This window comes from Nannobrachium achirus, assembly GCF_963921795.1.
Source record: "Nannobrachium achirus genome assembly, chromosome: 9".
Taxonomy (NCBI): domain Eukaryota; kingdom Metazoa; phylum Chordata; class Actinopteri; order Myctophiformes; family Myctophidae; genus Nannobrachium; species Nannobrachium achirus.
Window position 1 is genome coordinate 61514124 of NC_137818.1, and position 60948 is coordinate 61575071.

The 60948-nt window shown below is 42.3% G+C and overlaps 1 protein-coding gene and 1 long non-coding RNA gene across 2 annotated transcripts; one reads left to right on the forward strand and one right to left on the reverse strand.

Annotated features, from left to right (window-relative positions):
- Nucleotides 1-34542: 34542 nt before the first annotated feature.
- On the forward strand, nt 34543-36254 carry LOC308291291. The gene is made up of 2 exons (XR_013962327.1): nt 34543-34608; nt 35702-36254. It is a non-coding gene; the product is annotated as an uncharacterized lncRNA (long non-coding RNA).
- Nucleotides 36255-40052: 3798 nt separating this feature from the next.
- Nucleotides 40053-46516, reverse strand: LOC308291605 (uncharacterized protein). Its single transcript, XM_080733664.1, has 8 exons — nt 46213-46516; nt 45993-46060; nt 45796-45850; nt 45617-45690; nt 45196-45256; nt 44938-45020; nt 41771-41970; nt 40053-40191 (listed from the first exon to the last, which is right to left on the reverse strand). Exons 1-7 carry the CDS (start codon nt 46390-46392, stop codon nt 41931-41933), a joined length of 561 nt encoding a protein of 186 aa, XP_080589790.1. The 5' UTR covers nt 46393-46516; the 3' UTR covers nt 40053-40191; nt 41771-41930.
- Nucleotides 46517-60948: the final 14432 nt, after the last annotated feature.

Genomic DNA, 60948 nt, shown 5'->3' on the forward strand with positions numbered 1-60948 from the left:
TCGAGTTCGTTAGGTAGAGTTGAAAACCAAGCAGTAACGTCCACTGTGTGGGAGCTGGTGATGCGTGACTGATCCAGTTAAGGTTCTGTAAGCATCTGACAGCTGCTGAACCGCGGTTGTCATTTAAACACCTGCGCCTGGTCCACGCGCGGATTCGCGCAACGCCATTGGCCCGCTGTTTGCTTCGCGTGTGCACACGTGACTGCATCGGCCAATCAGCGTGCTCCTTCCGCTCCTTCCCATCTCCGGTAAAAATCAAAACATGCTCAGTATTTATTTAATTTCGTATTTTTTGTTCGTTTTAGGCCCACTTATTTACCAAATCCAGGTAAATAATTGATTATTAATGTAATTATTATCTTTTAAATTAGTTTTAGTGTCAGAAAAATCCCAGATCGCTTTTTCGCCCCCCCCCCCCTTTTAACCATTGTGTGTGTGTGTGTGTGTGTGTGTGTGTGTGTGTGTGTGTGTGTGTGTGTGTGTGTGTGTGTGTGTGTGTGTGTGTGGTGTGTGTGTGTGTGTGTGTGTGTGTGTGTGTGCGTGCGTGCGTGTGCGTGTGTGTACTCCTTACATCCACTGGGTGTCGCTGCAGGCTCGTGAACTGTCTGTTCTTTGGAGAGTTTTTGACCATCGTGGCACAACAACAACAACAAGCAGCCATGCAAGCAGGCAGCAGAAAAGTATTTGCAGCCAGGGAAACGCAAACGCCAGGAGGTTTAATGGGGTTAATCTATGCTATGGTCTGACCAAAGAGGGGTCTGACTAGCTAGTAGGCTAGCAGGTAGCAAGTTTGTTGCTTAGTTGGCTTACGTGAGTGTGGATGGAATTTGTTTAAATTAAAGTAGCATAATAATATAGTCTGTACACTATAACTGCCCGTTTATTGCAGACACACTAATTAGTTATATAATTATTATTAAGTAAAATAATTAGGTCTATAATTTCTTTGTTTTGTTTAGTTTTTTCTTTCTTCTTTTGTTTACACTAAATGACAGGGTTGCCCATGACATTTTCTGCAAACAGCACTCACCAGTGATTTATCTTTGCTATCCTATGGAAACTAAATATGTTTCAAACTCACATTTTGGGTTTGATTCAAGTTTGATTCCAAAAATAGTAACATTGCTGTTATTACACAAGATACTGTGTCAACATAGATAGGCCTATAGAACGTTGTCAACATAGCAGACATTCTTCTAAAAAAAAGTATCAAAGTAAACATGATACAGAAAAGTATAAAACATGTAAATTAAGCTCAATGTTAAAAGAAGAACCTTGGATTCATATGGAGCAGGTCCATGTCATGTTAGAGTGGTGGTGTTCAGGACTGGAGTACTAGAACTAATTCATTCATTTCGATTGGTACTGGAAAAGTCCTTAAATGTTACTGTATAAAGGTATGTTCTCCTGGCCGACATCATAGAACGACTATCATGAAAACAGCCGAGTTACACGTGTGTGATGATGACCTCTGTCTGCTAGTAGGACTCTAGTGCAGTGTGTGATGATGACCTCTGTCTGCTAGTAGGACTCTAGTGCAGTGTGTGATGATGACCTCTGTCTGCTAGTAGGACTCTAGTGCAGTGTGTGATGATGACCTCTGTCTGCTAGTAGGACTCTAGTGCAGTGTGTGATGATGACCTCTGTCTGCTAGTAGACTCTAGTGCAGTGGTTCCCAATTGTTTTAGCTCAAGACCCAAAAGAGAAATTAGACCTTTCCCCGGGACCCAAACTATTAGAACAGTAGATCTTACTGTGTGGTTACTGTGTGGTGCCGATGACATATAGTTATACAGTGTGACTTTGAATCAATGGATATTTTATAAAGAATATCTTTGTACTGTATGTTGATAATAGAAAAGCATGGTCTTTTTTAACGTGTGTGTGTGTGTGTGTGTGTGTGTGTGTGTGTGTGTGTGTGTGTGTGTGTGTGTGTGTGTGTGTGTGTGTGTGTGTGTGTGTGTGTTGTCCAACAGGCATCTGGAGATGATGGAGTCCAGGAAGATCTTGTGGGCAGCGATGATGTGATCCAAGTCTTGAGCCTGCTGGACTTTCTTCAACAGCTCATCCCAGGAGCACTACAGTACACACACACACACACACACACACACACACACACACACACACACACACACACACACACACACACACACACACACACACACACACGTGTGAGAAGACATACAATTTACTATACTGTAATCAGTATGCACAGCATGTTAATTAGTAGTGAAGATAGGCGATCTACAAGCTCACAACGTGGTGCGAAGCAACGCATTGTGAGCTTGTAGATCTACTGTTCTCAATAGTTTGGGTCCCGGGCAAAGGTCTAATTTCTCTTTTGGGTCTTGAGCTAAACAGTTAGGGAACCACTGCACTAGAGTCCTACTAGCAGACAGAGGTCATCATCACACACTGCACTAGAGTCCTACTAGCAGACAGAGGTCATCATCACACACTGCACTAGAGTCCTACTAGCAGACAGAGGTCATCATCACACACTGCACTAGAGTCCTACTAGCAGACAGAGGTCATCATCACACACTGCACTAGAGTCCTACTAGCAGACAGAGGTCATCATCACACACTGCACTAGAGTCCTACTAGCAGACAGAGGTCATCATCACACACTGCACTAGAGTCCTACTAGCAGACAGAGGTCATCATCACACACGGGTAACTCGGCTGTTTTCATGATAGTCGTTCTATGATGTCGGCCAGGAGAACACGTCATTCATTCATCTCAAATAACTTTTCTGTGTGACACTGTTCTGCTATGTAGTGTAGTGAACGGGAGGTGTAACATTATCTGTCTTATGGTAATCTGTTGTTTGCTTTATGGTAATGTTACAACCAAAGTAATGTTTATTATCATTCATCTTTGGCCAGTATGGTTGTAGCACAAGGTACCTCTGTGGTCAGAATGCAAACAAACAGTCTATGTTGTTTTGATATGCTGCTTTATAAGAAATTGTTTTTATTCTTAATTTTATGGAGTGATGTGTGATTTGCATTTGTGAGTCCTAATTAGTGTGTTAAACCCAGGGTACAGTAATGTTTACAGGGCTCCCATGATCATGACATTCCTGTAAATATTTAGAAATGAGAAAAACAGTTTTCCAGGTTTGGAATTAATAATTAATTATTTCAAAATGTTTATATATACGGTACATTGTTTTTGTCTAACATTACGTGAAATATGTAACATGGTAGAATGTAGTGCTGCGCTGCACGAGCTGTCTGAGTTTGTCCCCCAATTTGTAACAGGGTGGTATCTATTAACTTGCCGGACAACGCCACCTGGGGAATTACGCCCCAGGAAATAGTTAATTCTATAGGCTATGGAAGACAACACCTGTACAACAGTTACTCCACACCCAGGTTCGTTCACAATATAAAGGTAGGCAGAAACGTAGTTTAACAAAGTACAAAAGGCTTTATTTAATTATATGCTATCAAATCATCATCAAAATCATCATCATCATCATAGCAACAATAAGAATGAATGCATTCACATAATTATTTAAAAGTCATTTGGAACCATGAGCACCGAGAAACACAAACTACATATAGACCAGTACTAGGGGAGAGGGAGAGCTGGGTATAGATTGACCAACCCAGGGCAATGGCAACCCCATTCACAGCAAACCGAAAATAAGTAAACTCAAAATAAACAAATGAATAAACAACCAAACACAGCAAAAGGAGGGGTTACCAGGACCACTGGGCGGCGAGGACCAGATCCCAACATTGTGCCCCAGCACCGGTTCTAAAAGGAGAGAGGTCCAGCTCAGTATTTCAGGGGAATATATACAGTTTCTATATTCCAATTCTAAGTTCCCCTTCAGAGAAGGTGTCGGCCTGTGCAATACTTCTGTTTGGAAATAATAACTAAACAAATGAACTCATAATAACTAAATACAAATAAACAAATAAAAAGCTAAAGGCTTGCAGGCGACATTGAATTGTCTATCAACCCCAATAGGCGATAACAACCAGTGTATTGATTGCAGCGCATCAAGTGCTTCCACGACGGCCGTGCCGCTGAATGAGGAGGATGAGGACTGAGGAGTTATCAGAGTGGGTTCAGGTCTGGAGAGTAAATCCCCGCAAAGCAGCAGTAATGCGTCGCTGGCCCTGGAGGGACAAGCGGCCTAATGTATACAGGACATCACGTCAGGAAAATAATAGATGTACAGGCTAACAGCATGTTGCACCGTGATATGTTGTTAGCTTGTAGATCTGTTCTTTTTGTCACCTGACACCGTTGCTCAGTCTTGGTGCATTGATAGCACACTGAAGTAAGAGATTGCACTGTGATTGCTATAGACCTGGAAATGGGATAAAATACTTTGGAAAAGTTATAGAAAAGTTTTGGAAATTCATTGTTGAAAATATGTGGGAATCCTGTGTTTATTATTGACATAAAAGAAGACTAAATGGATTGTGGCCTTGTCTGTAACTGTGAGAGTCATGCCGTCCTGCATTCATTCATATCACATCACTTTTCTGTGTGACTCTCTTCTGTTTAAAGTGGACAGCGTGGGGAAAGAGGACTGCTCATCGTGCCTGTGGAGAACTGCTTATCGCGCCTCCCACTGCACAACTTCGGTATTTCCATTCTCCTTTTTATTTATCTAAATTATTTGGACTGAGGACAATTATAAAGGGTCCGTTGCGATTTTATTTGTTATCCTTGAGGACTGTTCAGTCTTAGTATCTCAGAAAGGGCAGTGGGTCAATGTCATTTTGTATAGACATACAAGTTACATGACTGTTCATTAGACTTTATTATATATTGTTACATATCTCTGCTGTCGGGCCGAAACCTCCTAACTCCAAAATGTTAATTTTCAGGAAGATTTGCTCAAGTGGACTTAGGAGGTTTTGACCGAAGGGCTTTTTACTACTTTTCATTGGTTCAATATTATTTTAACCCACACACAGACGTAAAGGGTGTTCAATAGCACATATTTATGGAAAAAAAGAGAGGGCCAATCGGGTGGAGTTAGCTGGTTTGGCAGAAAGTGTGGAGTTAGGAGGTTTTGTCCCAAGCACGTTTTACTACTTTCCATTGGTTCAATATTATTTTAACCAACACTCAGATGTAAAGGGTGCCCTATGATTTATGCCAAAAAATCTAAAACCTCAAAAATGGAGTTAAGAGGTTTTGGGCAGACAGTGACGAGTTAAGAGGTTTTGGGCAGACAGTGACGATATTATAATATCATGTCATTATATGTTCACTATGCCTGTTCAGACAGAGATCAATCATCATCACACACTGTATACATTCTATATGCCCTGCTAAGCATAAGTAGGCCTACTGCATATATAGTGAAATATGAATTTAGATTTGATCTCCCAAGTACCCTTAGTTGGAAGAGAATTGGCCAGGATATTGTTTAGTAGATGTATGAGTGTCATTTTTGAGAGAGAGAGAGAGAGAGAGAGAGAGAGAGAGAGAGAGAGAGAGAGAGAGAGATCTACATCCTAGTTGTGAACTGTGACATTTAAGCTGTATATTATTTGTTAGGACAGATGGTAAAAATATCCATTCCAAAGGGTCACAACAAGGTGTCTAGTTGCACGTTATGACCCTGGATACGGGCATAAACAGACAATAACACAACAACAATAATTGAGAACATATACCGGTATATAGGCTTTTAAATGTTTGAGGCAGTGGCACTATGTTTGGTAAAGCAATAAATTGCTGGTGGAGTTTGCAAATCACTGCCTTTTCAGCAAAACGGCACGTTGCAGACACTGGATGAATATGCAACATGCTCATATTAGCCGGGGACCCAGTCACCAAAATGGGAGAGGACCTGTGATTTTCTGAAGTAGGCCTACTTTTTATTTCTGTTTTATCTATTAGTTTGGTCATTAAGGTCCACAGAATGAGAGGCCTGCTCTGCTGGAAACATCGCGAAAAAAAGGTTATGGACATTTGTATATTCACTGTCCCATTGACTCCACTAGAAATATATAAAAAAGAAAAAAAGTCTGCTTTAATTAGCATGTGAGGGGTCAAACTAGGGGTTCTTCGTGATTATGAATCCATTGCAAGTGATGAGTCATCACTTTTTTTCCACTTTTCACAGTTTTGGGCTGCCAAAAGTTAACCCAAGCAATGTTTTTTATGCAAAACAAATTATTGCAACGGATTCAGAATCATGAAGAACCCCTAGTTTGACCCCTCACATGCTAATTAAAGCAGATGTTTTTCCTTTTTTAAATATTTCTAGTGGAATCAATGGGACAGTGAATATACAAATGGCCATAACTTTTTTTCGCGATGTCTCCGGCAGAGCAGGCCTCTCATTATGTGGACCTTAATGACCAAACTAATAGATAAAACAGAAATAAAAAGTACGGCAGAAAATCACAGGTCCTACCCCTAACTCTATGGTCCTACCCTATTCCTTGAGCTTTTGGGCTTGTGGGTCCCCGGCTATATAGGCTAACGGGTATGTATAATTGGTCTTAACTACTTTTCAATAGTTACTTCACAGATTATCTAATCGGCTGGCTACCATGAGACTATCATGAGCCAAAAGAGCATCAGGGTAGCTCTATGACATGTCCAGAACCAGTGATTTAAACTACAATATATACAAGATACAAATTAGCTACAGTTTAACCCCGAAGGACAATGTGTTTTGATCTTTATTTCGTTTTTTCTTCCTTATCAGAGGACTGGAGTGACCAATCCTTCAAACCAAAATGACTTTGAAGCAGACACCCAAAGTAGCACATCCTCCAGTTATTCACTCCACTTTTCCAGAACCTGCAGAACATGTGATGGACATTGATGCAGGGGATTCAGACGTGCCCCAGCTATGTTCTGAATATGTGAATGACATATACTGTATACATATTGGGTCTAGAGGTATGTGATGCTAGAGGCATGTTTTTTACTACTACATGATTTGACCTGGTGTCGTGCAGCAGTGTAATGACATCTTTTTGTATGTGTGAACTGTGTACCTGGTATTTAAGAGCTGTGACATAACGGCATGCGTACAAGCTCTCCTAATAGGCTTTGTGCATACATCATAGCCCAGGTGAAATAGTTGTATGGCACTGCAGTTGCTTTATTTTGCCAGGAGATGGCGCAGTTCACTATCAAACCACAGAGGTAGCAACAGGCATGATACATTTATTTCAAGAATACATTTTTTCCCCTAGTTTCTACGGTTTCTTGGGCTGGATATGGCAGCCTGGAATGGTTGTTCAAGTGCAGCTAAACTTGGCATGTTAGTAAACGTGCCACAATTAACAATAATGCACTGCACCTGTGCAGCTGACCTGCGGAACCTGGGAATATACACCATATTGTCAAGATGGGGAGAATACAAGCGTGGAGAATATAATTGTAATACCTTGTTAAAGTTACCATGTTGTGAAATTTTGCATTTGTAGTTATTTTACTGTAATTTAACAACATAATAACCAGCACAGATAGACAAAGAGACATTCATGGATTTATATTTAAAAGTAACTTTTATTTCCCCCCCTGGACGGAGGGTATGGCAGCCGCATACCCCTGCCATACCCAATTGACGCCCCTGGGTACAGCAGGTACAAACATACTGCATTACCAGAGGGCATGCGTTCCCAACTGGTATTGGCCAAGTAAAGTTAAATGCTGATCATGGCAAACCTCCAACAGTTATGCCGTAAAAAAGTAGGTATATTTTGGTGTGAGATCCTGAATTCACCAAACAAAACATTCATATGAAAAACATTTGTATGATTCAATTTGAATAAGGCATTGTGCTCTTGTACAGTGTATATGGTTTCTCAATGAGTGTATGGTTCGTTTTGTTTTGTGAGTTTAGGAACATTTGTATGATTTCATCCACTCCACTGTTTATTCTAACTACAAGGTAGAGGTAGTTCAATTAGAAAATGTACTGTAAGAATTACTATTCAATTCAGATAAGGTTACTCTTACCCACCCACAGTGTAGACCAGGAGTTTTCAAAGTGGTTGAGGGGCACCCTGGGGAATTACTATTCAATTCAGATAAGGTTACTCTTACCCACCCAGTGTAGACAAGGGGTTTTCAAAGTGGGTGAGGGGCACCCTGGCGTGCCGTGATGGCAGTCCAGGGGTGCCTCGGAATAATTAGATTTTTGGAATTCATCAATATCACTTCACTATGTGAAGACCTGCTTTGCCATGTACTTGTGGAGTAATCTTTCCATCTACAGCCAACTCTCTTCACCAAAATTAGCAGATTCACAAGCTCACAACGCGTCACTTTGTGACGCATTATGAGCTTGTAGATGAGCTTGTGAACCGTCCCCCCAGAATAGGGATGCTGGGGTTCAAGTATTTAATCATCAAGTATAGAGTTATATTCAGTCAGTTCTGATGGAAACAGATATTTCTCTGTGACATAGCCTACGTGTAAGATTCCCAAAATTAACAGCATAATTCAGGGGTGCCATGGATGAAAAGGTTATTTACAGGGGTGACCCGAGTCAAAAAAGTTTGAAAACCAGTGGTGTAGACAGTTGTAGAATTCTAATTTAACAGCTATAAGACCTTACACTGTAATGAATTCAAAACAAAACAACACACTGGATGGATCAGCAAGTGGCCTACTGTAATTTAGAATTGAATTGATAACCATAATGCATCACCTGTCAATGTATGCATCAACGTGCTCTACTTAACAGAACACATTCTACCAAAAATTGGGATACTTTACATACTTTGTCCCTTCAAAGCCCACAACTTATTCAACCCTGGCAAGGGAAAGCTTAAATGGTATCTTATAAAATGGGCTCGACTGTATCTGGAAATAACAGCACTTCACCATGGTGCTGCACTTTTTTTCCTTATTCATACTTAGCCCTAAAATGGAGAGCATTTTACCTTTCACATGATCTGAGTCAATTGGTGTTGAAAATGTGTTTGAGACACTACCGTATTTTTATGTTCATCGTTGAAAAGAAAATCTGACCGTGCAATATTAATAGAATTGACCTACTTTTTAAACTATGAGGATATCTCTGATAACTTACAAACCCGCCGTGAAAGCAAATAAGTAGCATTTACAATATGAAAACAAAACTAAAGACACTGTCAAATTTAGCTAACGTATATGCAAATTAGATGACATAAAGTCAGTGGTTGCCAATTTCCTCTTTTAACAATCCACCTTGCAATTCAAAATACGCCTTTACTTGATAAAAAGGGCACAAAGGATCTAGTTTGCTTGGCATGGCAAAGATTTTGTACAACAATAGAAGGGCAATATACATTCTCTCATGGCACATCCGTTCAAACTGAGCTCAAAAATGAAACGCACATAACTGTTCAATTGATTGAAGCAACAGGTTCTTATTCAGTAAGATGCAACGGTCAAAACAGTGCAGACAGAAACGTGAGGTAACATGGGTAAAAGAGGCACTGCACTTTTGCAGCTAGATGTGTTTCCCATGTCTCATGTATTCATATTTCTTTCTACAGCGCTTTTCATGTTTCAGACTACTAAATAAGCAGGTGTATCATGTTCCAGAAGATGACCTTCATACTGTTTTTCCTTCTCCCACAGCCCTGAAAACTAGAGTCTGAGCCTCTCAGCCCTGCTTAGCTGTTGTCTGCTGAAGCTAGTCCAAGGAGGGTGGATGTTGGGATGTATTGACTGACTTGGCAGGCAGCTTTGAACCCTGAGGTAGGAGCTTGAGGCTGCTTTACTCGATCAGCTTCTTTGCCTTGAAGAAACGCCACAAATAGAAGACCATCCAGGCCAATGAGACAACACATGGAGAAGATGCTGAAGTACAGCACACGCGTGTTGGACTGTTGGTGGACTCTGGGATGGGGAAAAGTAGAAAAGAAAGTGGCGTTAGTCTCACAGGCAGCAGACAAACAAAAGAACAATTGTCACAATAATCTCTTGTAGGGCTGTCACAATTATTAAATCGTCTAATCGCAATTATTTTACATAATCGCGATTATTTTTCATAATCGTCATAATCGTGAATGTTGAAAATGTTTGATATATATATTTTTTAAAGTAAAAAAATAGTGGAAATAGCAGATCTACAAGCTCGCGACGCGTGAGCTTGTAGATCGGCTATTTCCACTATCAAAGTTATTTTTTAAGTAGCAAGTTGTCAAATATGTCAGTAATTTCTTTGTATATTTAGGTTATGTGTCATATCTACCATGTACAACTTCAAAGCCTAAAAGCCAAACAGAAATGTAATTATCAACGACAAAAACACAATTAATTAATGAATCGCCAATTATTTGAGTGACAATTAATCGTCATGTAAAATGTCATATCGTGACAGCCCTAATCTCTTGGGCAATTCAGACCCTTAGAGAACAACACGCAACCAAGCATGTAAAATAAATGTAATGTTGCATACCTTTCACAATTCACTACCTGGCAACAGTCGAAAATCATTCTGAGAAACACGTCAGCAGGTGAAGCCAGTTTAGTCTATGCATATTGGAGAAAAACCTTTTCTAACTATAAACATCAGGGTTCCCACAAACTTTTACCTATTCTTTTCCAGAATATTTAAGCCAATTTCCAGGACTATATAACAATAATTCAGCACAATAACAAGTCTTTTACTCCTATATGCAATGCCCAAAGACAGGCAGTGTAGCAAAAATAAAGTGTGCACGCTGCGAACGGGCCGTGCATGCGGATTGTGCACGACGGACAACGCACATGCCCACGTCAGAAGGTTAGAAAATCGTGGCAGGGAACCCTCAAAGTTGATTTATTGTGGCAGTAAATCATTTTTTTCCCCAGGACCTTCCAGGACCCTTGATCAATTCCAAAAATGTTCCAGTACTGGAAAAATATTTTTCTAATTTCAAAATATTTCCTGGAATTTCATGACCGTGGGAACCCTGACTGTACAAGTGGGATCAGTATCGGCCCTGGATTAAATCCTGTCCTCCCAATCTCAGGGGCCAGGGCAGTCACTATAGACAATAAAAGAGAATAATAAAGGGCATGAACGGTTGACAAGCGTGAGCTAATAGAGTGCAAAGGAAAAACAACTGAGTGTTCCTAATGATACCAGGTAAACATTAAACCTGTAGCATCTGTCCAAAATGCATGAGGAGAAGGAGAGGTGAGGTTAGAATAAACAGGCAGGACAGAAGTAGTCCTCCGCTACACGAGGATTACCAACCCATGTAAAACATTCAAAGTCCTCAAGACAAAAAGATTCTAGTTCCATTCCATTGTAATCAAAACAAGTGCACTGATTAGGTGGGGAACTTAGAAAAAATCCAAGGCAACTCCGTTAAGTATAAAGTAGAAAACAAATGTATTTAGCTCATGGCAGCTTTAAAAGAAACGACCAACGCGTTTCGGCCTCGTTTGGCCTTCATCAGGGTCCGCTAGAAATGACAGAGACAGACATCATTATATAGCGCCCACAATCATCAATCAACAAGAAATCACCACTTAATGATTAGTATAGAAAAAAATATATGCATATGACCCACCCCCTGCAGTGTTTACAATATTACATTAGAAACAGATATATACTGTATATATTAAAAAAAGAAAAGATAAAATACATCAGATTGGAATGCGAAACCACATGAAGAAATACCAGAGGTACACACAATGTAAAAACTAGGAATCACTAGGAATCACGGCTTTAACCTGGCGGTTAAAGTAACGGAGAGAAGTCAATCTCATCATTGAGACCAGGGTAAGTTGTAGCTTTCAGTGTAATTATCCAGAATGTTTCTCTTTGGAGAAGCTGTCTTAATCTGTCCCCTCCTCTTATGGACTTGGGAATAACTTCAATCACCATTACTTTTAAATTATTAGGATTTATGTGTCCAGCTGATTTGTAGTGTTCTGCCATAGGGTAGTTGGGATTTCCAGTCCGTATAGCATATTTATGCTCTGCAAATCTATCTTTGAGTCTACGCTTTGTGCATCCGATGTAAAAGCAAACACATTCACATTGTAGTCTGTAAACTACATAGGTAGAATTACAATTAGCAAAGCTTCTATGCTTATAGGTTTTTTGACTGGACACATCTACAAAGCTGCTAGACTTGATCATATTGGAGCAGTGGTTGCAGTTACCGCATCTAAAGTTTCCCACTGGAGGTGGTGGAAGCCAAGACTCCTTGGGGGGCTGGTAGGTAACTCCGTACAAGTTTATCCTTGAGGGTGGAGGCACGTCTGAAAGAAAAATATGGGAACAGGATCACCTTTTAGGATACTCCAGTTCTTTTTGATGATGTGCTTAATATCATGGGCATGGGTACTGTATTGAGTGGTCAAGTAAATCTGTCCACATTTTGAAGGGCGGGAGCTTTTTTGGAACAAACCTCTTCTGTCCAAGGATTTGGCTTTGGTGTAAGCTTGGTTCAGTGTGTCCGTCCTGTATCCCCTCTGAGTGAATCTCTGGTGCATGTTGATGGCTTGTTGGTCAAAGTCATCTTCAGAGTTACATATTCGACGTAGTCTCTGAAACTGTCCAAAAGGAATATTTGAGATCAAACTAGAAGGGTGAAAGCTATCTGCTCTCAAGATAGTATTTAGATCACTGCTTTCCCTAAAGATAGAGGTGTGTATATCTCCATTACCATCCTTTGTTATCTTCAAGTCTAAAACATGTATTTCTGAATTGCTGTATTCCAAAGTGAGTTTGAGGTTTTCGTTCGTCAAATTTATATATTTGTGGAAATCCAGCAAATCCTGTTCCGATCCATCAAAAATAAAAATCACACCCGTGTGAAGTGGAGCTGTGTGTGTGTGTGTGTGTGTGTGTGTGTGTGTGTGTGTGTGTGTGTGTGTGTGTGGATCATGTGTCCCGATTTTTGTGACATTTGAAGAAAATATGTAGGAAAAGGAGCAAAAAGTGTGTTTTGGAGAAAATTCAAGATGGCGGAAAATCTATCATGGCGCAAATGGGCGTGGCCTATATGGGGAGATGCGTCATGACCCAAGGAATCCAGGGAAAACATATTTTTTATTTTCCGACCTACGGTTCAAGAGTTACAGGCCAAAACGTAAAGTGGGGTGTTATGGCGCCACCATGCGGCCAAATGACACAATTATTTTTTATTTAATCCTTGAAAGCATTATGAACCTCCTCTCCAAGTCTTGAAACTCTAGCCCCTATGGTTTGCGAGAGACAAATAATTGAATGTGAGTTTTTGCAATTCCCATTATAAGTCAATGGGGAAAATTAATTCACTAATAAATTAATATCAATTAAACTATAGAACCTTTCTCTTAGAAAAGTAATAGCCCATGATTCCTGAGTAAGCCGGTCGATTTGACATATGGCGCGAGTGTGTGGTGGCAAAACTGTGGGACTAGTGGCGTGCCGAAGTTTAGGAAGTTCAGGCTACATACACACAGACAGACACACACACACACACACACACAGACCCACACGGCCACGTATAGGGAGCCTGTGTTTCACACAGCTCCAAAAATAAATCATCAATATATCTGCCGTACCATTTGATCTTGTCCAAGAAAGGATTGGTTTGACTGTAGATGAATTGTTGCTCCCATAGGCCCTAGAAGAGTCCTGCATAGCTAGGGGCATATGCTGCACCCATAGCCGTCCCTTTCTCCTCTTTGTAGAACTGGTCCTGAAATAAAAATACATTATTTTTCAATGTCCATTCTGCTAATGACACAAGGTTCAAGGTTCAAGGTTGTACTTTATTGTTACGTCTTTTGTACAGGTACATAAGAGTAAAATTTGTTTTTGTTTGGCATCCTTCAGTCAATGCAGTCATATATCAAAGAAAAATCACACCCGTGTGAAGTGGAGCTGTGTGTGTGTGTGTGTGTGTGTGTGTGTGTGTGTGTGTGTGTGTGTGTGTGTGTGTGTGTGTGTGGATCATGTGTACCGATTTTTGTGACATTTGAAGAAAATATGTAGGAGAAGGAGCAAAAAGTGTGTTTTGGAGAAAATTCAAGATGGCGGAAAATCTATCATGGCGCAAATGGGCGTGGCCTATATGGGGAGATGCGTCATGACCCAAGGAATCCAGGGAAAAAATATTTTTAATTTTCCGACCTACGGTTCAAGAGTTACAGGCCAAAACGTAAAGTGGGGTGTTATGGCGCCACCATGCGGCCAAATGACACAATTATTTTTTATTTAATCCTTGAAATCATTATGAACCTCCTCTCCAAGTCTTGAAACTCTAGCCCCTATGGTTTGCGAGAGACAAATAATTGAATGTGAGTTTTTGCAATTCCCATTATAAGTCAATGGGGAAAATGAATTCACTAATAAATTAATATCAATTAAACTATAGAACCTTTCTCTTAGAAAAGTAATAGCCCACGATTCCCGAGTAAGCCGGTCGATTTGACATATGGCGCGAGTGTGTGGTGGCAAAACTGTGGGACTAGTGGCGTGCCGAAGTTTAGGAACTTCAGGCTACATACACACAGACAGACAGACAGACACACACACAGACCCACACAGCCACGTATAGGGAGCCTGTGCTTCACACAGCTCCAAAAAACAATATAATAACATCAAACCTCTATCTAAAATAATAATAATAATAATCTAAAAAGGAGTGCAAAAGGCAAAAAGAGCAACAGGAAAAGAAAAGAGCATCCTCAGATGTACTTGTGCAAAAAGTTTGGCATATTCTATACGCCAACAGCATATTTTTCCAGTAGTTGCTACTGTACTGTACTTAACTTTTGTAAACATCTTCACAGAGTGTTCTATGTGCAACAGATTAATATATTCAACTTCACAGTATGCATTTATGTACAGTAGGTGCAATTCAACTTCACAAGGAGGGAACGTAAGGGGTATGTACAGTAGGTGCAGTTCAACTTCACAAGGAGGGAACGTAAGGGGTTGGGGGCTGGGGGGGGGGGGGGGGGGTGCTAGCGATTCCTTTTTCCCTGGATCTTTCTCGTTTTTGACAGTTCGTTCATGTGCCTGACTGTCAGTGGAAAGAAGCTCTTTTGCAGTCTGTTGCTGGTAGCTTTGAGACTGCGTAGACGTTTTCCATGAGGCAGCATCTTGAACAGACTGTGGTTGGGATGGTGAGAATCGTTCATGATTCCACAGGCTTTGTTGACACAGCGCTCATCGTACAAGGCTTGGATTGGGGGGAGATCGCATCCACTGATGCGTTCGGCTGTCCGCACAACCCTCTGCAGGGCCTTGCGATTGAGGTCAGTGCAGCTGCCATACCAGGCAGTGAAGCAGCCAGTCAAGATGCTCTCCGTGGTGCCCCTGTAGAAAGCCCGTAGGACTTTGGGACCCATCCCAGCTTTCTTCAGTTTCCTGAGGAAGTAGAGGCGCTGTTGGGCTTTCTTGACCACCTTTTCTGTCTGCACTGCCCAGGTCAGATCCTCAGTGATGTGTACCCCCAGGAATTTGAACTCTTTGACTCTCTCCACTGCAGCACCCCCGATCTTGAGGGGTGAGTGGACTTTAGGAGGCCTCCTGTAGTCAAAGATAATCTCTTTTGTTTTGTCCACATTGAGAGATAGGTTGTTCTCTTGACACCATGCTTCCAGATTCTCCACTTCTCTCCTGTAGGCTGTTTCATCATCAGAACCTTGTTGCTGGCCCTCTTAGTTATGCTCTGGATGTAAGCATTAATAACCTGCAGACATGAATTTAGTCATTTGTACAGAGTAGAATCTAACAACAGAAAATGTAATGTCACATAGTGGAATGTAACTACTAATGGTCCGGAATGAATGAAGTCACTGTCCTCAGTGCCTTGTTGGAGATAATGTCTTAATGCTTCTAAGCCTTCACTGTGATCAATATTTGTGTAGAGAGCTTCCACATCCATTGTGACTAGATAGGCACTGCCAATATTTTGTAGCTCATCCAATTTTTTTTAGGACACTAGTAGTGTCTCGTAGAAAAGCAGGTAAGTTGGTAACAAAAGGCTTAATAAAGTAATCTATGAATTTAGCTCTGACAGGTCAGCTATTGAAGATATGTGTATTTAATACAGTACATTTAATTGTTTTGTTAGGCTGATACAAAATTACCTTGCAATAACCTACCAGAGCTATTTATTAGCTCAGTGGCTATTTTCTCCCGGTTCCTGTTGATGTCAGGCAGGTTATCCGGGAGTTCCAGGTATGCTGTCTCTCCCTGAAGGATTATCAGCTCAGCGACCTTGAACAAAGAATTGCTTAATTAAGGGCACTTTGTTGATTTATGGTATTTAGATGTGTTGTTCTTGAGCATAAAGTATGAGAATGTTATTTAGTTTATGTAGACATCTGCTGAATGCCTAAATTGAAAATTGTAATAATCTTACTCTGCAGACAAACACCCCACACGAAAAGCTGTCCTGCTGGCGAGGATGCTCAGGTGTCACACACTCCCACCTCGACACGTTGAGATGTTTGTGCCTCTTATGACGGCTTTAAAGCATGAGGAAAGTATGTGTTGATCTCCTTTTCACATAGATTTGTTTTGCGATTAAATCCATCTATACTTACTACTAGACAATACCTATATAAGCAAACCATTCCTACCACTTAAAATCATTGCATTAAATATACATAAGTGTTGGATTTACTTACCTAGTGGAATCTGCACACCTTTTTAGTTGGTGATCTTTTGCCCCATAAGGATCAAAGAAAATGACCTTATAGGCCTTTGGATACATCACCTTTAAGAACAAATAGCATTAGTGTCATGTAGCCAACGAGAAGCTTAAGTGGTGGTACATATAATGCTGTGTATTTGGAAAAAATACATACAATTAGCATCCAATGACTATTTAAGCCAACAGCACCAATGATGGCATCGTAGTCTGTCACCCGCACCCGCATAATTATAATCATTTCATTTGTTAAGATGGACTAAGCAGTAGCATCATATAAGCATAACTATGGTGATCCTTACCTTTTTCAGAATTTTTACATTTTTGCTGGTGTATATGTCAGCCATGGCAAAAGAATACACCATTAGAACCTTGTTGCTGGCCCTCTTAGTTATGCTCTGGATGTAAGCATTAATAACCTGCAGACATGAATTTATTTAGTCATTTGTACAGAGTAGAATCTACCAGTAAGACTCCCTAATCGGGAGATAAGCGACCGTTGGTCGCTTATCTCCACAAATAGGCCAAAAGTTTGTTTTACCAATTATTACACTCTATGTGAACATTTACATCAACAAATCCCAAGTACAGGGCATCATCTGGGATACAATCCCTTTTATGCCCATATATGGAGATCCCTAACATAATCCCTTTCATGCCCATATATGGAGATCCCTAACAGAATCCCTTTTATGCCCATATATGGAGATCCCTAACAGCATCTCTTTTATGCCCATATATGGAGATCACTAACAGCTAACAGAATCCCTTTTATGCCCATATATGGAGATCCCTAACAGAATCCCTTTTATGCCCATATATGGAGATCCCTAACAGAATCCCTTTTATGCCCATATATGGAGATCCCTAACAGAATCCCTTTTATGCCCAGTTGGTTGCTAGGGTAAAACAACATGGTTGCTATGGTAAACAGTTGGTTGCTAGGGTAAACAGTTGGTTGCTAGGGTAAAACCATGGTTGCTAAGGTGGTTGCTAACGTACACTAACAGACCAGCAACAACAGACTGTTGCCACAGCAACGTACACAAAGGTTTGTGTACACATGTGGTGTGATGTCATACTGAAGATATATGACATCACACCGTACACAAACAAAGGTGTGACGTGTGACGGACGGACGGACGGACGGACGGCCGGTGGAGGTTTTCATAGTAAACTGCTCCCTGACGGTCGCAAACAACAGAAAATGTAATGTTACATAGTGGAATGTAACTACTAATGGTCCGGATGGGTTCCATCATTTTACCTGCTATTTGCATGGCTGGGGGCTCAGGGGGGGTGGATGGTCTGAGGGAGGTGGTGAGGTGAGTGGACTGGTGAGGGAGCAGGGGGAGCAGGGGATGGGGATTTGCCAGGAATGAAAGATGGAGGTGAACAGGCAGAAGGGGAACATGAAGCCAGAGGAGAAGGGCAACCAAGCTTCTTTAACTTGGCTGGAATCCTTTCCTCTGGCTCGATGTAACGTGTTATCTGGTCAAAGTTGGCAACTCTGGTGCCCAGTTTGTGGACCAGTTTAACACTCTTCCCTTCAATTTCTGCTATTTGCATAGGACCCAGCATGTCACTCTCCATCTTCCCTCCCTTGCGCTGCTCTTCTCGGATGTTTTTGAGAAGGACAAAATCCCCAACCCTGAAAAGGTCATCCACACCATGCAAAAGTTTCCGCTTACGGATCTTTTTGTACACCTCCCCCTGCTCCTTCAGTCCATCACTCACCACCTCCTTCTCAATCAATCCCTCCACCTTCTCATCGGTTAAATGCAAGTGTTCATTATAATTTATTAAGTTAGACAATTTATGACCACCACCACTAACCACCTGCAAGAATTAAAACCTCTAACCTCATAGGTGTCGGGCACCAGAGTTGGTGTTCGCGCCTCCCTCCCATACATCAGCCTAAAGGGGCTGAATTGTGTAGTTAAAGGGATATTTCACTTTCAAAAAAACTTTTGGTAGTTTTATCATCTAATCAGGCTTTTATGAACACCCTGAACAGTTTTTAATTAGCTTGATTGAATATTTAGATATTTGATGTAAATGTTACCAGGCCCTCCAGGCCCAGGGCCGCTCCCCACACACACCCATTGTAACTTCAAACTTCATTTTAACCATGATAGATTCATTAAAAACAACCAATATTTATTTTCTGGTGACTCATACTACCCTCCAAATATGTGAGCAAGCCGTGTTTTTTCGATAACTTTTTTCATTTATTTTTAATAATTATTTTTTTGTATTTAATTTTTTCCATTTTCCCAAATAATTATTAAAAATAAATGAAAAAAGTTATCGAAAAAACACGGCCTGCTCACGTATTAGGAAGGTAACATGAGTCACTAGAAAAAATAATGGGTGTTTTTAATGAATCTATCATGGTTAAAATGGAGTTTGAAGTTACAATGGGTTTGTATGTGGAGAGAGGCCCTACCACTGCTCCCTGTTGAAAGTGGAAGTGTTTTTTTGTTCGGAGGCTGATCATGCAGGCCTGGAGCTTCTCATCCCATTTTTTGGGGTTTTCAGTGACAAGCTTGCCGAGAGTCCTGAAAACATCATGTCATGTAAGGCACTTTTTACATTGCTAATTAACATCTGTGTCATGATATAGCATTATATTTTAACCAAATGTATTCATTTCACAAAGGCCGTTGGTCTGTAAGGAAGCCGAACAAAAATAAGTTTTACTCTTATGTACCTGTAGAAAAGACGTAACAATAAAGTACAACCTTGAACTTGAGACTTGAACCTGTGGGTGATAGGGTGCAGTATAGCTCCTCTTGATCCCCAGCCTCTCGCAAAGAAGGCGGTTGACCTTCTGAAAACAAAGAGAGCAGCATTAGTCGGGGGCCTTAGGGTTTTTTGTGCTAATCAGTCTAAAAGCGCCAGATTTTGCACAGATGTAGCCCAGGGCTTGCTCTAATGATTTAGCTAGGGCGCCCGAGTCGGCGACCTTCGGGGTCGCCACATTGGCCAAATCAAGTTGGGCTCCCATTGACTTGCCATACACTATACTACAGGAGGGGGGAAAAATCTGCTTTAAGTAGCATGTGAGGGGTCTAACTAGGGGGTTGTCATGATTCTGACACAGCACCCCCATCTAGACTTAAACCTAGAGCAAGGTTTCCTGCATACAGTCCCCCCTCTTCAGTACACCAAGGAATCGGCCCGGACCGATGTGGAGGGTTGAATGGGACCACCTCTACACCCGAGCCTCAGAATGGCAGGAGAGAGGAATAACAACTACTGAATGCCTCGCCAGCGGACACGACCTCCGATCTGGAAGACCCTCAACAGACTGCGGGTAGAGCAGGGGTGGTGCAAAGCACTGTTGAAGGCGTGGAACTACAGCACAGAGGACACTTGTGGCTGTGGAGCAGTACAGACAATGGCCCACCTGCTGGAATGCGACAACGCCCCCCGGTGCAGCCCCCGGGACCTGGCTGAGCTGACTCCATCGGCTGTGTCCTGCGCCAGACACTGGCAGAACGACATCTAAGATTGCAAAGGAAAGCAGATTTCTTTTTCTCCTATAGTATAGTGTATAGAAAGTCGGTGGGAGCCCAACTTGATTTTGGCCGGAAATTACCATTTTTATCTTCATCCACCATCACCACCTGCCTGGAGGAGATAAAGGCATGGATGACACAAAACGTTTTACCACTCAACAGCTCCAAAACCGAAGCCATACTCATCGGCACCCCACACCAAGTTCAAACATCCTCCATAACCAGCATCACCTTCTCCGGCCAGAACCTTCCCCTCTCATCTGTTGTCACCAACCTTGGTATTAAAATGGACCCCCAACTCAATTACGATACCCACATCAAACACCTCTGCAAAACATCCTTCTTCCATCTCAGAAACATCGCCAAACTCTGCCCCACCCTCACTCAGCCCGATGCCGAAAAACTAATCCATGCCTTTATCTCCTCCAGGTTGGATTACTGTAATGCACTTCTCATCAGGACACCTAGCAAGAGCCTTCAAAAGCTCCAATACATTCAGAACAGCGCTGCTAGGGTCCTGATGAGAGTGCGCAAATATGATCACATCACTCCCATCCTCCACTCCCTGCACTGGCTTCCCATATCCTCCCGGACTGAATACAAAACCAACCTGCTAACCCACCAATGCATCTACGGCAACGCCCCCTCCTACCTCAAGGAACTGCTCGAGCCACAGCCCTCAACCCGCAGCCTCCGCTCTGGAAACAGTAACCGTTTAAAGGAACGGAAAACCAAGCTCCGCACTATGGGAGACAGGGCTTTCTACGCAGCCGCCCCCCCTGCTATGGAACTCACTCCCAGACCATCTAAGAGCTCCACAGTCTGTTGACGTTTTTAAAAGAGGACTAAAGACTTTCCTTTTTAACAAAGCTTTTGGTTAGCTAAGCTTTTAACTTGCTTTGATTGCTTTTTGCCAATGTTTTATCTTATGCTGTTTTTCTTTTTTTTGTACTGTAGCACTTTGAGGTTTGTTGTCAAATGTAAAGTGCGTTACAAATAAAATGTATTATTATTATTATTATTATTACCATTTTTATCTCCCTATAAGGCTCCTGACTAGCAGGTCATATTGGAGAGATTTTTTTAAAAATATGTAAATATATAAATAAAGTTTATATATATTTTTACTGTACCTCATTTTTTAATTCCAGGCCGTTGTCATTTAAACATGAAAAAAAAAGAAGAAAAAAAGAAAGGTAACTGTGATAGCTATTGTATCAGTTAACCCTAACCCTATAACTTAGTGTCTGACCATTCATTCTTGGCAGACCTACTTTACCACTGTCCAGAGTGTTAACTGTACTTCTGTCTATGATATCATGTTACATATACTTGACCACCACCACCACCTAATAACATTGTCTTGTCTCCTCATTTTCTCATTGATTATTGATTGATCTGAATTCCACCACACCTGCCACGTAGGCCAGGCGTTCTTCCCTGACAGCCGCCTTGCCGCAATCGTAGCGGTTCCCCGTCAGATGGATGATGAGATCTTGTCCTGCTACATCTTGGCCGGTATAGATGCCATCATGTTTCCATCGTAGCCTGTCGAACTCCACGACGTCTCCCAGTACCTATAAATAATAAAATTAAAAAAATGTTCTCATAGTACATGATGATACCCGAAAGACCATCCATTTCAATCAGCGCATGGCCATTCTCTAATGTCAGGTAGCGTTGCAGGTAGGGTTGCATACAGGCACTGAGTGTTTGACAAACAGCCTCTGCGTTGAATTCAGACCATATTCAGACACGCAATGAATTTGTTCATGTTTTCTGATTGGTTAGGTGAGCATGATCTCATGAAAAGAACATGATAAATGTCTATGCAACCACTGAAAACAGCTACTATTATTTTAATTCTGGTGAAAACCGGGACAATTTTGTAGTGCATGTTGAAAACCCTAACCCTATCTCTACCCCGTTTAACGTGTCCTCCTACTTACCAGCTTCTGCAACTAACGTCACTAACGTTTCATAGTCTTACTGTACTGCATTATTAGTTGACTAACTTGGAGCTACACTTTAAGTACAATTCATAGGTATTTGTACTTTACTGGAGTATTTCCAATTTCCAATACTTTTACAGTTATAGTAACTATACAATTATTTGAAAACTTAAGTTATATAGTTACTTTGTAGATGTTGATATTATTACAAAACATACATTAACCACTTCATCTCTCTATACCGGGGGGCTCTCTCCATTCCGACATGTCGCCACTCCGACAGTGACTTCTTATTGTCGGAGTGGCAACATGTCCATAGAGGTTAAGGTTAGGGACTTAGGGTAAGAGATAGGGTTAGTGTCTGTCGGAAAGGAGACATGTCGGAATGGAGAGATGCACCTGGTATAGAGGAGTGCATAGGTCATAATAGTTATTTGATCTTGCGCGAAGCTGGTGGTCCACTGGACTGGTCCATAACCAACTCTTTTAAACTTAAAGCTATACTGTGTAAGTTGCTCAACTGGTGCAGTATAGCAAACCGCGGTCGCGTTTGCTTTTTTCGTCCGTTTTTCGCTCGCGGACCGGTGTGGGTCAAATATCTGCTCGACACCGGGCCGTCAGACCACCGCGTCCGCCTCGCCTCGCCGAGACGCTTTCAATGAGGTCTCCCGTGTCCTTCTACGAGCAGCGGTTGGGGAGTTACATGCTAGACTCCTCCAGTGTAAACACTGCAGTGTACTTCCTGAAGGCGTGTTTCCTAAACCCACCAGAGAGCCCGGCAGTGTATGTTCTGCGCTGTGATTGGCCGGCAGTGTATAACCCTCGCTGTGATTGGCCGGTAGTGTGATGACGCAATTTTTCCGCGAAAATCGGTCCCGGGCAGGGATCATAGAAAACATATAAAGAGAAGGCTTTAGAAGCTGAAAATAACGGAGTGGGGGTTCTAAAACTTTAGCGATTTAACAGCTAGGACCATTTTAAGATTTGTTTTATAAAAAAAGTTACATGGTATAACTTTAAATAACATAACTAGATGATATTCATGGCATTAATTGTATATTGCATTAGTGCTCCACAATAATGCTCCTAATAACACCAACTACAATTCCATTCATTATTTCCTCTTCAATTTCAGGTGCTGTACATCATTGGTTCTCAAAGTGGGGTCCGGGGACCCCCAGGGGTCGTTGAGGGAGCTCCAGGGGGTCCCTACTCCCCAGCTAAAATGATAGTTAGGAACCAAATGGACCCTTTTGGGTATGTAACTCAGAGTGTACAAATGTAACCAAATGGACCCGGTTCAACATTGATTTTACAATATAAAGTGGGGTCTCAAAGATAGAAATGCCATTAAATGGGGGTCTGTAGCCTAATGTACAGTATGTCAAACTAGGGGTACTTGAAATTAAAATGGTTGGGAATCACTGCTAGAGCCATACAAATCTTGGGGGTCCCTGGAAATTCTGGAATATCTTCAAATGGCAGTCAATAAGTGTCAATTCGGGGGCCCTTGACATGAAACAGTTTGAGAACCACTGCTGTAAGCCTACATGATTGAAGATGCTGAACTTGATGGGTGAAACAAACATTATCTTTCTTTCTTTCTTAGAGATACATATAGGCTAGAATAGATATACCGTAGATACTGTACATAGAGTAGTCAGGGTTCCACCAGGGACCTGGAGAATACAGTTGGACATCATGACAGCGGGTGTCTGTCTGAGATTGGTCCAGGTGGTCTCTTCTCCTCCTGCTCAGATGGGGGACCTCTCTGTTGGTTTCTCTTTGACAATGGTATGTCATAATTATGACTCATATTCAGCATTATGTTTGAGGAAAATATACTGATTTGCAACTAAAAGGAGTTCACCCCCAAAAATATTTCCCCCCCTATTGATTACTCACACCATGTAGACTTGAGTTCAATAAAATATTTAGTTTTTTGTCACATTCCTAAGACAATAATTTGATTACAATAAATGTACCCGCTTTGATTCCGGATGGAGACCCATTTGATGAACTACTCCTTTAAGCTAATGTCCTCTGTAAAACTATGTAAGTAGGTTAATTTGCTGCTTTGAAAATTCAAGTTAAGACAACCTCACTATTCACTTTGTTTTAACTTTTTATAATGTTGACCCAACTGCAATGTTCTAGTTATCAATGTTGTTAATCAGGAGTGATTTCAGTGTGAACTGACAATAAAGTACTATATCATATCATATCATATCATATCATATCATATCATATATCATATCATATCATAGTCTCGATGCACAGTAGCCATATTGGAAAGAAATTGGGCCTCTTCCTTACTTCCTTAACAGATCTTATTTAGGGCTTTTTTCTATTCCGGTCAATTGGAATACATCTTGAGTCCGATGTCAGATATTATGATGTCCCAATAGTTTTACAGAGGTTAGGGTTAAGTTTAGGTTTAGGCATAGTTTTACAGAGGTTAGGGTTAAGGTTAGGTTTAGGCATAGTTTTACAGAGGTTAGGGTTAAGGTTAGGTTTAGGCATAGCTTTACAGAGGTTAGGGTTAAGGTTAGGTTTAGGCATAGTTTTACAGAGGCTAGGGTTAAGGTTAGGTTTAGGCATAGTTTTACAGAGGTTAGGTTAGGGTTGGGTATCGTCAGACTAATGGGACGTCTGAACAACCCTACGCACCCCTGATATTGTGCATGTTGGCTCGCTAGAAACACTCTGCTACACCAGTGGGTCTCAAAGTGGGGTCCATGGACACTCAAACCTTTCTATACCACAAGCACAGCCTCATTATATTAGGATTTTTTGTTGATGTTGATGGTCTTAATCTCAGGACTGTGCAGAAGGCCATGGAGCCTCTTTCAGCAACACCTCTAAGAACATTATCATTTAAAGACACTTTGTGGAGCAGCTATTACAGACATAATGGCCTGTTTTATAAAATGTTCATTAAATGCATCTGACATTGGATCGTCATTGTTACCTCTGGCCTGGGATCTGAAGAGCTTTGTGATTGGCTGTCACAACTTTTGAGAGCCGATGGATATGTTAGTGGAAGAATATAATAGAAGCATAGCATGATAGGATGTGTGGAGATACCACAGATGAAGTCCTGCATCCTGGCCTCCCTAAGTTCAAGGAGCCGAACACAGACCGTTGTGAAGAGACCTCCTTGTCCCTCAGTCCCTCTCAAAGTGGGCCAGAGAAGTCTCCCTGCAAGATACACAGACAACCATTGGCTTTTTATATTTGCCATTATACTCCACCTTACATATCAGCAGTTGTGCACAATGCACAGACGCAGGGCTGTCAACCCACACCAGGTACCTGAAATCCTCAGCGATGGCAGCCAGAAGCTTCCTGCAGGAATGTCTCCTGGATCTGTGCCATCTGGTTCTGGTGCTGGAGGTTGATGGACTCCACCAGCTGGACCTGCAGGAAATAGACAATCTCATTGTCTGGTGAGAAGGAGTTAAGGCTTGTATACTAGTAAGACGCATCAGGGCGACATGCAACCTCGCCCGAGGTCGCGCCAATTCTTGGCCATCTGGCCATCTATATATCGATGACATCAGGGATCTTAATATGGTATGATAAAAAGGATTCTGAGGAATACCCATATAGGCTATGGACTTTTACATAGGTGATGTCACTTGTGATATCACCTGTGATGTCACAGTGATGTGTCAAGGGAACGAACACATAGACTGTAAAGATTTGTACACAGTACACTACACACACAGCTTCGCGGAGACAAACTGTGACATTTCCCATGGTAAACTGCGAGCAAAAGGTCGCGATTATAACTCTGTGGCGGTGCTTTTCAACCAGTGGTCCTTGAGGGGGTTCCAGGTGGTCCTCAGCTAAATGATGGAGTTGGTAACCAAATGGACCCTTAGATATATTTTATTCATTTTACACTCTCAAGAGCATTACTTAATTCAGTCTACACAATTACAAAGAATGTAGAAGAAATGTTATTTTTGATTGACCTGTACCTGTTATCTCTCCCATGGTACCACATCCATACAGCATGGAATTGTGGACACATTTGTATCCAACGACAACGATAACAAAAGTATTCTTGGGTCTGTGAAGCTAAATCTCATTTGTGGCTCAAATGCTGAATAAAAAATGGACCTTGATATGAAAAAGGTTAAGAACGACTGATCTATCTGGAAGGCAGGAGCCAGGAGGGTGGATGTAGACATGCTGCTGCTAGTGTACAAAAGAGAGAGGTCGGCAGTTTTAATCAGATCAGCCTGTCACTTCCACATATTAGTCAAGGGGCCAAAACTGAAAAGTGCTTCAGAAATGACTTTTGCGGCTATGTTTGGGTAGAAGCTGACAACCTTTTTTTTGTGTTAGAAGGTACCCATAGAAGATGTTTTCAGGTGGTTGGCATTTTGAATTTATTTTCTGGTGACTTTTATAAGCCCTTCAATAGTTGAATGCCCATTTCATGCTATAGTCAAATAATCCGATTAAACATAAGCATTTCATTAATTCTTTATTTTTAAATGTATTTAATGTATGTTATATTAAAGGAAATAGATAAAAGAACAATATGGAAAGTTATTTTGAATGTTATTGCAATAGATTTGTAAATATTATGGTAAAAGGCAACTTCTTTAATGGTGTTTTTGTCCATTTTGAGTATACAAGAAATTACTCCATTCAAAACACACATCACACCAAAATGGATAACATAGCAGGTCACAGAATAACAGCAAGACTAAGAAAAAGAACATTTACAACATTGAAAATGTGTCATGCTAAATAGACAATATGACGATACAATTGAATATAACATGACAACACTCAATGCTGATGGCAAACTGTACCGTACTGTCTTGGGTATTATCTAATAATGGAAATATGTGTAATCAGTAAACAAGAAGCACTCTGGTATGGTCAAATAATTTGAAAACAAATAATACAATGTATGTTATAACAGTAAAATGTATGTAATAACATACAATTTTGGTGAACTAATAATACTGTAGATAGATAACTATTTCCTCTAGCAAGGGAGATTCAGTATTTTCAGCCAAACCCAGCTGATTCGCTGCGCACAAGGAGCACATGAGCAATTAGGGGTTAAGAGTCTTAACCCATAGTGTGGAAGGGACACACATCGACATTGCTACCCTGGCCTGGAATCACACCTGGGACAACCAGGGGCTCTGGTTCCCCAGGCGGGCTCCCTAACCATTCTGCTATGCCATCCCTAACTCTTTGAGTTTCACTAGTGAGGCACTACTCCTGATCAAGGTATATTTCTTCATTGTCAGTTTCTTAATTGTCAAATTAGTTTTTGTACCAAGCTGTACAGGCGCATCTATATGCTCCACTGCAGTAAATCCCTCTTTTACGACAGAGACGATGCCCTGTACTGCATTGGTTTCCACTTGCTTTGCATCCACAAACTCTAAGTTCCAAGCATCTGGCCTGAAGAGGTTCTTAAGTATAAAGCTGGGGGACCAACCTGCCTTCTATCATGTGCCAGCCACAATTGATTGGTGAGGGTAGCTTTGGATACCCTTGTTGATAGTGGGTCCTCATGATGTGCAGAGTCAAGGCATCACTTGTTGGCAACGTGTGTATCAAGATTGGCTTTCAGTTTTCAAAACAGGCCACAGAAAACGGTATGAATTGATTTGCTGGTTGATTTTGAGTGTGCATACAAACTGCCAATGAGATAGTAGCTGTACTTGGTACTTCATCCTCACCAAAATTGTGGAGAAGTTGAGGGCTGGAACTATTCCCAGGCTCTCTTGTTTCCTATACTGAACTGACAGTGAGATCATTAAATGCTAACAGACCATTTAGTATCTCACTTGACATTTTGATATCTTTAACTTTTTCATGTATCCAAATTTCTTGTCTCAGTTGGTATGCAAACATAAGAATTAACACCAGCACATCTGTGTCTCTGCAGAGAATGATGCGCCTCTGATAGCCTTGGTTGTTGCATCAGCTGAATGTAGAGGTACAGTATGCGAGTAACAGCTTCTTTATACTTAATATGAAGCCTGCAGTTGAGGAACATCAATCACAGCTACAGATGACACCTTTTCAGGATCCTCAAACCCTCCACTAATACCAATTTCCCGACCATAATTGTAACTACAGTAAATTCTCTAACTCATTTGAGGAAATGGGTCAGATTGGCTTTGTTTTCATCCATTTCAATTAAGCTAAATATTCTTTCAAGCTTGGCATCTGCATTGTAGGCCAGGGCCTTGAGGAAGTTTTTGGTTTTCTCTTAGAGAGGCTGTATTCTCTTGGAGAGGCTTTATTCTTTGTGAACAGTTGGTTCCCAACAAATGCAGTGATCATTTTCAGAGACACTGGGCTGTATTTGATTGTCTTAAGTACCAGCTCTTATGCCTTAACCTAAAGGCCTGTCCATACTGTCTCCAACCACCAAACATTTCATCAGAGTTCCGACTTTCCGATGTGCAGCTTTCCGAACTCTAATTCGAGGTAATGCTTTTCAGAAGATGCGAGTGACGTCATTTTGTAGTTGAACCAGACCTTTCAGACGAAAAGCTCGATGGTCAGAGACAAAAAGGACAGACCTTTAAGTTAAGGCATAAGAACTGGTACTTAAGACAAGCCCTCTAGATCATAAACATTCTCCTATTGGGAGATGTGATATCTATGGAACTGTTCAACAAAGTTGCATGGCATCAGTATGATCATCATGTGTCAGTCCAAAAAAATGATCTGGTATCCTCTGCCAAGGTTAAACATTCATTGTAGGTGATGGACCAATGGTCTCATGTCTGTGATCATATGTCGCAAACCATGGCATCATGTTCTTGAAATAATATTCATCATTACTCTGCAGGTAGCAAAGCTAATATCAGTTGATGCTGGATCAACTGATATTAGCTTTGCTACCTGCATTTTCATTACATTACCACATTAGTAGTCCATTTACATATGCAACTTTGCTCAACATTATTGCAGCAAATTTAAAATAACTTGTCAGTTCTGATTTGTGAGATTACATCCAGGCTAGAATACATGACATGACAGGTCAAGTCGATATCAGATTTGGCTCCCTGACAACCAGGTGTGACTGCCCACACAGAATCAGCCATATCCTCCGGCCCACCCATCCCAAAAAATGTTTATCAACACTTTAGCCAGCATCAACTATATTAGCTTTTCTACCTGTATTTTCATTACATTACCACATTAGCAGTACAATTACATTTGCAAATCTGCTCAACATTATAGCAGCAAAATCCGATTTTACCACTTTTAAGTATACAGTGATAAAATGACCTAAAAATTATTTTCAGAGATGCCAACCAGGCTAGAACCCATCACAAGGGGTTAAAGATTAGTTCTGAATAGGTTGGCAACTTCTACCCCAAGATAGCTGCATATGTCTCAATATCAGCTTCGGCCCCCCGACTATATGAATGAATGTGAATGATGGCTGCAGAGATTCTGTGATGGATCCACTTGGCCATTTGAAAGGGGATGTACTTTTATGTCACTGTCTGTTAGGCTATAGAGGTGAGGTGACCAACCATAAATTCAACTTCCTCACACAATAAATGTCAATAAATAAACATGTTTAAAAACCATTGCAGTCCTTTGAGTTGTTACCTAAAAGTGTTGTCGGAAACATTAAAAGAAAACATAATGCAACACTAGGCTACTAATTTCTAAACGCACTTCCCAGCCGGCGTGATGATGGTGATTGCTATTGGAAGGAGGCAAGCAAGAACGACCTCCAAACTCAATTAACATAAAGTTTCTTCAGAAAGCGATCATGGTCCGTTTCCAGTAGGATACCCTGGCCTGTCCCCTCCCCAGGCTGGCTGCTGGGCTGGCTGCTCTGGGGACATACGGTACTCTTTTTCCAAAGTACACAGTACACATAGGCCCACAACTACCGGTATTTATTTAAACGACTAACTACAAGACCTTAAACAAAGCCTTCTCCTAACCCTAATACAGAAACACAATACAATTAATTTCTGACTAATAATAATAATGTACTCTAGTATCATTCCGAATTCCGATACGTTATCATTAATTTATCCAAAGACAGCATAAAGGGGAAAGTTTCCTTATGTAGCCTAAGTTACAAAGTACACAAGCTTTTGGCGCCCTCTACTGTTGAAAGGTCGTCTCTAGTCTGGAAGAAGCAAATGATTGCTCAGAATCAATTTGGTGTCTCCTGGGGGACCCAAACATACATTATGAATTAATCAATAACGTTTTTGGAAAATAATAGATCTACAAGGACATTTTGTGAGCTTGAAAAATTACATTAATTTCTATTTTTTTTTAAAATATATTTTAATGTATTTTTAAAAGTTGTTAATTCAATCATAATAACAATAATGTTATTTATTCGCGACCCCGACGACGTTTGGGAAACACTGTTGGACCAGCGATCAGTGGTGTACTTAGGTAAAAGTATCAATACTGCAGAAATACTCTTTTACAAGTTAAAGTCCAGAATTCTAAATGTACTTAACTAATCTAAAAAGTGTGACAAATAGCTCAGAATAAGTTGATTAGAGTATTGTAACTGAATCTGAATAGGCCTGCCCACAGCTTAATTCTTAACTACTTGAAAATATCTAAAAACAGAAGTAGCAGCAATAAAACCTCACAAGGTGACAGTCTATGAGCTTACCAGATCTGCTATTTTCTTTTTACATTTTTTAAGTCCAAAAGGCATTCAAAAGTATGGAAGAGCTGGGTTACAGGGCTGACATTTGATGAGAAACAGTGGATACAAGTGCCTTTCATCATACATAATAGTGGCCACAGGATGTCTGGTGTTTACAGACAATAAACCTTTTTCAAGTGAAAAATCACATGATGCAAAGCATCACAGATATCTTACCTAAACTTTAAGGTCAGGTGGATTAGGTGCTATGACTCTTACTTTGGCTCTGCTGATATACAATTTTATCTGTTGTCCTATTGGCTAGGAAGGGCTATAGTTTTTGTATGTGTTATGAGGCCACCTGGTGGATCTGGGGCGCAACTGCCTTGGATAAAATACTCTTGTGCTGCTCATGCATAGCACATAACCACCAAGCTCCCCAGAACAGTACCTATGAGAAATACATGCATCAAAATACGTGTCTGCTTACTTCTGTGTATGTAGGTGTGTCATTGTAGCTGAGAGAACAATGATGCAGGGACCCCCACTATTGTATAGCTGAGAGATGAAGCAGGGACCCCCACTACATATTGTATAGCTGAGAGATGAAGCAGGGACCCCCACTATTGTATAGCTGAGAGATGAAACAGGGACCCCACTACATATTGTATAGCTGAGAGATGAAGCAAGGACCCCCACTATTGTATAGCTGAGAGATGAAGCAGGGACCCCCACTACATATTGTATAGCTGAGAGATGAAGCAGGGACTCCGACTACACATTGTATAGCTGAGAGAGAGATGAAGCAGGGATCACCACTACACATTGTATAGATGAAAGATGAAGCAGGGACCCACACTATACGACGTATATTGTATAGCTGAGAGAGAGCGATGAAGCAGGGACCCCCCCACTACATATTGTATAGCTAAGAGAGATGAAGCAGGGACCCCCACTACATACAAACTGAACAGAACTCTGACCACCGGAGTCTGGCGATCAATCGATACCTTTGGAACCACTATATTAATGGAACGTATTTCCTCATGCTTTATGTTCAAAAATCTGAACTAACCCTTTAAGGCGTCAGCTAATGGGGATCTGTATAAATAAACAGGCTCCAATTCTCTGATGAAGCTTTGCTGTTTGTTCAATACAGTATGAAGACTAGCGGTAATGGTAGCATGTCCCCCAGAGCCTGTAGATCAGACCCGACCAGCTCCATCACTGTCACTCTTGAAAACCCAGTTGTATAGGTTGGTTTTGATGTAGACTCCTGCCTTGGCCTTGAGGTTTAAAAAAAAGATAATGAAATTGGCACAACTTATGTTTTATATCTTCAGAATAATGGGATTGAGCCTTTGTACAGGGAAGACCATGTGCAATAATGTTAGCAGGATGTAAATGCATGGCTGGTTGCATCCTGGAAGCAGGAATGGGAGGCTGCAACCCCCAAAATAATCATATTTTAACTGGGAGTTGATGCATTACATTTTGTATAGCATGAATCTATTCTGAAAATAGCTGATCTACGAGCATGTAGATCGTCTATTTTCACAATTTCTGCCTCTAATATTTGACCAATATTCAATTTGTTATTTTAGAAAAAGTCCTCAAATTGTCACAAAATTGTCACTTTCAGATACTCATATACACTTAAACGTTATGCTGGTGTGTTTATTGTTAAGTTAGAAAACAATGTTGCACATTAACACATTTTCTGCCAGACTTATTTCTGGCTATGCTATTTTCCTGCCAAGCTTTTTAGCCATTTTGACCAATCTTTCAAAACCCACATAATATTCTGTATTATGACGACAATATCACACAATAGCTTTAATGAAAGAAGTGAATGTCTAGTTTTCGGCATGTTCAGTTCTTTATAGAAAATTATGGTTTGACCAAAATATGCCCTCTGAGGAAATAAATCTGAGAAAAACATGGTTTTGTAAATGATACTGTATCAAGCTGAAAACTTACTTGGTCTTTTTTATTTTTGACTTCAATGACTTCTATGATGTATTTACAGTATTTTTCTTCAAAACAATTACAAAAGAATAAGACAAATAAGTGTTTCTTTTTTTCTTATTCAATCAAGTGCATTTTTGTTCAGTTCACATTGTGTCAGTGGCTTTTTCACACAATCCAAAATACTTTCTTACATTCAATATTGTAGTGCAATAGTGCATGGGGGAAAAAAAGCTTTTTACAGACTCTCAGTAGTAGTCAATCAATACTTTTCAAAACAAATAAGGGAAAGAGAAGAATAGAAAGTAGAAGAGTGTGTGTGTTTGTGTGTGTCTTTTTCATAATCCACCTCTGTGTGGTACCGTGCAAAACACTTCTTGTGTAATGGCACTAAACACACAGTGCACATAAACGCTGTTTCACTCCTTTTGCTCCTTTTTGGAACAGAACTTGCAAAACCTTGTTGGGTTCTCTTTGAAGAGGGTGGACGGAATCTTGGCTACTACATGGTTTGTTGGCGTAGGTGGGATACCGACTGAGAGCCCTGACTGGGGACCAGGCCCCCTTGGTCTTCTGGTGGGACGTGTTGGGCTGGTCCATGCTTTCACAACACTTTCAATCAAACCCAGCTTGCTTCGAATGGCCGCCTCAGGATTTCTCTTCTTGTACAGGATGAAAGCATTGAAAATGCAGATCTGGAACAGGTAGAAGACCAACTTATTTGTCCATTTGCTGTTCTTCCTACTGAACGGATAATAGGAGATGTTTTAGATAGTCCAAGACCGGGCAGACTTTGAACAGCCCGTCTGTCCCAAAATCAGCCGCATCGCTGTAGTGGAAAAAAACAGAGGATGATCTGAAATGGGTTTCGTGGCACCCACAGACAATACTGAAGATGTGAACCATGACCCCCACTTTGAGCCCATCGTGTCTCTTCCAGAGCAGGAGGTGAAAATAGAAGAAGAGCTTTGCTTCTGAGAATGACCCTCCAGAATGGAAGGAGCCTGGTACTGGTGATGTGAAGTTGCTGAAACAAAGAGAAGGGCACCATCCGCCTACAGATGAGGAGAAAGTACGGTGTTGTGGTCACTTACTCCAGAGACCAGTAGTCTATGGAGTGTTTTTTGTCTCATTAATACTCAATCAAAAAAAAAAAATCGAGAGAGAAAAAATAAAAACAGAGCAAAAAACTTTATGTCAAAAGCAAACAAATAAAAATCGAGAGAGAAAAAATAAAAACAGAGCAAAAAACTTTTATCCAAGCAAAATAAAAAGTACAGAGATAAAAAAAATAAAAACAGAGCAAAAGAAATGTAACCACAAGCAAAAAAAATAAAAGTCCAAGCAAAGAAATTCAAACAGCAATCAAAAAATATATAATTGCAAGCAAAATTATAATTATAATACTAATGAAGAAAAAAGAAATCGAGAACAAAACTTTTAAACTCAATATTTGCAAGCAAAATAATAATAATAATGAAGAAAAAAACTTGAGAACAAAACTTTTAAAACTAAGCAAACATATTTAAAAAGAAATCAAGCAAAACTTTTGTGTGCTAAAACAAATTATTTGAATGTGTTTTTCCAGTTTGTGAAATAAAGTTATTTTTTGCTTTTTTTTTTTTTTTGACTTTTTTTTCTAAGTTTTTGGTCTCGATTTTTTTTTCTTTGTTTGCGATTTGTTTTCAAGCAAGTGCAAGTTCAAGTTCGGGAGGCGTGTCCCAGAGCCTGTAACACGCCTCTCCATTGGTCACTTGGGGTCTGACGTGCCGTTTCCATCCATCTTTCCCAGTGGGATCCATAATCAGGCGGCACTGCCGTGTGCTGCAGTGTTCACTCTCTTCTCAAGCAGTCCACCTGTTGGTTGCTACTAGGCTAAGCGACGTACAGTGTTGGAGGAGGACTTGTGTGCGTCGGAAAAGTAGCCATGATTTTCCAGGTACAGTATGCGAGTATTCCTACCGTAGGAGACGGGGCCAGCGTACAGTATATATGTTTTTAATGAATATGTTTGCGCGCCGCCGCCTCCTTCTGTTGTTTACATGGTTAGCGTTAGCTTGTAGCTAAGTAGCATAGCTAACGCTCTGGTGGCATCGCTCGTTATTCCTTAAAACGTAATACATAAAACTTGGTACATGTGTACAGTTTTAGGCCATGAACATTTAGGGGGACTGCCCATAAGTGCGAGATCTCATACTCTCTCATTACTCCGAGTCTCCGACCCTAGGCATTGTTTGATTGATTGAAGACATTATTAGAAGTTTGCATAGAAAAAGGTACATGACGATTTTAAAGTCTAGTCTGGTCCGCTCTCATAATGTACACAGCGTAGACACAGTTATACATGTGATGCAACAGCAGCAACATACATAACATGGTTATGACGCACACGCTTTATTAAAGGCAAGCGCCACAATGGCCAGACTTGTTGCATGCATTACCAAGGGTTCAAGCCAGGTCCGGACCCCCTTGGCTCAGAGATGAAGCAATGACCCCAAGTAGTATAAATTATACAGTTGTGTTGCAAATTAAACTATTCATAGATGACGTGTTTGTCTGCACTGTCATCACTGATTTTAATTGCATTTTATATTTGTTTAGTTACACATTATAGTGTTGGACCTGTACTTGTCTGCTCTTTTCCCCTAAACACCAAATCACTTTGCCAAAAATAGCAGATCTACAAGCCCGTAACACATAGTGAGCTTGTAGATCCACTATTATTGGAAAAGAGATTTGGTGTATGTTGACTCATTAACTGAACATACTGTATTTTTCTTGTAATTAATTATGCTTCAATACGCTCCATGAATGTCCATGAATTAAATACTGAGGGCTTTCAACGTAAAAAAAAAAAGACTGTAAAGGGTTTTATTTGAGATGTTCCTTTTAGGCAGGGTGTTTAACTTTAACTGTACTTGTACTGTACTACATTTCAAATGTATTGACTATACTTATACTGTTCTCCATTTTTGTCTAATAAAATAAATCAATCAAAAACACTTTACTGTTAAATTACAATGTGTCCACAGGCTGCTGCGTAAAGGCAACTATGCCCATACATGCTGAGATCCTGGAGTTGACTGGAAACGCTGCCTGTGACAACAAGAAGACCTGTATCATCCCCCGTCACCTCCATGCAGCTGCCTGTTGCAGCTCCTGGGTGGATTGACCATTGCTGCCCAACATCCAGGCGGTTCTGAGAAAGCCGCCAAGAAATACATCTGCTTCATACTTCATACAAACCCCACAAAGGCTCTTTTAAGAGCCACCTACCCTCTCAATTTAAAAGGTTGATTCTATTCCCATCTATACAATATACTGTACATACATTTTATACAAGCTGACTTTTCTTAAGCATGTCCCTGCGGCATGTCTATGCAGCCCGTCATGTTCATACCAATTATATACTTCAAAAGATGTAGGCTATTGTTAGATTGCATGGCTTAGTGCTCAGTTTATTGTCCCTATTGATCATTTGACACTGACCACATGTAATGGTTGTGAATTCTATTCAGAGCAGTTTTCTCTGCAATACATGCTATGTTATTAAGTGTACTGTATCCAATACATTATTTGAAAGCATACAGCTTCTTCATTGACTCACACTGTAACAAGTCAAACCTATTACTAAGAAACTGCATGTATCTTGAAAAGTGTTTTAGTTATGGCTGAATGTTATGAATGCAGGTCTGAGGATAATCACAAATGAAAAGTGGGAAATGTGTTCTATACTTTGTTTTATTGGTCCAGGTCAATTGTCAGCATTGGGCTATCTTAATATATATGTTACAGGGTAAATGGGTAACTCAGGGAGACCTCGGTAAGAGCGCTCGTTTTGTAGTTCACCACACACTAATCACCACCAGATGGCGACGTCAGCCACTGGATAAGAGAGTTACGTCACGCTTTGAACTCGCCGCAGACCGGAAGTGTTTACTCTTTATTTACTAGCCTAGCCTAGCCTAGCCTAGCCTAGCCTAGCCTAGCCTAGCCATTAGCTCCATTGTAGTCACTTGGACAGGGCGTTTAACGTGCGCTTGCCCAGGCCTTACGGCCTGGGCATAAATATAACGATTGCATTCACCACGGCTTCGTAACTCGCGCGGCGCTCCGCCGGCCGCGCGGCCCTGGCCCGCTCTTCGCGGCCACTCGCGCCTGCGGCGCTCGGGGGCGAAGAGCAGGACCAAGGTCCGCTGGCCTTCGCGCCGCTTGGGGCTTCGTGGACCCAGGGGGGCCTCGTAACTCGTTTGGGCTTCGTGGATACAGGGGGGCTTCGGTAGCCGCTCGCAGTGTCGTGGACAATAGAGCGGCGCACCGCCTGGAGTACGTTGTATTGGCGACCGCTTGCTCCGCCCCGTGCCGCACCACGAGTGCTCCGCGTCTCGAATGCCCTGGTTCTCTTTAAAACCGTGACATATATATTATAGAGTAGTAGGCCTGGAATTGCTCATTTTAGAGGCAAGGTCACTTGGCCTTTGGTGTTTTTTTGTTTGTTTGTTTTTTAGGGCACAAAGGCCAATGCCAGGGCAAGAAGGCCAGTTGTTTGAAATAATTTGTTGAATTTAAGGGTTAGGAATGATAACCTACTGTAATCTGCAGTGAAATAGATAAATGGTGGTATTTACAATCTGATCCATGTGTTAAGATTTCAGAATCTCAACAAAAGACTCTACATGTCTACATGACAAGAAGGAGACACTGGTGTCTACTGTACTTGACAAGAAAGAGGAAGTGCTACAGTCAGCTGGGGCATTAAGGCCACTGTGGCCTCAGGTCTTGCCATTGGTTTGAGGGGCACAATGCCCTGTACAGTAGGATGGCGTGTGACCATACCTCTATTACCAAAATAGATTCCACTGTGTTAAGAGTTGAGCATGATAAGCATAATTAGCCACTTCATGGCAAATACACTTTGAACAGAACCAAGTGTGGTATGCGTTGGGTATACTTTTTGTGGTTTTAAGACATTCAATGCCTTGATAACAATTGAACTGCTGACCGTTGCTGGCTTTGGAACAATTTTCAGAATAAGATCACTTTATATGTAGGGTATGCTACATTATAATGCATGATTATCTCAAAATACATGCATATCTATAATTCCTATGACCATCTAGCAGGTATTTTAAAACCTTAAATTAAGTTTTAATGACAGTGGCATGTTTTGAATATTTTAATATTAGGAGGTAGAAGTGACAAATGATCTTCCAGCTAAGGTGACCTCTATGACCATGTTTTTGTGTGTATAATGCTGAGGAAGTATTTCATTGTATTTTGACTTTGTATAAATAAGTCTTAGCCCACAGACCCCCATTTGAAAAAATATGCCAGTGACCCCCGTAAGAGAAGATTTGTCTGATTTCCAACCATTTTAATTTCAATGACCCCCATTTTACATGCATTAGGCTATGGACCCCATTTAATGGCATTCTATCCCCCGAGACCCAGATTTATATTGTAGAAGCAGTACACTCCGAGTTACAGACCCATAAGGATCCATTTGGTTCCTAACTATCATTTAGCTGGGGACCTGCTGGAACTCCCACAAGGACACCTGGGTGTCCCCAGAAGCCACTTTGAGAACTAATGCTTCAGGGGAATCCTTTTGCATGGTGGTGCCAGGGGCCTGCAGAAGCAATAATATCGCTGCTTATATCTAACCTCTATATTTACCTTCAATTATAATACTTCTACAATACATTATATTTGGTACAGTAGGTTGCCTAGTTGTCTCCAATATGCCTCATAGCTATTGTTTTGGAACAGCTTATCTTGTTATATGGTTCAGCCAGTCCATGGAAGCAGCTACAGTAACAGTAGAACTATGATCTCTCCCCTGTTCTCTTGGCAGAACTACCGTACCACTGACATGTGTTATTGTACTTCTCCCCATGATATGTACAAAAAGCATAACCATCACCACATAGAATATTGTCTGGTCTCCTACTTGCCTTATCGATTACTGATTGATCCAGAATTCCACAACAGGCCCATTTTCTCAAAATACGCCTATGTATAGAAAACGTTTCTGGGTCCAAGACATTTCCAGTAGTCTATTTTGTAATAGAGGTATTGTCACATCAGTGGCTGCCGTACTAATACAATATAAAGTTAAACATAAATATCAATATAAAAACAGAACCCCAAAGTGACAATTATGAGTAATAGCAAAAATAGTAGATTACAACTGGAGAATAAACATGTGGTGTCTGTCAAGTTGTGTCAACAAGAATATTATTATTCATCAGGGAAAGCTGACAACAAGGACACAGAGGCATTTATTTCTAGGTACAGGATTTATTTCTTGGTGGATTTCTCGTCTTCTTGGAGAGAAGAACAGCCTGGATGTTGGGCAGCACACCACCCTGAGCGATGGTCATTCCACCCAGCTGCTTGAGATCCTTGTCGTTCCAACAGGCAGCTGGAGGTGACAGGGGATGATACGGGTCTTCTTGTTGTCACAGGCAGCGTTTCCAGCCAACTCCAGGATCTCAGCATGTATCTCCATCTCCTGCAGGCACGTCTTCTGCATCTTAGAAAGGATGAGAAGGAAGAGAGTTCAGAATCATCTTCTAAAAGAACAAGTTTCAAACCTTAAAATAAAAACAATTTGGTTAATGCCAATAAATACTACAATGTATCTGCTCGACAAGACCAATTGTACCAATAGTACAAATACAAATTACTGTGCCAGACAACACAGAACGGTTACAGATCACTATCTGGCACACACCGTATAGTTTCACGTGAGCCCTACTGTTCCAAATTTTGCACAGCACGCACACGCGTATGCATACACAGTACAGTAGGCAGCAATAATTTGTCATTAATTTTCTCACGTATATGCCTACCCCTATTAGTGTAGGAGTATACTCCATTGTGGCATGCTTCTTGTATTTTAATAGAGATAGATAGTAGATAGAATCATTTGTTTTTCTTTGTGGGGAATTCTGATGAAAAAAAGGCTGCTTGGGTATTGTGTTGCTGCATTGGGATTAGGATTCATACGTTTCAGGAATCGAAAGATATGTTTATCACAGAGTTTCTATTTGCAAAATATGAATATGTAAAGCCACATGCAAAGGAGAACATATATTTATGTGCTGTGGACAACGACTCTGTGTCTGTCTGACAATACGCTTCAGGTTTCGCTTTAATCGCGGTAAATCATGGCTGTGTGAATGTGGCCCTACTGTCTAGTGTTAACTAAATGTATGAACATCAGGACATTGACATCATTGTTTACACATAATATATGTATATACGTGCATTTTAACACACTGTACATTGAAACGTTCTACTAACAGACTGACAACATGGTTGATAAAAATAAAGGAATGTGTTTTTAATGTACCTGTGCAAGGAGCTGTTGCCCACTGGGCCCTGGTACACCTTCAGCAGCACTTGGTCTGGTCCCCGGTTCCCCAACACAAGGTCCTTGAGCAGCAGGTGACTCTACAGGGGTACATGGTCTGGACTCTTGCATGCAAACCACCTCATTTTCATCCTCCTCCTCATCCTGAGTGAACAGTAAATGTTAAGTGTAGATTTGTTAATGTCGGTTAAGAACTGGTTGGTTGATTGAAGAATGTGTTTGCTGGTACACTGGTACAAGTACAAGGTCAACCAAAAGGAGATCCTAGAAAGCTCTACGGCTCATTTCCACAGGAACCACTCTTTAAGTCATGGGTCTACAATGTTTTCAGGCCAAGGACCCCTTGGTTAAGAGATGAAGCAGGGACCCCCACAACCTTTTCATAGATTCCATATAGTTTCATCGTTTGACAGCACAATCAGTGTATTTTGGATTCATGTCAGTTTGTGTTTTCAGATATTTTACCACTTGAGCTGTCATTAGCTAATAAACTTTACCTTTTACTCTACTTAGTTTGCCCTTTTTCCCCTCTACACAAAACCTCTTTGCCGAAAATAGCCGATCTATAAGCTCATAACGCCCCGCAGCGCAAGGCGTTGTGAGCTTGTAGATCTGCTATTTTTGGCTACAGTTATCAGAATATGGCCACTAGGGTTCAAGTTATTTAATATAAAAAGGATTGCCTGCTTTAAGTATCTCATATTACATTGAAAGACAGACGGATAGAACATAGTACTTTATCTAGGATAACATCAATTCCAAAAGCAGAAAGAGCATAACATCAAATAAAAAGGCAGGAAAAAGGGGTGGGGGGAGCATGGGGGCTTAGTCAATTTACAAGTCACGGGTAGCAGCTGTCTGAAGGTGACTTTTCATACCAATTCTGAAGGAGGCTAGGGATTTGCTTTCCTTTAAGGCTTGTGGAAGGGCGTTCCACATGTTGATGGTATAGCAGGAGAACGAGTTAGAGCCTTGTTTAGTCTTAAATCTACGTTGATGATTAGTGGAGCTGCCTCTGGTGTTGTGATCGTGAACATCCTTGACCTTTAGGAAGTAGTTTGTCAGGGTATCTTGGAGGTGTAGTGCATCTTGTACACCAGGCACATTGCAAGATGCTGTACTCAGTCAGCTACTTTCAGCCATCCCACGTTTTCGTGGTGATGATCGGTAAGGTGGGCCAGAGGAGGAAGACCAAGCACAACCCTAATTAGTTTGTTCTGAGCTGTTTGGAGCTTTAACTTTAAGGCAGCTGGGGCATCGTGATACCAGACAAGGACTCCGTAATCAATGAGGGCCCCAATAAGAGCACCTCCTAGGGTCTTTCGAGATTTAATATTGATCAGCGGGGCAACCCTTTGCAAAAAAAGGAATTTGTTGGTTGACTTTATTGATTACCTTGGTAGTCAATTTTTCACTGGATAGGTTAGCCTCCAGGATGCAACCCAGGTAGCAGATGTTTTTTTTTCTTGCCATCACAGTGTCACCTACTTTAATTATGAAGTTCTCAAAGTTTCTGACTAGATCCAAAGAGGATACATTCAGTTTTACCTTGGTGAATTGAGAGTATGTTGTCTAAGGGCCTTTTCAACCTGCAATATATCTCTGCCTGAGACTAGGAGAGCCGAGTCATCCGTGAACAGAAACAGATTGCAGTCAGAAGCAGATGTCAACTTTTTACAGCTTTGTTCTCACAAGCCTGGGGTAAAGTGTGAATTTTTCTTACCGGAGTTTCTGAGTGAGATGACTCTCCTTTGCACTCCTTATCATGCGGTTCCAACTCATGAAGCGGCATGCAAGTGGAGCAATGCTTGCATTTCACCTTTGGCATCATGGCGAATATGGCGAATTCTGGTGCATCAAGTGCCAGCGGCGTAAGGTCCAACTCATCTTGAAGAGGAACTATGTATAAGGACTGTTTTCCTCCTGCCGAGAGAGACACACACACATTCAAAAGATAACAAAATATATGTTGCTATATAATGCACAATTTACAATTTAAGCATTTAGCAAACGCTTTTAATCCAAAGCGACTTACAATAAGCAAGGTAATACGTCTACATACATCAGATGCAAAGAAATCATAGGCTAATCAAGGAAAACAGTTGGACAACAAGCAGGTAATACAACATCATCATATAACAAATGCAGAGAAATATTAGGCAAATCTGATGGCTAAGGTGGAGTGTGAATAGGTGAGTCTTAAGATCATGGCACAATTTAGGGATGAGTCTGGAGTTCTAAGTGCAGCTGGGAGTTTGTTCCACAGCTTGGGGGCCAATAGGGCGAAAAGCCTAGGACGAGTGGATCGTTGTCCTGCGGTTTTTAGTGCTGGTGCTGTCAGTATCCCTGTGTTGGCTGTTCTGAGTGCACTAAGGGGGTTGTAATGTTCAATCAGGCTTTGGAGTTATGGAGGTGTCAGACCTTTCAAGGATTTGAAGGCCAGCATCAGTGTTTTGTATTCTGTGCGGGCAGCAACCGGAAGCCAGTGGAGGGACCGGAGAAGGGGGGAGAAGTGAAAACTTTGGTTGGTTGAAGACCAATCGTGCTGTGGCATTTTGGATCAATTGGAGAGCTTGAGGGCGGATTCACACTGCGGTCTTGGGACCGGTCTCGAGGCTACTTGGCAGATGTTTAGACCGGTTTTGACAGTGTGAAGCTTGCGGTTTTCCTTAGAAACGGATAGCCTCGAAACCACCTCAAGAGGTAGTCTCGAGACTGCATTGTGCGACCTCGAGACCGGTGAGCAGCAGTGTGAAGCAACCGTCCTCAAAACCGGTATTGATGTTGAACGTGACCTCATATAATGTCGACGAGTCAGGCGTCGGCACAAATAAACACTGGGTAACAGTTGTCGACATGGCCATGGGATCAGCGACTTCGTCTCACAGAGAGATTGCTTGCTTGTAGGGCTGTCTTCTAAAATTATTTTTTTATATCACCAGTTAGCCTACTACTGCGGTGCGCTGGACTGGTGTCATGTACTTCCAATTGAGAGAAGTAACAATTGGCGAACAGTTATTTATTGTCTCGCACCAGCGCACTGAGCGCAGGGCAGGGTGAAAGTGAGACGGAACGGCCAGAACCACCGCTCCGTTAAAACATTCGGAACACGGGTCTGTAATCATCATGTGTTTAACCCGAGAGGACCCGTACTGTGTGTGTGAGACGTGTGTGTACTTTTTGCTTTTTATGCAAACCGTAAAGCAAGCAATCAATCAATCAATGCGTGTAGTTGTGTGCTGTCACTGCTGTGCTGTTTAGGCTGACCTAGGATCAGATTCAGGTCCGTTATTAGCCGCGAGGCAGCGACATGAAGTATGGCTGTAACTGTGAGATGATAATGCTGCTCTAGGATCAGATTTACAGCGGGGGGGAAAGAGATTGGTGCGTGCGTGCATGCATGCGTGTGCATGATGCGTAGCAGCTATACTCCTGCTGTCGCCCGTTGGGAAAGAAAAGCAGAAAGAGAAAGCACTAGCCTACAAGTTAAACCATGAAAACAAACCGAAAATAACCTATATCCCTGACTTTTGTTTCGATGTTATAGATTCCTTGGCACTGCTATGCCTGCTTGACGTGCCATTAATGTGAATATTAAGCCACACTGTGGCTTGTGAAAGCGTTTCAATTGTAGGCTACGTTGATTATATATATTAAATAATAAAAATAATAACGTGTGCTACGCTGGACGTCTGAGGTCTGACACAGATACTCGCTCATCATTCTGCACGTTTATTACTGGCTCATCATTCTGCACGTTTCTGCCCCTGGAAAATAGCAGATCTACAAGCTCACAAAGCGTCGCGGATGCGAGGCATTGTGAGCTTGTAGATCAGGGAACGTCGCTCGACCCAAGACCGCAACACTGGTAACCACACTGCGCTGTCGCGCGTCATTGAATTGTTACACCAGCTTTCGTGCCTGAATTTATTGGCGACCACCATCAGCAATGTCGCATAGTTGATGACACTATGTGCATACCGCCACCTATAGGACCGGGCTGTATAGTGCTAGTGATCTCCAGGGAGGCCAGAAGGTCTGCCAATGTGAATGCTGGCCAGCGTGAACCAGCAACCGTTTTCAGAATCAGTTCTAATCAAACGGATTGCAGTGTGAATCCGCCCTTAGGTGATGTAACCAGGGTTTTGTCTACAGATATGGAACCGACGTCACCAGGGTGTTGTCTACACAGATATGGTGAGATCCCGCATGGGGGAGGACTTAGCTTGGAACAAGAGAGTAGCTCCAGCTCCATAGACAATAGTTAGTTGCGACCGTAGGTCGCATTTACTACCAAAACCTCCACCGGCTGTCCGTCTGTCAGTGAGTCAGTCAGTCAGTCAGTCACACTTTTGCCCTGCTTATATCTCCACAACATCCATGCCAAATTTTGCACACACACTCCTTACCTGCCAAACTACAACCTCCAAGGACCCCCGGAGCTCCAGGGACCCCCAGGACCCTGGGGGACCCCCAGGTGTAAAAAATGACCAAATGTGCAAAAATGACCAAATGACCACCCCAACGGGGCTGCTCACGGGGAATTCCTGGGGACCACCCACTCCTGGTGCTCTAGAACGGATGCAAAAGTGGTGGCGCCCCCAGTGGAGGACCCCCTCCACTGCAGCTCACATAAAATGCCGTAACTCCTACAGATTTTGCCCTAAAATCTCGAAAATCCCTACACAGCATGTCATCAACATGGATCAAGAAGATTTTGGAAAAACAAATTTTTGCCCTATTTGCTCCCGATTAGGGAGTCTTACTGGTTATATAGGGTTTAGTTATAGTTATATAGGGTTTCCGGGTTTAAATTGGTTAATAATGACTAGGCCATTAAATGCATTTATAGCAAATTGTATAAGACTAGAATCAGTTTGATTTCCTTACCTCTGCATCTCAGAATGCTGGGGCTGGTTGGCTCTGATCGTTGACATGAGGCGCCGAATGTCAGCAGGTGACTGCTTGTCAAACTGGAATGACAGTTACGTTGTTAACGGTTAATACAAATGCTGTCAACAAGAGAACACAGAGCATAAAGCCGAGTGACAGCCTCACGCTGATTTAGATTTTGTCTCTGTTGCCACAATATGATCCCTAGGACACCACAGGCCTAAGTCACAGTGTGAATGAACACATTATCCTTACCTGCGGCTGTTGTCGGACACTGGCCGGCGGTACCTGTGGCCATCCAGTCTCGATCTGCGTTCTGCACAGAGACAAAATGAGAAGTTGTTGTAAAGGCCCCCCCCCCCCCCCCCACACTAACACTAGTCTAGTGCTGTTAAGAATGCTTAAAGGAGTAGTTCACCCCCGAAATAAAATTTTAGTCATGGCTTGGAGACAATAGCATTTTTTGTCACATTCCTAGGACATTCGGGTCCCCATCCGGAATCAAAGGGGGGAAATTCATTCTAACAATTTTATTTTTGTCTTAAGAATGTGACAAATACAAATAATACAATTGAACTCCATGTCTGCAAGGCATAAGTAATCAATAGAAAAAAAGTCATTAAGCCATTAAATGCACTTCTGTATAGCAACATTGTACAAACAGCTTGATCTTTACCTGTGCATCAGTGTGTGGCCAGGCATAGGCCGGTTGGCCCCGCTTAGGCCGTAACTAGTTGATGGCTCATCAAGCTGGAATGACAATTAAGTCGCATAGGTTAATTAAACTAGAACGATGCAACAGCCTCACGCATAACTATAATTTGTCTCTGTTGCCCAACTATGACCTGTCCTTACATAAGCCTGTGGTCTGACTCTGCCCGGCTGTGTCGTTCCTGGCTTCATCTGCGTTCTGGAAGGAGACAAAATGAGAACTTTTCATGGGTCACGTCTGCACAGCACACTAATTAACACTAATGCTATTAAGAAAGCTTAAGCCATTAAATGAAATTCATAGCAAGTACTTTCCGTATAGCAACATTGTGTATCTTTACCTGTGCATCGGAGGAGTGTGACCAGGCACAGGCCGGTTGCCTCCGCTATGGGTTGGCTGCTCGTCAAACTGGAATGACAGTCAAATCACTACGGTTAATTAAAATTGTTACAATGAGAGCACAGAGCATAAAACCCATGCATGATTAGTTACAGTCTCTGTTGCCCCACTAGGAACACATGATGAGCAGATGTATGTGTGAATGAATACATTATCCATACCCAAGCCTGGGGTGGTCTGACACTGCCTCCTGGTCGGTTCTGCATTCTGCCATGGATACAAGGAAAAGTTATTGTCGAAAAGGCAAGACCATAATACATACATGGCATGGCTACGAAAGCGTTTTGGTTAAGACTGTCAGTAGGCACTTTTATAGGGCAGTGGTTCTCAAACCTTTTCATGTCAAGAATAAAGATCCCCCAAACTGACACTTAATAGACTGTGGAACCCCATTTGAAAAGATATGCCAGCGACCCCCATTAGAGAAGGTTTTCACGACTCTAGCAGTGGTTCTCATTTCAAGGGCCCCCAGTCTATGGACCCCTTTTAAGGATATTTCTTCCTCTAGGATCACAATTTATATTGTAAAATCTACGTTATTTTAATTCTGAGTGTACAAATGGGCTAGCCTCCATTTGGTTCCAGTTTGACATGCAATAGGCTAGTATGGACCACCATTAAATGGTACCTCTAGGATCCACACTTATATTGTAAAAACGATTAACATCGCTTAATTACATTAACAAAGTCTACAAATGGATTAATAATAATAATCATCAATGACTTTATTTGTATAGCACCTTTCATGACATGAAATGCAGCTCAAAGTGCTTTAAAGGGGGAAAACGAAGCACAGATGCTTAACAGAAAAGCAAAAATGATAGGGTCCACTTGGTTCCAGTTTGAAATGCATTAGGCCCCCATTTAATGGCATTTGGGGGACCCCGGGGGGCATTTGGGAACCAGTGTTTTATGGTACAGTGTAGTTTGCGTTGGTTATGGTGATTACAGTGTATGGTATGGTCCTTACTGTACAGTGTACAGCAGCAGAACTTCGTCGTGATTATGTTCAGTACTAATACTGGGTTTCCAGAAGAACTATTCTATCAACATAAGTTTAGTAAAGTTTGCAACAACACACGGGGCGAAGACGGCACCTGCTACACATGTGTTTCAGCGCACATGCAGCGCCAGCGGCCAACTGTAAAAACTATCATTTAACGTAGGGTGACCAGACGTCCCAGTTTACCCGGGACAGTCCCGTTTTCAAGCTGCGTGTCCCAGTGTCCCGACAAATATCTCTAAAACACTAATATGTCCCGGTTTTCAACATTCACTGCAAAATTGTCCTGGTTTTCGCCAGAAATCAAATAATAGTAGCTGTTTTTAGTGGTTGCATAGACATTTATCATGTTCTTTTCATGAAAACATGCTCACCTAACCAATCAGAAAACATGAACAAATTCATTGCATGTCTGAATTCAACACTGAGCCTGTTTGTCAATCCCTCACTACCTGTAGGCCTATGCAACCCTGCGTTGTGTATGTGAGCGCGTGCACAAACGTTAGAGAATGGGCACGCGCGTGCGCGGTAACGTGCGCATTGCTTTGAGGGTCCCAGTTTTAGGCAACAGTGGTTTGCGTCCCAGTTTGAGCGGCTGAAAATATGGTCACCCTAATTTAACGAAATAAAGTCAACTTAATGTGATAAAGTTAAAGCGAACCAACTAAAATCATACTTACGCATCGACTCTCTGTGTGGAGAGTGGACTGTGGACTCGTCTGGAGTCGAATTAAGCGGCGGTGGAGGCTGCGTGGGGTCCAAGCAGCAGCAACGCTAGCCTAGCCTAGCATAGCTCTATTAGCTGTAAAGGTGGGAAGCTCGCGAACGAATCGAGTCTTTTGAACGGCTCTTTGAAATGAACGATATGATTCGGTTCACAGTAGCGAGCGCCGAGCCGTTCCTTTCTAATGAAACAGTGGTGGGAAAACATGTATAGGGTTGAAGTTATTTGTAATTATGATCAGAATCTACAAAGTAACTAGTAACTCGAATGAGCCAGTCTTTTGAACGGCTCTTTGAAAGGAACGGATCCCAGAGATCCGGCTCACTTCAAAGAGCCATAAATCCCATCTCTACTGCAGCACTCGATTTCTTTTTTCTTTATTAGTATTATAATTATAATTTTGCTTGCAATTATATATTTTTTGATTGCTGTTTGAATGTCTTTGCTTGGACTTTTATTTTTTTTGCTTGTGGTTACATTTCTTTTGCTCTGTTTTTATTTTTTTTATCTCTGTACTTTTTATTTTGCTTGGATAAAAGTTTTTTGCTCTGTTTTTATTTTTTCTCTCTCGATTTTTATTTGTTTGCTTTTGACATAAAGTTTTTTGCTCTGTTTTTATTTTTTCTCTCTCGATTTTTTTTTTTTGATTGAGTATTAATGAGACAAAAAACACTCCATAGTAGTCCTCCAGCTCAGGTTTCCAAATGATGCCAGTCAGAAACAGGAGGCCAAGGAATGTTTTTAGTTCAACTGTGAGCTCCTGCCAGTCGTTGACCCTGAGTGTGGCATCTCTGGGGTCTGGGCAAGGCACTGTTCAGCATAAATGTTGGTCTGCTCCACAATTCCACTCAGCAAGTCTTCGGTCCAAAACGGGCTGAGGTTGGTCGGACTGGATGGTTGCGGCATCGTTGATGAGTCCAGGTGTAGCTGTAAAAGGGAAGTCTGCAGGCTGCCAAGCCACCTCTGCACTGAACCATTCACCGTCTGTCCTCTACCTAGAAGTAAAGAAAAACATATCCATTTACAACACAATACATTTAGTCTCTCTCTCACTCACACACACAAACACACACACACAAACACACAACTAGAGATTGCAGATTGATCGTTGAGTGATCGCAATCGGCCGATAATGCCTCTATCGGCTTTGACCGGTATCAGCTTTGCCGATCTACAAGCTATATCAGCCATTTTCACAATATTTAACTGTCGGACTGAATGTAACCTCAGCTTCAACTCCTATAAGTTGAATTGGATACTAAAGGACCTCAGCTTGCAATCTCCTAATGTTTACACTTAATATACAATGTCAATGTTTTGTAAGAAGAATCATTAAATATATAAATGCTGCTACAGTAACAATAAATAGAAGAATTTATGGATTAGACACTGTGATCGGGAATATCGTTATCGGCGGGTACTGATTCCAGTTGACCGGTATCAGTCCCAAAAATGGAGCATCTCTACACACAACTGTATAATAATAGAATACATTATCTCTCTCTCACACTACAATAAAACACATTTTGACACACACACACACACACACACACACACACACACACACACACACACACACACACACACACACACACACACACACACACACACACACACACACACACACACACACACACACACACACACACACACACACACACACACACACACACTTTTTTTTCTTACCTTGCTTGTCTCTCCTGGTTTTCCCAACAGGTGGAACAGATGCTGCAGGCTTCCTCTCCACATCTGAAAAAAAAACACACACAAAATGATGTGCACAAAATAAAATCTTTTTTTTTTTCAAGTTTTCTAACTTGAATGACGGTCTTAGTTGCCATGTGCCAGTGAAAATCATTGTCTTTCACAGTATACAAATGGAACCACAGACATGCAAACAGACACAAGGTGAAAAAGGTGACAACGTCTGCGCAGGCGGGGCGCTTCGCGCGCGAGCGGAAAAAAATTGAGGTTTTTCGGATCGAAGCGCATGATTCTAACTCACTTAAACAGCTTTCATTGGTACCAGTGTACTACAAGGTTATACTACACCTGAGTCAATCAGTACACATTATACAATCAGTATTGAGCAAGATATTAACATTCCCAATCAGTATTGAGCAAGATATTAACATTCCCAATCCCTGATCTGATGACATAGAAAGAAATGAAGACAAATGCCATTATTCCAGACTTGTCTCGGTTTTATTTTGAGGCTCAGAGGTTCTGAAAGCAACTCTCAAAAAAAGTGCAATTGAGGTATTTGTACTTCATTTACAAAACCTTTACTCCACTACAGCTCAGATCCAGATCTTGTACTTTTACTCCACAACATTTGAAAACTTTGTAGAGTGAATATTACAAAACATTTTATCAACCAACCCCATTTTGAAAACGTAGGGGCAAACTTGAGTACCTTTTAAACACTTGTTGTACTTGAGTACAACATATACACAGTTTAACTGTCAGTGAGGAGGCAGTGTACTTCCAACATTTGTGCAAATATCAAAATCAAAATAAATAACAAAACTGAAAATATAAATTATAGCAAAATAAAACAAAACAGTTAAGTGGACAGTTCAGTGAGGAGGCCTGACTGCCTTTGTGACCTGGCTTGCTGCCTTTTTTGCTTTTTTGGCTTGGACCAATGTTTCAAGGGCCTGCTTCCTCTGCTTAGCAGCATGCTTCAGCCTTGCCCTTTTCTCCTGATCAGCTGCCTCCTTTTTGCTCCCCTGAGCACTGCCAGACGGTTGGCAGTCATATTGGCTCTGCTGCTGTCGCTTTTCAAGCAGACTCTGATGGCGCTTGCGTTTGTCAGTGTCTGCTGCTGACCTGATGTTCTTGCAGAGTGTGAGATCCACCTCACCGAATTTGACATCCTCCCTTCGGAACATCTCAACAGAAGTCTTCTCTCTTGACAGGAGGGTGTATTTCACTGTTTGGATGGCATTAAATGTTGAGATGTTCATCTTTCCGCTCCTGGTGTCGATGATCTCATTCATCAGACTGAAGGATGACTCCACAGTGGGTCCATGGAAGATGGACAGAGCACTTTTGACCATTGCACTCAGGGCTGGGTATTTATCCCCCTGATCGAACACCTGACCCCACCACTCCACCATGCTCTCGCCCTCCTTAAACGTGGTTAGGTGTAGATCAGTGTTGTACCTCGTCAGCTCTTTGTGTACGTCGCCATCTTCAGGTAAAAGGTGCTCGAGGATTCCGCTCAACTTCTTCAGTTGGATGGCTGCCTGTGAATGGCCTCTCAGAAGAGGGTCCAGAGCAGATAGGGCTCTCAGTGTCTGGCTGGCCAAGGGGAGCTTCTTCTGCATGTAGCGTGCAGTAGTGGTGTAGGCTTTCCTTGCCTTCTCCAGGAATGGCTTCAGCAGCTGAAATGCAGATAAACACATTCCTGGTCCTGAACGCATCAGCTTCCTCCCCCACATACGACACATACCACATATGTCCCTTACAGGCAGCAGCATATCATCCTCCAGGACCATCTCCACCAGAGTCCTAGGTGACACTTGAGTGATGTGTTCTGCCTTCATGAAACATGCGAGGAAAGCCAAAAACAGCTCAAGCTGTTTGTCGTGAAGTTTGTGCACCAAGGTTTGGCTACCCTGTATGTAGAACAAAAATGGAATGTGAAATGGAAAAAAGCACCATTGGATACACAAGTTAACATGCATTTTAAGCATTTTAAACACCCACCTGGAACACCATCACATACTCCTTGAGAAGAGCCAGTACACCCATGTAAAGGCTGAGCTGAAGACATGTTGTGGTCTCCTCGTGCCACATCTTCCGGCAGACTCTTTTTTTACGGTCTCTGCCTTGCGGTGTCATGCCTGTGAAGAGTCAGTAATTAAGTGTCTGACATCCTTAATTGTAGGACAGAAAACATTTAGGCCATTTCCATGAAATCAAACTGGTTGCCATGCCTTATTTTATGTCGTGCTGTTGGTACTAGCCATACATAACACAAGACAGATAGAGACTCACTGAATTGTATGTGGAGATTACAAGTTTATCCTGTATGCAACACACATGATGCTGTGTGGAGATGAATCCGTCATCTCCACACAGCATCACACCAAGCTCCATTTAGTTTAGTCCATTTAGTTTGACTCAGGCCAGGTATAACTGCTATAGTCAGCCAGCAAACCCCTACATTCACATAATCAATTAGGAATCAAAACTAGAGATCATCTTCACCTTTTCGGTTGAGGTCCTCATGTAGCCATCTGATTCTGGCTCTTGCCTTCTGGTTGACTTTGTACTCCGTGTACATGTTCTCCAGAGGCTCTCGATAAAGCTCCTGGTCTGCTGTGCTGAGAAAGCCATAGTAGAGGACCTTGTATGCTGGCATCATTGTGTGTGTTGCCATGCTGGCATCATATGCCGACAGCCACCGATGGGAAGCAAACCCTCTCTGAGGGCTAGAGGCAGGGATGTTTAGGATGTCACATACCTCCTTGAAGTACATCACCTGTCAAAAAGAGAGACTATGAAATAATGCATTTCCTTACACTGCCCCAAAATGTTTAACGTCCCAGTCTCTCCCCACTAGCATTTGTTTGTTATGAGGATGAAGCTATGTGAAAGACAATATAATTTGTAATAAATTCAGTTGAATGAATATATGCAATTCAATTAATTTTTACCTGATCTGGACACCACTGATGGTCCATCTGAAGATCCCTGAACAGTTGCTCCAGATGGCTCTCAAAGGGCTCTGTAAACTTCTTTGCCGCGTTGTGCATGTGGTGACACGAGTCTCCATCAATGTCGAGCAGGGTTGGACAGTACTTATGGATCCTAATCTCGAGGCCAGACTTGCTACCCCTCATGACAGCACAAGAATCCATCAACATGCTAACTAGATTCTTCCAGGGAAGGTTATTTTTGTTGAAGAACTCACAGAGCACCTTCTCCAAAGTGATGGCGTTCCCTTTCTGAATCTCCAAAGACCCCAAATGCTCCACCATCACCTTTCTCAAGTCCTGATGGTAGTAACTGACGAGCACGGAGAGGACCTAAATCAATGTAAACATATTGGTTCATTTGCCACGTGTACAATAAACCTTTGGGGCAAATAATTGCTTCTCTGCAATATAATCTAAAATGATTATAATAGGTAATAAAAGTAATTAGAATAGAATGGAAACAATGGCATGCATCTTGTAATTAAATATGAGACCAACCTTTTTGTTGTTGTTAGAAGTGCTTTCATCCAAGTTCAGGGAAAAGGGAAATCTCCTCAGGTTGGAGAAGGTCCGCTCAGAGAAGGTCCGCCCTAGACCATGGACCATCTTATATGAGGCTGCTGTCCTGGAGAGCTGGAGTCCCTTCAAGGCCACTTTGTCCAGAGCCAGAGCCCGTGCCAGCTCCACAACAACCGGCGCTATAGTAAAGGGGAGCGAATGCTCTGCTAGCACTCCGAGAACCATGGCCTAAAACACAAATGGTGAAATCAGTTTAAAGCAGCTAGTGTAGTAGTGTGACTTTAATATTCTCTTTTCTAAGTGTAGAAAGCTGCTGGTGCTGAATGTGCTGCAACAGTATAATCATACCTATGTTCCCCGGATTCTATGTTCCCAGCTTACCTTATGATTAGGGTTATGGTTAGTGGGTATGGTTAGTGGGTTATTAGCAGGAACATAGAACCCGGGGAACATAGATATGCTCCCACAACAGCACATACCTCTGCATTTGCTGTGCGGTTCACAATTGCAGTTGGCAACTTTGCCTGGTATCTGGCCCTTAGACCTTCTGGACCCTGAGGTGGATTTGAAGTAGAAGCTCCTACTTCAGGGGTAGAAGGTGTCAGGAGGATACTGGATAAGCTGCGTGTTGTGGCAATGCCGTAGACTTTGTTTTTGTGCACGTCAGTTTTGCAGTGTGCAATCAATGCATGACTGCCCTTGTTGGCATAATTGATCTCCTTGTGGCAGAGAATGCACCTAGCATGACCTTTTTTGTCAATCTTCTTGAACACATCGCTCAAAGGAAATGTATGACTTTGTCCTTTTACCTCAATGAGGACCTCCGACTTCATCCACGCCCAATTCCAGCTGCATCTTAGGCCTGCATCCACCTGCTTCACAATTAATGCCTCGTTTTCTCCTAGATCACGAGTCATTCTGAAAAGTAAGGAAACAGATTTGTTTTAGGTTTAGTTAGATTACACACAGGATTTAAGAATATACATGTTATACCTGTCAAAAAAGGTGGACATTAATGTCAAGGAAACAAAAATAAACCTGACAGTGAGTGCAAGCTTATTTTATCTAGTCTACTACATTAGCTCAAATGTCAAGGTCTTCCCTTAACTCAGTCTATTTAGTTCTATTTGTACACTGTCAGGGTTACAGACCTGTATGTGTCAATTTAGACCCCCCTTTAGGATCCACTTAAAGAACCATTGTATGCCTACTAACACCCATGCATTGTTTTGTTGCAAGTTGTAATAGCCTGCCCTAACTAAAAGTACCAATACTGCAACATAGATAGCCTATTTTATTTTTATTAAATAATAGTCCTGATTTCAAAATGTAGGCTACTCAAAGTCAAAGTACCAAAAGTAAAATAACTCATTATGCAGAATAGGCCTATCCCATTTCAAGTTTTCACAAGTATTTATAAACGTTTTCAAATACATTTAATGGATTAAAAGTACAATATTTGCCTACTAGTTTACACCAGTGAACGTGTTTATGGTCCAAAATGTATTGTTCGTCGTACGACGGCTCGAGCGTCGAAAATAGCAGATCAACAAGCTCACAACGCGTCGCGGACGCGGCGCGTTGAGCTTGTAGATCTGCCATTTTCGACGTGCGACCCGGTGAACGGCGAAGTATGCGCATTAAAGTCAAGCTGAATAGCAGATATACAAGCTCACAACGCGACGCGTTGTGAGCTTGTACATCTGCCATTTCGTGCGACCCGGTGAACGGCGTAGTCAATTTGCAGTTTATAAAACATTATTACTTTAGCAGGGGCATTTTAGTCGCCGACACACGGGCAAACCACAGCGTTCCCACAGTATTTTTCATAGCAGGTTTACTAGATAATAGCGTACGTGCATGTGACAGCACCAACTGTCCTCCGACAAAAATATACCATCACAAAACCACTGCTCTTTGTTTTGATGGTTCCAAATGATGCATTTCTAAACAGTTGTATCTCTTACCTTTCGTTTCTTCCGTCTTCACCAACGTTAGGTTACTGTATGTCCATTTACCATTGAAGCGAAACCCCAAACACGACAGTCAGTCCAGCCGCTTGCAGTCAACACAGCTGTGGCTTGATTTTTGTTGAGGCTCGCACTCACGCGCAACCTAATGGGTGTTTACGTGCGTGCACGGCGTCCAGCATGGCATCATCAAGTGAACAGAGAGGGCGCTGTTTTTCCTCTGGTTCTCAGACTGAGTGCCAGTATATGGTCCGTCAAAAAGATCGCTCCTGGCCTCGCCCTCGATATACGACCCCCCCACCCCCCCCAAACATTTTTATACCTTTTCTGCACGAATCACACAAGTGCCCAATTTGGATTCAAAACGGCGATTTTCGCCGAAAAGCTACACGTTTGCATGCCTGGAACCAAATGGACCTGAGTTGACACTGGTCTAAGAGGCACTTGGCCATCGGGCAAGTACAGGTCATGTTCTACTTGCCCAAAGGTCATTCCCACTTGCCCGGAAGGTAAATTGTCCATTATAAAATGATAGGTAAGATTTTAATTAACATTTAATATTTCTTTCTTTACTTTCTGGGGCTGTGCGATAAAAAAAGAAAAAATATATACCTCAATACCTCCAAATCCAAATACCTACACTACATAGCTATGATTGAATACTAAGTCTATGGTTTCACACTTGTTATTTTGTATATTTCTTTAAAACAGTAAAACGGCACATTATAGATAAACGGTGCCTTTATTTTACATTCCACAGACCAGAAGACAGAGCGCTCTGACCACATTCAGGTGTTTAGACAGATATCTGGTGTTGTGTTTATAGACGGTTGCGTCCCCTCTCAAACTAGCATTTGCCCGGTCGGGCAACCTGAAAGCAAACTCCACCTGCCCCAAAGTTTTATTTACCTGCCAGGGGCAGGTGGGCAAACCTTAGTGTCAATGCCTGTTATATAACAATAATCTTACCTCCCGAGCCATCACGTGACTCTTCATGATAGTCATCATCACCACCACCGTCTGACTCCCAGCCTAAATAACAAAGTACAAAAAAAGAAAATATTGATTTACACTTATAGGCATTTAGCAGACACATTTATCTAGAGCGACTTAGATTATAATATAAAATAATATATATAATCATTTATCTCACGATTATAAAATAAAGTCTTACAGGCAAATTTTGCATCTGGGATGTATGCCTCCGGTGCGTCTCACTCGGCTCTCACTGAGGTCACAACCATTCACCGGACCCGTCAAAACAGCAACGTCTGAGAGCTGTACGGACTGGACTCTCCACCATCTGTGAAAGATTGAATTGAAGAGACAGAGACGCACAGGTGTTGTTGTGGCTGGTGTCTCGTCCTCTGGAGCGCTTCACTGCTTTGGTTTCTTTTGATGATTTCTGTAACATGTTTGTTTTAAGGGACGAGGTTGCTAACCTCATTCCCAACCCCCAATATGGAGGACTAGGGATTGTCCTTAGTCTGACCCCTGCCCTTTGAGTCACTAAGCTTCTCCACCGCGACAAGGTGACAATCCATGGGAGAAGTCCGATTTAGTCGTTGCCAATTCCCAACTGATCCCCAAGTGTCCTGCAGTTCCTGTTGCTGCTACAGTATAAACTGCTATGTGCATCAGCAGCTTCTGCATAGCAGCAAAAAGAACACGATCACTTGATCCTCACCAGCTTCCCACCCCCTAACTGTTATATTTGTTATAGCAATGTGCTAATAAACTAAACTAAACTAATCAAACACTGCCAAATGTGTTTGTTGGAGCGCCCGGCCAAGCTGGAGGCACCGTTGCTACTGGGTATTAAACCCAGCCGCCTGCAGTGGCGGGAGAGGGTGTGATTTTACCTCTACCACACCCAGACGCTCCACACTGTTTTGATTGTGTGTGTGTGTGTGTGTGTGTGTGTGTGTGTGTGTGTGTGTGTGTGTGTGTGTGTGTGTGATAGTTAGTGTTAGATATAGAGTTAGTTAGTTAGTAGTGTTAGTTAGTAGTAGTGTTAGTTAGTGTTAGATATAGAGTTAGCTAGTAGTGTTAGTTAGACAGACATTTTTTTTATTTATTTTTTTTTATTTTTTTTTATTTATTTTTTTTTATTTATTTTTGTATTTTTGTATTTATGTTTTTGGAATGTTTACTGTAACAAGGGAATCCTGGCTCACTGACAACTATGTAATGTAGGTTCCTTCATGCTGCGGTCGTCCATGTCCACCAGGAGCGGTTAGTAGGGCTCAACTAACCAAGCTCAACTGGAGGGACTTCTGTGAGCGGTCAGAAGAGACTCCTCAATCAATCCAGACAAATGTGACATCTCAGTGGGGCGGCATCACAAAGTGAATTCACTTGAAGAGCCAGGCTCACTCACTGGCAAGGTAATGCAGCTTTCTTCATACTGCAGTCGTCCATGTCCATGTGTACATCCTCGTCCACCAGGAGAGGCTAGGAGTAGGGCTCAACTAAGCCAGCTCAACTGGGGGAGCTCAGTGACCAGTCAGACTCAATCAATCAAGACAAATACAGAGCAAAGTGACATCTCAGTGGGGGATTCAAACCTGGGACCCATCATTGCAAAGTGCTTTCACCTGAAGAGTCAGGCTCATTGGCAAGTGGTAGTACAGCTGTCTTCAGTCGTCCATCCTTACTGGAAACACGTCCACACACACCAGAAGTAGGGCTTAACTAACCTATTTCAACTGGGGGGACCTCTGTGACCAATGAGAAGAGACTCCTCACTCATGACGACTTCCACTTAACTGCTAGCTCTGAACTAAATAAGATCTGCACCTGGCTCAATGACAACTAACTATCATACACCTGGGTCAAACAGAATCCATCCTCTTTGGATCAAATCATAACCTTATCAAGGTCGATAACATCACAGTCAAAGTGGGTGACAATGTAATAATGTGAGAATGTGAGAATTCTGAGAAAAGAATTGGGTTGCATCTACAGTAGTGAAAAGATGACTACAAATGAAAAAAATCAACCAACAAACTTGTTTCTTACAGAGGAAGGTAATTAACAATACACGGAAGACACTATCGGGTGCACTCATTCAGCCCCTATGACTATGGAGTCCACGTATGGTATTACGATGCCTCAAAGGCTCCAAAGACAAGGCTCCAAACAGCCCAAAACAAACTAATTAGGGCCCTGCTTACCGGCTCACCTCACCTCACCGCTATTCACTTTTCAAGTGTGTGGTGGCTCAAAGTAGATGCCCGAGTACAGCATCTTACAATGGGCCTGGTGTACAAGATACACTACACCACTAAGATACCCATGTACCTGACAAAATACTTCCAAAACGTCAAGGATGTCCACAATTACAACACCAGAGGTAGCTCCACAGATCATCTTCAACCCAGTTTGGCTCCAACAAGGGTCAAAAATGTGTTCTCCTGCTATACCACTTAAGTGGAACGCCCTACCGAAGGCATTGAAGAAGTGTAAATCCCTAACTTCCATTAAAAAACCTATTACAGGCGGCTTCTACTCGAAACTGGTAAAAGTAAACTTAACCATACCTCCCCCTGACCCTTCAATTGTAAATACCATTATTTTGCATTGTACTTTAAGACAGTTTTTTTGACGAGTTAAAAAAGGATCTCGATGTAAATAAGCGAGTGCTTTCCTGAGCTTATCCTTTTAGTTGACCTTATACCAGTGAACTGTACCGTCATGAAACTGTACCCTTTCTTATACAAACGTCTAATAAATAGTTACTACAATCAATCAAAACCATTCAAAATTGGCTTTCAGGGTTCAATCAATCAAAACCATAAAAAATTGACTTTTAGGGTTGGTTGCCTACCACTTACCTTTGAAAATTCATTCAATATTCCATATTGGTCCAACTTGCTCGTGGGATGGCCCAAAAGATGTGAACAGATGTCATCTCCTTGGAAAATAATTTGCCTCCATCCATTCCAAAGTTAGCGTGATCCGCGTGAACCTTGCTTTTCCAGACTCTCCCATAGGCTTAAAAATCGTTATAACCAAATGAACATTCCTCACCGTTCCGGTGACGTCGTCGTCCTTGGACCTTCATTCTACCTTGAAAGAAATAGCTGATCCATAAGCTTGCCAACAGTGTCATCCAGTGTCACTTTCCAACACTCAGCCTATCCACTCCCATTATACAGACGTTTCCTTTTTACTCTGAAGTGACGTTACCGGTCATCAACGTTTCTAGGTGACCTCCCAAATTACCCCAGAAGTACTTGGTGATCCATAAGTTGTGGACAGAGTAAAAAATAAGGAACTCCTCAAACTCGTCACCAGCAGGTTGGACAAACTTTAAATCTCGTCATGCAGCACCCAATGAGGTAACAACCACCTACCACCGATGTGCTGTAACACCAGCCGAAGCGCTCCAAGGCAATCCTGACACAACAAAGTGGAGGATTCAATTCTGTTGCCCAGTTGATGGAAATGCAGCTGCCTTCATATGCTACAATCTTGCCAAGTCGGGCCAGGGTATCTATACTGTCAGGTCCTCCTCTTCGGGGGTTGAGACTCAGCAGCTCCTCATTTCCAGGCTGAAAGGAAGGCATTCCAGTCAACGGGGGCCCCATCGTCTATGGGGCTGGTGCTGCTCAGTGGCTCGCTGCTGTCCACACTCGGCTCCCCGTTCAAGGTCGAAGCTGCCGAAGCAAGGAGCTGACTCAGCTGTTGGTCCAGACCGAGCTCCCTGCTCGAGGTTGAATCGTGGCAGCCCATGTCCAAGTCCCAGTACGTCAGGTCTTCCTCTATGGGGCTGGTGCTGCTCAGTGGCTCCCTGCTGTCCACACTCAGCTCTCCGCTCAAGGCTGAATCCTGGAAGTCCAAGTCCGCCAGGTTGTCCTCTTTGTGGCTGGTGCTCAGTGACGGTCCGCTGGCCAGACTCGGGTCCCCACTCAAGGCTGAAGCCACAGAACCAAGGAGCTGACTCACCTGATGCTGAACAGAGCTAGGAGGGCATGGAGGCACACAGGGGACAGTGGAGGTAGCATCACCGCAGAGCTCTGGGCCCTGTGGCCGCTGGATAGGAGGGGGTGGATGGCTGTGTTTGGACTGTGGCTCCTCGCTGTCCAGACCAAAGTCCTCTTCAACAGACCCCAGCTGTTTCTGTTCTTCTGCACGATGGGGGACTTTGGCCATGCAAGCTGTAGAGTCTGGGCCTCGCCTCTTCCTCTTGAGCCTGCCGCTCTCCAGGGGTGGGCTCTCCAGGGGTGGGCTCTCCAGGGGTGGACTCTCCAGGGGTGGACTCTGCAGTGCCGGGTCAATCTGGATGGAGGTCATCCGCTTGTTGAAAGCACGGAGAAGGATGCGCTCGGCATACTGCTGGTTGACCGTCCAGTAGCCTCCTTTACCGCTGTCATCTTCCATCCGAGAGAGAGTGGTGAATTCCTTGATGGTGCACAGGTTGTGCCGGACGGAGCTCTTCCACGAGTCGGGTTTGCGGTGCAGGCGGTAGTAGGAGAAGTTGTCCATCATCCACTGGTAGATGTAGGAGACGGTGGTCTGTCTCGTCCCACTGGCTTGCATGGCCATGCAGATCAGCATGGGGTAAGTGAACTTGGGTCTTCCATGGGTGTCGTGTGGCACGATGCCAGTGAGGCTCTGCTGCGTCCCGTTGCAGACCGCTGGCGTGGTGTTGGTGGGTGCCAGGTCGCCGGCCAGAGGGGAAAAAGGCTTCTCAGAGGAACCCGGCTGGTGGCAGCGGAAGACAGGAGGTTGTTGGTGGTGGTGGCCGGACGGCTGGGATCCTCCGCCGTTGGTTCCAGGGATGGAGAAGTCACAGGGCAGTGGCCTTACCAGCAGCCACCGCAGGTTGGTCAGGCCGCCATCCACGGGCAGTGGCCTTACCAATAGCCACTGCAGGTTGGTCAGGCCGCCATCCACGTCCCTAGAGAAGGAGGCGCTGTCCAGTTCCTTGGGTGTCCAGGTGGTGGTCGCCATCATCTCAGGCCGTG

Excerpts from the sequence above, each read along its gene's own strand:
- LOC308291605 (XM_080733664.1), bottom strand. The coding sequence starts at position 46,392 with ATGAAAAGGTTTGAGAACCACTGCCCTATAAAAGTGCCTACTGACAGT. Across the intron at positions 46,061-46,212 it reads TCAGACCACCCCAGGCTTGG|TTTGACGAGCAGCCAACCCA; the intron begins GTATGGATAATG and ends CTGTCATTCCAG. Across the intron at positions 45,257-45,616 it reads GGCCACACACTGATGCACAG|AACGCAGATCGAGACTGGAT; the intron begins GTAAAGATCAAG and ends GTCTCTGTGCAG.